At 36.2% G+C, this 70,401-nt stretch overlaps 7 protein-coding genes across 10 annotated transcripts; 4 read left to right on the top strand and 3 right to left on the bottom strand.

Annotated features, from left to right (window-relative positions):
• Window positions 1-9,109: 9,109 nt before the first annotated feature.
• Window positions 9,110-11,103, top strand: LOC144561649 (transcription factor TGAL6-like; the record flags this gene model as incomplete). Its single annotated transcript, XM_078310670.1, has 4 exons — window positions 9,110-9,666; window positions 10,219-10,384; window positions 10,874-10,951; window positions 11,038-11,103. Coding segments are annotated over exons 1-4 (351 nt in total), but the record flags the coding sequence as incomplete, so codon positions are not given.
• A 4-nt stretch (window positions 11,104-11,107) lies between these two features.
• Window positions 11,108-21,240, top strand: LOC144561645 (transcription factor TGA2.2-like). Of its 4 annotated transcripts, none has more exons than XM_078310666.1 (7): window positions 11,108-11,316; window positions 11,416-12,162; window positions 12,510-12,587; window positions 12,674-12,737; window positions 19,082-19,356; window positions 20,111-20,359; window positions 20,803-21,240. In XM_078310666.1, exons 1-7 carry the CDS (start codon window positions 11,110-11,112, stop codon window positions 20,953-20,955), a joined length of 1,773 nt encoding a protein of 590 aa, XP_078166792.1. In that variant the 5' UTR covers window positions 11,108-11,109; the 3' UTR covers window positions 20,956-21,240. The 4 variants fall into 4 exon arrangements, with proteins under 4 accessions (XP_078166792.1, XP_078166793.1, XP_078166791.1 ...); XM_078310667.1 differs by having other exon boundaries at window positions 11,108-11,341; window positions 11,999-12,162; XM_078310665.1 differs by having other exon boundaries at window positions 11,108-12,162; window positions 19,085-19,356.
• Window positions 21,241-24,401: 3,161 nt separating this feature from the next.
• Window positions 24,402-26,977, bottom strand: LOC144561648 (1-aminocyclopropane-1-carboxylate oxidase homolog 1-like). The gene is made up of 3 exons (XM_078310669.1): window positions 26,397-26,977; window positions 25,831-26,152; window positions 24,402-24,800 (listed from the first exon to the last, which is right to left on the bottom strand). Exons 1-3 carry the CDS (start codon window positions 26,885-26,887, stop codon window positions 24,546-24,548), a joined length of 1,068 nt encoding a protein of 355 aa, XP_078166795.1. The 5' UTR covers window positions 26,888-26,977; the 3' UTR covers window positions 24,402-24,545.
• A 3,346-nt stretch (window positions 26,978-30,323) lies between these two features.
• ARP9 (actin-related protein 9) lies at window positions 30,324-36,030 on the bottom strand. Its single transcript, XM_078310805.1, has 19 exons — window positions 35,754-36,030; window positions 35,420-35,541; window positions 35,102-35,161; window positions 34,953-35,018; window positions 34,760-34,862; window positions 34,375-34,535; window positions 34,176-34,296; window positions 34,012-34,076; window positions 33,679-33,768; window positions 33,549-33,599; window positions 33,234-33,365; window positions 32,853-32,942; window positions 32,250-32,320; window positions 31,990-32,159; window positions 31,774-31,817; window positions 31,617-31,666; window positions 30,824-30,869; window positions 30,649-30,699; window positions 30,324-30,563 (listed from the first exon to the last, which is right to left on the bottom strand). The coding sequence occupies exons 1-19, from the start codon at window positions 35,842-35,844 to the stop codon at window positions 30,420-30,422; spliced, it is 1,728 nt and encodes a 575-aa protein (XP_078166931.1). The 5' UTR covers window positions 35,845-36,030; the 3' UTR covers window positions 30,324-30,419.
• Window positions 36,031-38,178: 2,148 nt separating this feature from the next.
• LOC144561837 (1-aminocyclopropane-1-carboxylate oxidase homolog 4-like) lies at window positions 38,179-40,010 on the top strand. Its single transcript, XM_078310935.1, has 4 exons — window positions 38,179-38,586; window positions 38,656-38,927; window positions 39,009-39,330; window positions 39,558-40,010. The coding sequence occupies exons 1-4, from the start codon at window positions 38,329-38,331 to the stop codon at window positions 39,804-39,806; spliced, it is 1,101 nt and encodes a 366-aa protein (XP_078167061.1). The 5' UTR covers window positions 38,179-38,328; the 3' UTR covers window positions 39,807-40,010.
• A 1,022-nt stretch (window positions 40,011-41,032) lies between these two features.
• Window positions 41,033-44,776, bottom strand: ALE1 (PA-domain containing subtilase family protein). Its single transcript, XM_078310390.1, has 9 exons — window positions 44,595-44,776; window positions 44,382-44,526; window positions 43,878-44,278; window positions 43,694-43,789; window positions 43,478-43,547; window positions 43,095-43,377; window positions 42,352-42,674; window positions 41,593-42,133; window positions 41,033-41,439 (listed from the first exon to the last, which is right to left on the bottom strand). Exons 1-9 carry the CDS (start codon window positions 44,774-44,776, stop codon window positions 41,033-41,035), a joined length of 2,448 nt encoding a protein of 815 aa, XP_078166516.1.
• A 2,094-nt stretch (window positions 44,777-46,870) lies between these two features.
• On the top strand, window positions 46,871-53,732 carry LOC144562366 (Helicase protein with RING/U-box domain-containing protein). Its single transcript, XM_078311585.1, has 18 exons — window positions 46,871-47,852; window positions 47,943-48,076; window positions 48,313-48,445; window positions 48,548-48,601; window positions 48,746-48,910; window positions 48,988-49,139; window positions 49,228-49,312; window positions 49,644-49,817; window positions 49,891-50,034; window positions 50,486-50,641; window positions 50,848-50,915; window positions 50,989-51,111; window positions 51,204-51,303; window positions 51,497-51,609; window positions 52,249-52,807; window positions 52,897-52,968; window positions 53,272-53,370; window positions 53,483-53,732. The coding sequence occupies exons 1-18, from the start codon at window positions 47,022-47,024 to the stop codon at window positions 53,603-53,605; spliced, it is 3,285 nt and encodes a 1,094-aa protein (XP_078167711.1). The 5' UTR covers window positions 46,871-47,021; the 3' UTR covers window positions 53,606-53,732.
• The last annotated feature ends 16,669 nt before the right edge of the window (window positions 53,733-70,401 follow it).

Raw genomic sequence — 70,401 nt, 5'->3', positions numbered from 1 at the left:
AAATTGTACAAATAATTCTTAAATATCACTCTATTATCATTGTGATCCTAAATTTTTTAAGAATATCATTTTGACTTTCAAGTTATCAGTTTATTAATAAATTATCAAAAAAATTAGATTAAAAGATACATTAGCATCTATGGCGGTATGGCCTATGCTATAATGACAATATGATAAGATGTGTGCAAATATTATTTGAAATTAATTGATGATGGCACATACACCACTGGTACTATCAATTTAATTTTTATATAATGCATTAATAATTATATAATTTTCATAATTTTTTAAAATTTTATGTGATTACATTTGTACTAGTTGCTAACCCATGACGAGACGATAGATACAAATAAATATAATTTTTAATGGATTTTAAACATGGGATCAACTTCGCACGAATTAAAAATTTAAATGTCAGTTACTTAAAAATTTAAAAATTTAAAATATTAGCTCATTCAAATGAAGCTTTCTATAATCAGTTACTTAACTAGAAATTAAATGTCACAAATTAGAGAAGAAAAAGAAATGAAACCAAGGGATAATGGTCAAGTACTTTAGAGGTTACACACTCGACTCTAATAAGTAATAAGAGTGCCAATTGAAAATAGTGCTTCTGCTTCAGCCTTTAGTAGAGATAACCCCAGCACTAATCTTAATAATTAATTAATTAATTAGTAATTAAAGTATCCTAATCTAGACTTTCCCTTTTTGAAAAGGATCCACCTCTTTAAAACCTGACAGCGGTAGTGCACTGAACACTAGCGTTTCTTCTCTTTCAAGCATCTAGTTGAGTTCCTCATTCAATTGCCTTTGAATTGGCTTTTCTCATAGAGGTACCTAATTATCTCTCTCTGTTTTTCTTCTTCTTCTTTATTTCTTATTTTGTTCTAATTAGAAATTACTGTTCATGAATCATGATTAGAAACAACACCTGACAGTAATTATTGCTACTTCAAATTAATGATTTATTAGTTGATGTTTTCTGGAGAGAAAACTGAAAAAGAAACAGATCTAGCAAGTCACATATACAATTTTACAATTAATTCTTATAACTTTGATGTTCTTCATTTAGGTTGATAAGCTAGTTTAATTAATGCATTGAAGAGAGGTGTCAATTTCCTTTACCAAGCTTCTCTTTTCTGCCATATGATTCAAGCATGATATAATAATGGAGCTTTACTCAGGCTACCTTGAAGACAAGACCCTTTTAATCACATGAAACTTCTTTGGTAATTTTTTTCCTCCTTTTCTCATCTTGCTTTTCTGATCTTTTATTATCCCTGAGATAAATATATCGAATTAAAGATTATCAAAATTTGACGAACAATTATATATGTTATTTTGAAGGAAACAAATTAATAAACTGTGAATATGAAAAGGAACATGGGGCTTTCCAAAAAGATAAAAGAATATAGGAATACTGCTTTTAATTTACTTTCCTTATTCAAATAGAAAAAAATTGGTAGGAACTCTCTTTCCAAGTTGTAATGGTACTGTCAAAGTGTCAAGTGTAGACTAAATAACAAAATCAGAATCTGGTACTGCTTTCCCTAGAAGAAGGGAGGGAAATTAAGATCAATTAATTAAGTAGATATGAACCTCTCTATCATGGATTCATGGCATTGCTGCTATGTAGCATCTATTTAGTCCTCAATTTCATATAAAATGGGGATTCTGATGCTATTACCCTGTTCAATTGCATAGTTATGACCCGATCGCTGCTAGTTTGATCCGAGCAGCATAAGGTAGTGATGGAAACGGATCGGATAATGGTCAAATCTTATCTGTATCTGTTTTAATTTTTTATATACGGATACAGATAAAGATACAGATACGGATACAGATACACAGAGAGTCAGTTACAAGAACCAATGCATATATACATATATAATATGAATATGAAAGTAAAACTTGCTTATAAAATTAAAAGTTTAAATATCATTTATTGTATCATAACAGGACGGTTAAAAAAAATGGCACTATTTCCATATAGCACCACTATAGTGCTAATAACGTCATAGCTTTTATAGCGCGCTATATATCCCTATAAATATGCAAACAGACAAGCTTAATATTATATATCCCTATAAATATGAAAAATTAAATAGTAAATGATACTGGAGATATCCAGTTTGATAGGTGACTGGAGAGGAGAAATTGCGAATATGAATTTGTTGTTTGTTGGTTCTTTCACTTTGACGTGTGAGATGACGAGCAAAATTGACCCTACCGTCACTCATCTCAACATCATAACTTTCTTTAATATTATGATTGGTACCTAATTTTATTATAATTTTATTTTATCATTTGTGTCCCTCCATTTCAGCGTCAAAAGCAAAAATAATATACAATGAAAATAACACAAGTCCCTGTCGTCGCGCCAGGTGACTTTAGAATCGTGGTAGTGCTTTTAATTTTGTACAGTGTCATGATGATTTATTTTATGGATTGTAATAGCATGAAAGCACTATGATTGTATAAAAAGTTTGGGATTGGACTTGACATAGATGTATTGTTTCATATTTAAAAAGAAAAGATGCGCTAAAAGCCTAAAAGTTAAGAAAACCGTTTTCTCTATTTTTTTTTTTGAGCAACTGAAGTTGATAAAAACAAAATTGCAACTGAATTTAATATAATTTGTTGGATATGCTCGAAAAATTAAAGTTATAAACTTTTTATTTGGTCACTTAATTTTTTTCTTCCTGAAATTAGAAAAATCGGTTAAACAATACTTTTATCTGTTTTTAAAAGCATGATCAAATGATCTTCAAATTATATTAATTTTAATACATGCATGGCTTATCAATGTGGTTAAGAACATATGTTTTAATTCTACTGTTATATTTTGATGAGATTTAACATCATTATTATCCCAAAATTATTTTGACTTTTTTAAATTCTACTTTAGATAGTTTTTCGTACTTTGCTACGGAGGAAAAAAATTGTATTGGAGAATAAAATATAAATAAATATAAATAAAAGTTCATGGCAATCACATAATGAATTAATTAATTTTAGATATAGAATTTGAAGTACAATATTGATGAATAATTATGACTAAAAAAGAAAAAATTAAATAAACTTTAGCTATACGGTAAAATTTGAAATAATTTGATAATAACGAGGTATACACAATAATAAAAATATTGAGCGATTTGACATGTTTAAGAAGCCTTGAATTGCAACCAGCCAATATTAGTAAACACCAGAAATGAATTATTTTACATAAACGACAGCTGATGTTGATACCCCATGCAAATATCCAGTCTAAGACCTCTCCTGTACCTAAACTACTGGAGAAAATGACTATCAACGGAAACAAAATGAAAACGACGTCTCATGACGTCATGCTAGAATCATTCAAAGTTGCAACGCAGAATTCACATCACCTGAGGTAACAGAATATTTCTGTTTGGATATTGACCGTGGGCTTGTCCGAACAAAAAGCCCTGTCCTGTCCAAAATAATTATTAGTGTAATTGAGCCCTGTCCGAAGTAAATGGAATGAGGAGATGTCCAGGCCCGGACCAAACCAAATTCAGTTTAATCAGTCCGGACCTTGTCCGTTTCTTCACAGGCTTGTCCAAACACAGAGTCCAGGCCCGGACCCTGTTCAATTATGTCCGAACAAAACAAAAATTTCTCTCTGGTTTCACCAATGAAACGGTGAGAATAACCACATATGTTACCCGCTCAAAATCAAGCAATAAACACTTTTTCTTAAGTGAATTCATCAAAGAAATTTAAAGCTAAAATAAGCCACATAATAGATCCAGTATAGATATTTCATGACTCTCTCTTAAGCAATAAATCAAACAACAAAAGGCTGTTTTATCCAACTGCTATTAGTCCAAATTATACCAACAAGCAAACAAACCAAATTAAACAACAAAGTTAGAATTACAACCTAAATTTCAACTAGCAATCTGACAAAGCTACTAAAAGATATAAAAGAAAATAAATTCAAACATTCAATTTCTTTTCTTTTCCTAACAAGAAATAGTGAGGCTTCTCAACCTACTCGACCGCCAGACCGGTGTCATTTCTTCTCCTTCTCTATTTCCCTACAGTAACAGAAATTTATAAAAAAAAATATATATAATTGAATAGTCAGCCCAAGTTTAGTTATGATTCAGTTACCAAACAAAGATGGTACTGGTATTTCTTTTCATATTTTTAAATTAGGCTTGTTAGGAATATAATCCTGGTACCTCTTTTCTTTACCAAACAAAGAGGTAACTCAGTATGGATATAGGCCTTTGTTTGTCTGGTAACAAAAAAAAAAGCAAACTCACCGCAACATTTGGCCAAACAAACATTATGACTTAATTAGAATTGATATCTATCTAGCGCAGTTAATTCATAGCAGTATTAGTAAATTTCGACTGGTTCAGTATGCTACTGGTATGGCTATTGTGTATCTCGTTGAACATGACTGATACAGAACAGAACATGCTAAAATAAATAAAAAGAAAAAACAAATCCAATAATTCCTGACCCTTATATGCCAATAATAGAAAGTAATGCATTATTTTAAGTAATACCAATACCAGTTTTGCATAACATTGCATAACACTGTAAATATACAATTCCTTTTACTATTTATTTGCAGAGAGATAGATAAAAATGTACTGATTATAAAAGGTACCCTTATATATGCATAATGTTACCATTTCTACAAAGAATACTAAAAATATGTCTGTAAAAGGCCTCATCTGGCCTAACACTGCCCACTGGCTTGCCATCTTTATCATAAAGCACCATACTGAGTTTTTGAGGAGTTTAAGATGATAGTTCAAAATATTTTTTTACCTTTGTTGGGCTTGTCTTCATCACGTACACCATGCTAAGTAATTCGAGCTGCACACAAAATTATAGAAAATATCAAGTTCATATAATTTATACTTTAATATAATAAAAAAAAGAGCCAACAATATTTACCTCTAAAATCAAAGACGCTGCATGAATGGGCGAAAATCATCCAAGTTGAAACTACCATGAAATGAGGCAAACCAATCCTTTGTGCAAATGAGAGCTTCAAGTGTATCCGAATTCATAGAACTACGCAGATTATCCGTCAATCGACCCGCTGCACTAAAAGCGGACTCTGATGCAACGGTTGATACCGGAACGGCCAAAAAGTCTCTTGCCATTCTTGCTAAAGTCGGCCACTTCTCCGAGTTTCTTTTCCAATATTGCAAAACATCGAAATCTTCTTCATCGGACACCACCAAAACGGGTTCTTCAAGATAATTATCCAACTCGATTTTGTTTCGTTGCACGGTACGGTTTTTATCATTAAATCTAGAGAATCTCTCATCTAACTTCCTTTTGACAAGTATTCTACTTTCCACTTGTGGGGACTGACTAGTTGACACCCGTTCCATATTTTCATTCGCCCTCTCATACTCGTCATAGAATTTTCTAAGTAAAGATTCCACATCTCTCACTCTTTCATTGTACTCGATGGTTTTTTCTCCATAGGCATCTTCGAAACAAAACTCCACAAAACGGAACTTTTTCCTAGGATCAAAAACACATGCTAGTGTTAAAATTGGATTCGGATTTTTCCAATATTTGTCAAATTTCTTTTGCATTTCTTTCGATAAGTTTTGCATAGTTGTATTGGAACTCGCAACTTCATCCAACAATGCACTCCGAATAGAAAACACCTCCTTTATATATTGATGTGACGATGGTCGCCTCACGGTTGAGAAAATTTTTGTTGCGTCTAGAAATACCTCCAAAAACCTCGCCATCTCTTCCGCCTCCTCCCACTTTTCCAGAGTAGGAACAACCATTCTAACATCATTGCCATACCTTGATAAAGCCTCTCTGTATTTCAACGCTTCATTAACCATCTCGTAAGTTGAGTTCCACCTTGTTGGACAATCTAGAATCATACCCCTTTTAGATGGCAAGTTAAGATCTTTTAGGATTTCATTAAACATTTGGAGTTTTCTACCACTCGCACAAATATTCCGTATTAAATCTCTAATTGTAACCAAACACGGGTCAATAATTTTCATCCCATCTTGCACCATGATATTTAAGATGTGTGCCGCACATCTCATATGCATGTGCTTCCCTTCAACAATGGTCCTATCCCTAAATTCCCTCTCTATATCTCCAATCGCATAATCATTAACCGTACAATTGTCTAGTGTAATTGTGAAGATTTTACTATCCAACTTCCACTCTATTAAAATATCCTTCATTAGACCCGCAACATTAGCACCCGAATGCGGATAAGGCATTTGTTTGAAGGAGATAATCTTATTTTGAAAATTGAAATCCTTATCTATGTAATGTGCTGTGAGGCACATATAACCCAGATGCACACTCGACGTCCATATGTCACTCGTGAAACAAACACGGGAATTCAATCCTTCAAACTCCTGCAATGCTAACTCCTTTCCCGTCTGAAATACTCTCACGCAATCGTTTCTCAACGTTTGTCGTCCTTTGGATCTATACTCCGATCTCAAAGACCTCATAGCCGGTTCCCAAAACCGACTTTCAATAGCGTTAAATGGGATCTCTGCATCGATGAAAAGCAAGGTCATCAAATTTCGGGTCAATTCGGGATTAAAACTATAACCGGGTCCAAATAAATCACCGTCTTTGCCCAATTTAAACCTCTCCTTTTCTTCTTCATCAATTTCTTTGCATCCAGTTTTGATATGTCGACGCAAGGTATTTGTTCCTTTATTGTTACCAGATTTAAACTTCATGGAACAATGCCTACACTTGGCCCATTTAACTCCTTCTTCATCATCTTCTTCAACAAAATGTAACCACACTTGTGATCTTTTTCGTGATATGCTTGTCGATGCGCTCTCGGACTCGGCAACAATACTTGTCTGAAATTGTGACATACCTATACAAGTAATTAAAAAATTAAACACTAGACTAATTAGCTTAAAATAGGTATGATATGAAGGTCTAACAAGAAAGAAGAAGGTAAGAAGGGACAGGGACAGAACTGTCATTTGCACAGTATTAGCTTAAAAAAAAGAAATAAAGCAAGTAGATGAGACAATGTATACCTTGTGTTTGAGACTTGACAGAATTCTTCAATGAAGGAAGAAATGCATGAATGCAGCAGGTCTGAGAGTCACCAACAAAGAAATGCAAAACTGTACGGAAATAATCATATTTCAAATTCATTCAAAAGGAAAAAAAGAAAGAAAGAAAGCCAAAAGATGAGACAATGCATACCTTGTGTTTGAGACTTGAGAGAATTCTTCAATGGAGAACGTGAATTCTATGATCAAACCATGCTTCCCAACCTTTCAAACCATTCTTCCTAATCTTAACTGTCCAGTGAATTTATACCGATTATACCATTATCAACACAGATCTTAACAAAGATTTAACAATTTAAATATGATCTATGCTATCTCAAATTCACTTGTCATGTTGTACTGTATCGTATAGTTTAACAATTTAAATATATTCCTAATAACAACAGAGGAAAATTCAATAAATATGATCTAAAAAAGTACTGTATCATATAGTTTTTCAAAAAAAAAAATATATAAAATGGTTGGGACTTGCAGCAATTTGAACAAAATTGAACCAGCCTCAATGAAATGATGATCTGACCTTAGTCATAGTAAATTCTGATCTGATTCAAAACCTCTAAGAAACATACACCAATTATGAGGGCAAACTCAACAAGTTACCCAAATGTAGAGACTGTTTTGTTAAAAGTGAATAAATGAAAGCAATTCCCTCAAATCAGTGTATGTAAATTGCCCAAAACTTTAACTTATTCTGGCCTTTTGTTCGGGAATAACTTCGATATATGAAAAAATTACAAATATGACTAAACCTGAAGCGCTTTTCTTCGTTCCGAAGGGATGATGTCTCTCTTTCTTTTTTTATTCTCTATTTATGCCACTTTTCCTCTTCTTTTTTTCCTGTATTTCAAGAAGAAAATAGAAAAATTGGATGTCAACACAGATCTATTGTCCAGTGAATTTATACCGATTGTACCATTATCAACACAGATCTATGTTATCTAGGCTATATATATATATCAACTCAGATCTTATCATATATACCAGCCCACATAACAAACAAATAACATAATTTCAATGAACCCCCTATGCTATCTCAAATTTTGAAAACAGAAAAGGACCTTTTAAAACAATTATAGTTGGAGATTACACAAACAATCTTATCTCAAATTTCTGAAGTGAATCAAATTATAGTTGTATTACACAAACAATTATAAGAACAGAGTCTAAAGAAGCATTTTACTACTTTGCTGGTTTGATCAAGCAAAATAATAGTTACTTGAGGTGCCATATCTGACAACTATGGAACCTTACCAGAAATGATGGCCTCAATTCTCAAATAAACCCACAATAGCTAAATCTAAAGAATCAAAACCCAATTCATATAATGATTCTTGCAGTACGAGATTTCAACAACTTTTTAACTGGATTAGAATTTAGAAATGAAACTTCAAGTACAAACAAACCAACAATTTGATTATCAACAGAAGCAATTCTAGTTTCATAGAAATCCTCCATAGAGAACCTTTTCCGGATACAAACTTATAGTGGAATAAGCAAGAAAATATAGGTGTAAATCAACTATTTGTGCCAACTATTTATACCAGTAAGCACTGGTACAAGAAAAAAGAGACGAGAAGAGAAAAGAAGAGAAGAGAACAAATTGAGGGAAATTGAGTGTAACCAACCTGGTAGAAGAAGATGTCGAAGAGTAAACGAGCAAGGAAGGCGCGCTTAGAGGGGCGGCGCCATGGAGTCTGAGCGAGGCTAAGTGATTTTCAGAAGTGAGAAGAGGTGGTGCGGAGAAATGGTTGAGGCGGCGCAGAGAGTTAGAGAGATCGGACACAGATCGGATACAGAACCGGACTCCAAAACTGGGCTTTCAACTGGGTTGCTCAAACTGAGAGAGATCGATCCCCTTTTTGGTTGTTACCACGTTCAGTCCATGTCCAGTCCGAATTTTCTCTTTCAATCACATTTGAACTGGTTATTAGGCCCGTCCAGATTTGGGCCCGTCCAGATTTAGGCCCTACTTTGTCCAACCCGGTTGTCCATGGACAAACCAGTCCTATTACCAGCCCTACGTCCTGTGCATTCCCTTCCGCACCGGATTGACTCGAATTCCAATCGGACGGTCTCAATCTAAAAACAAATATTCTATTACCTCAGAGGATATGGACTCACCAACGCCTCCCAGTCCCCCACTCTTATTAACTGGTCTACTACGCAATAGACTAACGGAGCTTTATGCCCGTCTATTTTAACGGCGTATATCTCCGTTAAAACGCAGCAGACTAAAACGAAGCCTTTTAACGGACCGCTACACGACAAACTAAGGAGATTTATTGTTCGCACTTAAAACAAGTAGCAGTAACTTGCAGTGCGGGAAATTGGCTTCCAGCATATTCACTTCCACTTCCTCTTCCTCTTCCTCTTCGTAGGGAAAATATTCCCTCCACAGTCCACTCCATTGGTTAATTGAACTTGTGAACCAGCGAACTCAGAGCAATGGATCTGCTCCCGCAGCTAGGGTTTCATTTCTCGTCTTTAGAGTTTAGCATGTATTCTTCTTCTACGACGCGAGTTTCTCTTCTCTCTCAATGCAACCAAGCAAGCTAGGAGATTTGCATCTGATGTTAAGGTTCTAATTCTAATCACTTATTGTTCGAATTTTGGGGTGCTTATTACAAATTTAAATAGGAATGAGTTCTTTGATTTAATTTGTGGATTTCGAGGAACTTTTGACAATGTTTTTTAGAGTCCCTATTACAGATTTGCATGTTTTCTTATGGAACAGTAACTTTTGGCTTCTTTTTTTTTTTTTCATTGTCGCTTATTTATCAAATTGATCTCGTCCTTTTTGCTCTGTTTCTGTTCGTTACTTGGAAATTCATTTGTGAAACATTTTCGCTTCTATTTACTTATTTTAGTATCGATAACTATTAGAGGTATGCATAAATTTCTAACCGAATGAAGTTAAAAGACTTGGTAGCTTTCTGCTTTCTGAATTATGCAATGAGATTTGACAGGATACTGAAGAGTCTTCCTCAAGCTTCCAATGAAATTGGGGAAAAAAGTTGCATACTTTTGGAGCAGATTCCTCTCTTTCACAGACGAACAATTACTTTTGGAAAGTTTCTCACACCTTATTGTTGTAAATTTTACTTAGCATGATTGTATCTATGTTTCGCAGTCCTAATAGCATGACCTCGGCTTCAACTCAATTTGCAAGTTCTATGAGGATAGGAGGGATGTATGATAGAGATCACCAACTTGGCAGCATGTGGAATGATCCGTACCAAGTCGACGACAGCCAGACCACAAGCCCATCGTTGGGTGATGTGAAACTCGATAATCCAGTGAGATTTTTGCTGTTTTGTAATCCCTTTTTGGTTGTAATTTTTATAGATTTGCAAATTATACGAAATATTTATTTTGGTGTTTGCAAATGAGAGTCAACATTTCTCTCTTTGTGGCAATAAATTAACAGCTGAGATCATGGTAAGGTCAGGCAAAAATTTACTAAATAACGGTTGACTTTTCATATTAAATCAAGTTGCTTCACAATTGTTAATGTAAACATGGAAAGCACATATGGTCATGTTTGGCTTGGTTTCAGCTCAATTCAGGCTTAGAAAATGCAAGGTGTTTAGGTAGGGGCAAAACTGTCTACTTCCAATGGAATATGCCTTTTCCATCATGTTATTTTAATGGATATGTTCATGCATGTGTAACTGTGCAAGCATTTTACCAAAAGTTTGTCCTTTTTGAAAATGTCAAATACAGTAATTATCGATGCAATTAGCAAAATTCCCTTTTGTTGCTTGCTCATTTTTCCCCCGTCCTAGGCTTACATCCAACAATTAGAGACAAGCCGCATGAAATTGGCTCAGTTAGAGCAAGAACTCGATTGTACCAGAAACCAGGTAAAAGAAACATTATATGAATTAAAAGATAAATTAATGTTCAATGAATCAGTCAGGGGCCAACTTCTTTTGTTCTTCAATTGCAGGGTGGGTACATTAGTGGACACTTGGGAGAATCAAATGTTGGTTTAAATGGAGCTGTTAATTCAGGTAATCACATGGCCAGCAATCGAACCACTCTGAATTCCTTGGAGGCGGCAGTGGATGAGCTGAAGGCACAAGTTGCACAAATGCAAGTAGATGCTAGTTTGCGAATTCGGGAGGAAGCCGAAAGAAATATCAGGCGAGATACAACTATGCAAGAATGGTTCTTGAAGGCCATGAACGATCAATTTGCAACTTTGAAGAATCAGCTGGACAATCCGGTTAGTAAAGAAACGGAGGGCTCAGGTAACAATCATTTCCGAGAAAATGGTCAGTTTGATAGAGGAAGAAGAGATATGAGAATCCAAGCACCTAGGCAGGATTTTCCTAGTTTTGAGGGTGACAACCCGGCTGAATGGGTCTCTAAATGTCATTACTACTTTGAATTGTACCAAATCCCAGAAGACCATAAAACGGTACAAGCTGTTCTGAATTTCAAAGGGGTTGCCAGTGAATGGTATAGGGGCTATAATGTAACTCATGATCACCCAACTTGGCCAGAATTAGTGAATTTGGTGAAAAGAAGATTTTCTGATACTGAAAATATGAGTGCATTCGAAGAACTGAAAAGGCTGTATCAAACTCACACAGTTAAAGAGTATATGGAGAGGTTTGAAAAGGTGAAAACTAGATCTCAGATTGAAGCCCCATACCTACCAGAGGACCATTTTACAAATGCATTTATTAGTGGGTTGAATGAAGATATAAAACACCTTGTATTGGCTATGAAACCCATTAATTTGTTGGATGCTTTTGAACAAGCTAGACACATGGAGATAGCACTTAATTACCAGGCCAAAAAGAACAAAGCTGGATTTAAAGTCAATCAAAGTGTACCACAAAACCAGATGAAATTGGTAACTGATAAACCAAGAGTGTTTGACGACAAACCAGTGAATGCAGTACCCACACAGAAAAATGCACTAATTGAGCAAAGGAGAGCACTTGGGTTGTGTTTTAAATGTGGTGATAAATACTACCCGGGTCATCAGTGCAAAATTAAAGTGCATATGCTAGTGAGTCAAGATGAAGAAGGGGAAATAGAAGATGACACTCTACCTGAAATGGTAAGGTCAGGCAAAAATTTACTAAATAACGGTTGACTTTTCATATTAAATCAAGTTGCTTCACAATTGTTAATGCAAACATGGAAAGCACATCTGGTCATGTTTGGCTTGGTTTCAGCTCAATTCGGGCTTAGAAAATGCAAGGTGTTTAGGTAGGGGCAAAACTGTCTACTTCCAATGGAATATGCCTTTTCCATCATGTTATTTTAATGGGTATGTTCATGCATGTGTAACTGTGCAAGCATTTTACCAAAAGTTTGTCCTTTTTGAAAATATCAAATACGGTAATTATCGATGCAATTAGCAAAATTCCCTTTTGTTGCTTGCTCATTTTGCCCCTGTCCTAGGCTTACATCCAACAATTAGAGACAAGCAGCATGAAATTGGCTCAGTTAGAGCAAGAACTCGATCGTACCAGAAACCAGGTAAAAGAAACATTATATGAATTAAAAGATAAACTAATGTTCAATGAATCAGTCAGGGGCCAACTTCTATTGTTTTTCAATTGCAGGGTGGGTACATTAGTGGACACTTGGGAGAATCGAATGTTGGTTTAAATGGAGCTGTTAATTCAGGTAATTTATAAACTTTTTTTTTTTTGAAGTCACATTCCAAAATTTGTATCACATGGTTTGTTTGCTTCCATTTTTTTATGCCCTCGAGTTCCATGGTGTCTATGGAAGCAATGAATTCATTACTTGCTTTTAGACAAGGCAGAAATATAGTAATTTCATAATGTTCAATGAATCAGTCAGGGGCCAACTTTATATTGATAGTTCTTTCTCTTTCTTTTCCTTTTCTTTTTATTTCATTTGTTATTCCTTCAATTTTTTATTTCTGTTGAATTCGTTATTTCTTTTCCTCCGTTCTTGGATTGGTATCATTCTGTAGAGTAAGGCTTAGGTTCTATGGATAGCATAAGACATTCCGTCCTACGGCTTAAAAAACAAATTATATAAACTTCACTAGATTTGTGTAAAAGGATTATCTTTATTAATCAAGGATTAGGCTTATATAGAGCCTTACAAACACTCTTACAAATAACCCCCTCAAACTATCATAATACAATGATAAACATACCAACACTCCCCCTCAAGATGAGCCTACGGACGAAAAATATCCACTAGGCCCATCTTGTCACATAGTCTCAACAAATCCAACGAACTAAGCCCTTTAGTGAGACAGTCAGCCACTTGCTCTCTAGTAGCTACATGTCCCAGCTCAAGTAGTCCGCTATTCAGTTTTTCCTTGATGAAGAATCTGTCGATCTCCACATGCTTGGTCCTGTCATGCTGCACAGGGTTATTAGCAATGCTAATAGCTGACTTATTGTCGCACCACAGCTTCATTTGTGCCCCTTGGTCCATCTTGAGCTCCACCAACAGAGCTCTCAACCACATCATCTCTGCAACACCTAAAGCCATGGCCCTGTACTCTGCCTCGGCTGTGGACCTCGCAACTACCGACTGTTTCTTGCTCTTCCAGGAGACCAGATTGCCTCCTACAAACATGCAATATCCAGACGTGGACTTCCTATCATCGGCACAACTAGCCCAGTCTGAATCACAATATCCCTCAATATTCAAATGCCCATTCTTGCGAAAGATCAACCCCTTGCCTGGTGCACTCTTCAGGTATCTCAGGATCTGGTACACAGCATCCATGTGACCCTCCCTAGGGTCATGCATGTAGCGACTCACCACACACACCGCAAAGGAGATGTCAGGACGAGTGTGGCTCAAATAGATCAAGCGACCAACTAACCTCTGGTACCTCTCCTTATCAACTGGCTCTCCTGCCTCAGCACTCAGCTTAGACTTTTGATCGATCGGGGCCACCGCAGGCTTGCACCCTAGCATACCTGTCTCTGTAAGCAAATCCAGCACATACTTCCTTTGAGACAAAACAATCCCCTCTGCACCACGAGCTATCTCAATCCCAAGGAAGTATCTGAGTTGCCCCAAGTCTTTCACTTCAAACTCCTTGCTCAACCTCTTCTTCAGTGATGCAATCTCACCCTCATCATCACCAGTGATAATCATGTCGTCCACATACACTGCCAGCATCGTAATGTGAACTCCATGTCGCCTGAAGAACACTGTATGGTCTGCTGATACCCCATGCCTACCATAGCCCTCCTAAACCTGTCAAACCAGGCTCGAGGGGACTGCTTCAGCCCATAAAGAGATTTATTGAGTCTGCACACCTTACCCTCCGTTTGTTTCGTGCCAAAACCCTGTGGGACCTCCATATACACCTCCTCCAACAACTCGCCGTGAAGGAAGGCATTCTTCACATCAAGCTGATGTAACTTCCAACCCCCATTCGCTGCTAAGGAAACAAGTGTCCGCACTGTACTCATCTTCGCCACGGGTGCAAAAGTCTCATCATAGTCAATACCGTACGTCTGACTGTACCCCTTTTCCACCAACCGGGCCTTGTAACGCTCAACCCGACCCTCTGGGCTTTGCTTCACAGTGAAAACCCACTTGCATCCAACCGCCTTCTTTCCTGGTGGTAATGGCACAAGCGTCCAGGTTTTGTTCTTTGCGAGAGCCTCAAGTTCCTCAAGCATGGCGGCTTTCCACTTTGGATCCTCCTTAGCAACCTGCCAACACTTAGGAATAGAGACAATGTCCAGAGATGCAATGAATGCTCCATGTGCAGGTGAGATGTGAGAGTAAGAAACAAACTGGGCAATATCATGTGGGAAACCGTATCGATCAGGGGGAACTCCCGCATTGAGGCGAGGAGTCCTCCTTACCGACATGGGAGTGGGAAGAGTAGAGAGAGGAATCATATCACCTGTGTGCTCTGAGTCAGTGGATGGTGTCTCAGAAGTCGGGGTAGGAAGGGACAAGGGACTTGGCACAAGCGGCACTGTAGGCGCGGTATCCTCAACCTGCCTCCTTCTCCTCGTGTACACTCGCAGCTCCCCTTGAGCTTGAGTGCCACCATTATCGGGATCATCCCCGCCTCGTTCCGGCACCACAGCCGATTCCACAACAGTCGACTCCTCAACTGTTGGCGTGCAAGGGACATCGCTCACACCCACCATCCTCCTCTCACTACCACTGCTACTCTCCCCCTCTCGCCTCATACCTCCAGTATCGAGCGAGTCTCCAAAAGGTGATGTAACCTGAGAGGAGTAGTATGGCTCATGCTCTCGAAATGTGACATCCATACTAACAAACAACCTCCTCTTCACGGGACTCCAACATGTGTAGCCTTTTTGAGTGGCCGAGTACCCCACAAAGATACATTTGACCGCTCGCGGATCCAGTTTTCTCACATTTGGTCTGTTGTTCTGCACGAAACACACACAACCAAATACCTTCAAGGGGAGACTATCACTAATCTCACCTTTCAATAACTCAAGCGGGGACTTCCACTCCAACACACGTGACGGCATCCTATTGATCAGTCTCGCAGCTGTCAGGACTGCCTGTCCCCACAAGTACTTTGGTACATTCATTGAGATCATCATGCTTCTCGCTACCTCAAGGAGATGCCTGTTCTTTCTTTCTGCCACTCCATTCTGCTCTGGTGTGTATGGGCACGTGGTCTGATGCAGGATTCCCTGGGAGGATAAGTATTCTCTGAACGCATTGTTCGTGTACTCTATCCCATTGTCAGACCTCAATACCTTTACTACTGCCCCGTATTGAGTCTGAGCCCCTTTGTGGAAATCTTTAAAACAAGCAAGCACATCATTCTTGTTTTTCATCAAATAAAGCCAAGTAGTACGAGAAAAGCAATCAATGAAAGATACAAAATATCGAAAACCATTAACAGAAGTTGTGGAACAAGGTCCCCACACATCAGAATGTATCAAATCAAAACTACAGGTGCTCCTACTACCTGTACTAACATACGAACTCCTGGTGTGCTTGCCAAGCTCACAAGCATCACAAACAAGTATCTCTTTATTAGCTTTTTCAAACATAGCTGGATACAAACGACTCAAAAGACTAAAAGAAGAATGACCCATCCGCCTATGGTAGAGCAACAACAAGTCTTCCACACTACTCCTCACTCCTCCAGATCTCTCCACCACAGATGCGAGGGCTGAGTCCATCCCTTCTCTCTCAAGGAACCACAATCCGTTACGCCATGTGCCAGTCCCAAGCCTCTTGCCCGTTCCCTTCTCCTGGAAGATCACATTGGGAATATCAAAAGAAACAACACATTTCAGTTGGAGGATAATAGCACTAATGGATAAGAGATTTACTGGAAAAGATGGAGCATGCAAAACATTGGACAAAGTCAAGGAGTCGGTACATCGCACAGTGCCCTTACCCACTACGGGCTGGGCCGTACCATCGGCTGTCTGAATACTCTCAGGGACTGCCAGGTGAGTATAAGAAGAAAACTCCCCAACAGTACCCGTCACATGTCTGGAAGCACCAGAATCAATAATCCATGGTGAACTAACGGTGGATATAGAGGCAAGAGCATGGGTGTCACTAGTACCTGCAACTGAATGAGCATAAGTGGCAATGTTACCCGAGGTAGATGCATCCTCTGCCGCACCTTTTCCCTTCCTCCTAAGTAACTGGGAGTAGGCTCTCAAGAGCTCCTGATCCTCCGCAGAGAGCTCCTCATCCTGCGCACCCCCTTCATCCTCTTCTCCTGCTACTATCAGGTTTGCCCGGTAGCCCCCTCTTCCACCTCCTCTGCGGCCACGACCACGACCGCGCTCCCCAGACTGACCACGTCCACCAGAGTTCCTCACCTTTCGTGGCTTAGTGCAAGCCGACTTCAGGTGGCCTACCTCCCCACAGTTGTAGCACTCCCGGGTCTCACCTTTAGACCTGGTACCACCTGAGTTGGAGACGGCTAGAGCTGACTTCACCCCTGGAAGTCCCCCTGCCCCGGTCTGGAGCCCGATCCGGGTCTCCTCCTGTATCATGGCCGAGACTGCCTCCTCCAGTGAGGGAATCTTCGGCTGAGCAAGTAACATCGCAGTCCTCTGCTCGAAGGCTGGGGCCAGACCTCTAAGGAACCCCATGGTCCTATCCTGCATGCAAGCCTCAGTCTTCCTGCACGCAGGATCAGGACAACACAACGTCCTCGTGCAGTAGTCATGATCCAGCCATAAGCGCTCCAGCTCTATGCATACTGCTGCACAGTCCTCTCCCCCTGTACGCAAGCAGCAATCTCCCCCTTTATCTGATAAACCCTCAGGTTGTTCCCCACACCATCATACGTCTTCCTCAATTTTTCCCAGACACACCTCACATCCTCCATGCCATCAACATTGGCCGCGATCTCTCGAGTCATCGAGTTCAAGAGCCAGATGTACACCAGCATGTGAGTGGACCTCCACTCATCCCTCGCCGGAGTACCCTCAGCTGGCTCAGCAATCGCTCCAGTCAGGTACCCCTCTAGTTTCCTCCCAACTAGAGTGTACCGCACCCGACGTGACCAGCTCAGATACGAACCTGGACCATCGAGTTTCACATCAATCGGGGGAAGCTCCACCCTTGGTGCTGGTGCAGGTGCTGGGGTTGGTTTCGGTGCAGTGTCACTAGAGGCAAAGCTAAATGCTCGCATCAACATTGCGATCTCATCACCACTCAGCTTCTCCAAGGCCTCTTTCATTGCGATACCCGTCTTCGAACCCTCACCTGCCATTGGTCTGACTCTGATCTACACACAAGATTGAGTCAAATCCTCCTTCTTCCCCAAGACACGATCTCGAACCCGCAAGATCTAGAAAATCATTACCTCGAACCCCTTCCCTTTCCTTTTAACCCGATCTTGATCTCAAAACATCAAGATTCGAGCTTCAAACAACCCGATCAATACCCGTCTCTCGGGTATCGTGGGGTATAAACCCCCCCACGCCGGCCAAGCAACAATCAACAAGAGAAATAGAGAGAAAAGAGAAGAGGATAGATCAAATCAAGAAAGAAAAGAAGAAGAGAAGAGGATAGATCAAACCAAAATGGCTATTTTTCAGATCAAGAAGACCAGATCCGAACCCTCACCGGCGGGTCAGATCTGCCCCTAGCAAGGCTGGCGGCACCCCAAGTGGACTGGCGGAGCTCCCTGGAGGTTGGCGGAGCCTCTGGAGGGGCTGGACGGAGGCCCTGGAGGGAGGGCGGAGTCCCTGGAAGGAGGGCGGAGCCCCTGGGGGGGGAGGGCGAAGGTGCTGACAGGGGCGGCGGAGGTCTGGTGGGGCCGGCGGAGGGTAGGCGGAGGTCTGGTGGGGCTGGCGGCTGTTGCACGATTTTTGATGCGAAACCCTAGATCTGATCTGTGCTCTGATACCAACTAGATTTGTGTAAAAGGATTATCTTTATTAATCAAGGGTTAGGCTTATATAGAGCCTTACAAACACTCTTACAAATAACCCCCTCAAACTATCCTAATACAATGATAAACATACAAACAACTTCAAATTTTGATCTATGTAGTTCAGTAAATTTGTTATATAATGAACTTGTAGAATACTAATTTTTACTATTTTTTATGATTTATGAAAGATGGCAGAAACTGGCCTAAAACATTAGTAATTTTCTTTTATTTCTAAGCCATTTTTTGTCATCTTTTATAAATCATAAATCATAAAAAATAGTAGAAAAATTTCAAAAATAGTAAAAATTGGTATTTACAAGTTCATTATATAACCAATTTACTGAGGTACTTAGATCGAAGTTTGAAGTTTATACGATAAATTTTTGAGGCCGTAGCATGGAAGGCATTATGCTATCCTTAGCACCTAAGCCTTACTCCATTCTGTAATCTGTACTTATTGCTGTCCAATTTGTTACCCGGGTATTGTTCTTACAAACCAAACCTGATAATTAACCATAAGGCAAAGAACAGTCAATTTTTTGTTACATTTATACACCCAACAGAACTTTAGAATGTTAATTTGTTAAATGCTCGTGGAATTTCTCCCTCCTATCAGCAGGAATTGCAGCATTTGAAATAGAATACGCCAACTGGGTGGAAGAGCAAACCCGGCTGACGTGTGAACTGAGAAGCGCAATACAAGCACAATTGTCAGATATTGAGTTGCACATGTTGGTCGACAGTGGCATGAGCCACTATGAGAATCTCTACAGGATAAAGGCTATTGCCGCCAGATCTGATGTATTCTACATTATGTCTGGTATGTGGCGAACCTCAGCTGAGCGGTTTTTCCTCTGGATGGGTGGCTTTCGACCTTCTGAACTCTTAAAGGTGAGATAATCCCTTCAGTGCACCTTTTGGAAATTATGCAAGATCTTATGAGGAAATTGTAGAATTAGTCATTTTTTATGTTTTTTCTTTGAAAAAGACTTCTTTATTTGAAAACTAAAGTGCCTGCATTTCTCTTAAATGGTTCTCTAGTACTGATGGTTTTTCAATTAAATATGGCACTCAACTTTTGAGAAGACGACTGAACCATTAATGAAAAATTATGCTGCTTAGTAAAGTTTGCTCTATTTTTTCTAGCTGGAGGTGGCTGAGCCACCCTCATAAATTAGAAATTAGCAATTTTGTCCTTCATACTTCAATTTCTACTAGTGCTAATTCTTTTCAGCTCCCCACATAAAATAAAATTACCATACAATAACTTATTCAGCCCCTCAATCTCAATATTCTGGTTCCGGCCATGGTTCTATTTTTGTTTTCATCAATTCATTACCATATTTTACTCAAAAAAAAATTCATTACCATATTAGCATATCCTAATAATATGTTATATTACCAAAGGTGTTAAAGTTTAACTAATGGTTTTAACTCGAAAAATAGAAAAGAAGTTTTAACTAAGGGTAGCAGCTAAGGAGTTGGTTTTATATTTTCTAATTCAAATAGAATTGTTTTGCCATTTAAGAAATTGGACTTACCTGCAATATCTTGATATGTGAAAACCTTTTTTTTTATTCGAATTTCCCTTGTTTCATAATTTTTTTTTTTTGTGTTGTATTATTTGTTTTAACTTGGTCAATAGATTCTGGTTCCACAACTGGAGCCGTTGGCAGAATCGCAAACAGCGGCAGTCAATGGCTTGAGAAAGTCTTCCCAGCAAGCCGAAGATGCCCTCTCACTAGGGATGGAAAAGCTCCAGCAGACACTTTCTGAGACCCTGACCCTGACGATGGGACCCCTTGGTGGTCCTGATGCCATTGTCAATAATTACATGTGCCAGATGACAAATGCACTAGGAAAGCTTGAGGCTCTCGTCAATTTTGTGAACCAGGTGATGATTCATTTCCGTTACTGTAGTTTGTTTGAGTTTATTTGATAAGGTACTATTTAGTGCTAGTTATGTTAGTGTAATGGTTGAGTGCCTTTTTTCGAATTCTCAGTATCAACATGATTTGTTACAGTTGCCAATATGGGCTGTTTCCTAAAGAGTGAACATATACAAAAACCAAAAGGAACTTTAAGATCACAACAGGAAAAATGATATAATAAAATCAGTACGTATTACCTAACATATGGTCACAATACGATGCGTGTGTTTTCCAAATCAACATTTCCAAAACTAAATTGTCTTTCCTGAAACCCCAAAATTAAGTACATAACTGACTGTGTGTATTCACAAAAAGTTAAAAAACACATAATTGAGGGGCTGAACTGGAAAACTTCAAATAGATGAAGGGATTGAATTTGCAATGTACCCTTTTGTTTATGAAACAGGGGGACCACCTAAGGCAGGAAGCGCTGCAGCAGATGTACAAAATTTTGACAATTCGACAAGCGGCTCGAGGCCTCCTTGTATTAGGTGACTACTTCCAGCGGCTTCGAGCTCTTAGTTCATTGTGGGCTGCACGGCCCCGTGAACCTTCATAAATCATTCTCTGAATAGACAGTAATTTCATGTATAATCATGTCAGATGCCTGTCTCTGACAGATGAGGCCAGCCTAGAAAAAATGCTGGCAGAAAAAGTGGCTTTGAGATAGAGGCAGAATGGATTACGTGTAAATATATTTGTAAGGTGCTAGTTGCAAAATGTCTGTTTATAGCGCTTCATGTCGTAGTGATGTATATGTTTTGATGATTGTTACATTTATGTAAAATTATGGTAGGTGACGCCTGTCAACTCATGAAATGAATAATTTCCCAACTCTTGTTCATTTTTTTTTCCCTCAAGTGTGCTTCATTCTATCATTTTTTTTTTTTTTTGAAAAACCATTCTATCAGATTTGTTGCTGTGGCTTTATCTAAATTGTTCAAATTTCAGGCACCTTTTATTTTGCGGTTAACTTTGGTGAAACTTACTTCATCAAGAATAAATTTAGGCCTATACATCTATGCAGTGTTTTAAAATGCGGCCGCATATGCGTATGCGGTCGGTAGCCGTGCTCAGAATGTCCATGCGGTTTTTTCATGCGGTTTTTCCATGCGGCCGCATATGTGGTCCGAATATGCGGTCATGCGGATTAAAAATGCAGCCATGCGGTCTGAATATGCGGCCATGCGGACTGAAATATGCGGCCATGCAGTCTTTCCATGCGGTTTTGATAATTTGATTGTATTTTAATTAAAATTTATATTAAAAAAATCAAAAAATTATTGTTGGTTATGTTATTATGTGAAAATAAATTCAAATATATGAATATGAATATATATATACATGAATTTTTGTTTTAAAATCCGCATATGTGTCCGCATACCGCATATACGGTATGCAGTGGCCTTCCACATGCATGAACAAAACCGCATTTTAAAACACTGCATCTATGTAATATTTGATTTAAAATTTTCATATTACATAGGTGCATTATGTTGTGGCTACGCCGCAACTGTTATAATGTTGCTGTGTGTGGATGTCAATTTGATATTGATGCTTTTGTATGTAGAATTTATCGAAAGGGAAAGCACAGAAGAAATTGTGTATGCTTTTGCAGTAACGACACAAATTGGAATTCCATAGAGCAGGAGTGCAATTTCCCCTGTAAATTTTGTGAAATCTATCTTTATATATATATTTGTGTAAGAAAGAGGATTCTCAGGTAATGTTCAAAATAGATGTTAAATAATATATTTTAGCTTTAATAACAAATGGATAACCGGTTGGCACTTTAATCAGTTACAAATTATATTCCTTTTCCTGTGATAAAATCAATGGTAAAATTATATTTATTCATTATCGATCATCCTTCTAATATCTTCAATGACTAACCATGCAGTGTGACCACCAATCACCTTCCCTTGTATCTTTCACTCGTGCCATAGCTAAAAAGTACAAAACAATATATCAGAAAGCCGAGGAAAGCAATGACGTAAATCTTTTATTTACGAAACACACTTAATGTTTTACCATATTTGGAGATAACAACAATGCTCTTTGTGTTTGCAGCATATGGATTAAAAAGGTTGCATTTCAGTAAATAAGAAGTTAATTGTAAATTCAGGGGTGTGCCCTTATTTTTTTTCTTACTTTGGCCTTCTAATTATCAATGGAAAACTTCTTCAGATTATTATTCTATTAATCAAAATATAAGCACATAACACTGATTTGACCATCCTAGGTTATCTTTAATTTCTAACTTGAGTTTATAAGTGACAATCTAGGCGCAATTACATCTGTTAGAATTTGATGGGGCCATTTCTCTACACCTCCATGACAACCACATTGCCTGATTTCCAGTTAAATTATCTTGGAATACCACCAGTCAACCTAAAACCTTTTGGAAATTGCTAGTGCTTGTAAAATCACACCTGCATACATATGGTGACAATAAATTGAAAATATTAACATTGAAGGAGAGGATGCCTTAATACAGACTATGGAAAGCAATGCTACAGTACAGTAACAATTGGTTAATTGTAAATTCTACAAATGCACTGATAATTAAAGTGACATGAAAGAACAAAGTACTCAAATGTAGGGGCACTGAACACTATTTAGTAGGGGGGCCTTGCTATTTAAAACTGGCCAAATAAACTGAAAGCATCTACTTCAACGAAGAGTTAGCGGTGCAAGGCATCGTAAGGGTTTGTGATAGCTCTTAGGACTTCATTACACAATTGAACACAAAAAAGGGACTGAAAACAAAGAGACGGATGAGGCGTGCAGCTAGCCAATAAGTATTTTTTTTGTATTGAGGTTGCAAGAGTAGCCTCCATTTCTTAGCTATTACCAGAGTCGGTGCGAGAACTGTAGCAAAGCTATGTAGGTGATGACTGGATAGAAGGATTGAAGAGGAAAGCTAATAAAGATTACTCATACATTGAACTACAACGGAGTGAGCTAATTTATTAAGACAAAGAACTGTCATTGAATTGATACATTTACCAGTAAAGACATAATTTCTATATGGCAAGTAGAAAATTTTTAGTAGTAGGTCACAATTGATGTAGAACAGAAAGCTGAAATGCTGTAATATTATAAATTTCCAGGTTGGCAAAATAATGTCATGAAAATGGGGAACTTAAATAAAAAATTTGCAGAAATGAAGATATGCAGAAAGAAATAAAATAGTTCAGAAAGAGGATTAGAGGTCATGCACAACAGATCTCTAACTGGACATTTTCAAATGTGGAAAAGGGGAGAAAAAAAAAATGAAAAAAGAAGAATGTTATTGGCTCTTCAGACAGTTCATATAGGTTACAGCATGGTTTTCGTTGGTATTTTCTTTGCAAGGAATAATGATGCATAAGCCCCCTCAAAGACCGGGCCTACCTTCTCTCTAAAATCAGTGTTCCTAGAACTATTTCCTAAAACAGGTGTCATTACTTATTAATTTGTTTTCAGGAGTGAGGCTACGATACTATGCATAGCGCATATTAGTCTGTACTATGAGTCTTCTTTTTTTTTTTTTCAAAGTTCAAAACAATTGATTTGAACCATTTAACATGATATCCATATAAAAAATAACTTGTAAATCAGAATGCACAAGCCAGTGTTGATGTCACTTACCCAATAATGAAATTTTTAGGTAATTTAAAGCCGGCTTAAATAATTTTTTTATGCATATTCAGAATGCACAGGCCAGTGTTTTTGTGCTTTGAGATTCGTGCTGAAAGGGTTTGAACGGTCAGGATTCTCCACAAATCTAACTCAAAAGTTTGAGATATCTCATGAGATGCGAATCCCCCCCCTAAGATCATGTCCAAATCAGTAAACCATTTGATTTGATTTGCCAATGTCTGCTATGGGGACATAAGAAACGCAAAATATTCACATTTTTTTAATTGAGATAATAAAATTCACATTTGAAAAGAACAAAGACGCCAGCCAAACTGTGTCTGCTATTGCCTATTATTTATATATGAATTCCTTATTATCCTCTCAAGGACTACAATAATCTTTCATTCCAGCTTTTGTTATGTTCTTTCTATACAATGCCGATAGATAATACACCAACAGTACATGTGTTAAACAGATCATACTCTATAAAATTCTTTACGAGTGTTTGTCCGGGCTGTCAGAATGTCACAGACGGAAATGTGCAATCGCAGATTTTCCATCAAGGCCCCTGGAATAGTAATACGCTATAAAATCCCTTACGAGTGTTTGTCTATACAAAGGGGGGTTCCCGTCAGATAATAGCTCCTTTATTGGTCCATACAACCTTGTCGAAGCAGGATGAAAATGTGTGCTAAAGAAACAGGCCACTGATACACGGGGCCCGACATTCTTTGTGAGAACTCTGTGCTCAACACTCTTAAACCTGTCATTTGATATCAGCTGAAAGGAAAGGAAGGCAATGTAGTGTTAGAAAAAAAAAATGTTATCATAAATGGAACACCAGCAGTTAAAAGTCACATCCCAACATCAACTTTTGACAGTGCTCCCCTTTGGTCTTTTGGTTCTTTTAAATTATATTTGGCACTTTTGTGCAATGAGGATTTGAGCCGATTAATGCTTTATTAAAGCTTAACTAACTCTTGAGAATGTATTTAAATCACAGAACAAACCGTTGGAATGGTACAAACCATCAGCCATAGCCATACTTAACTAAGGATTTGCTTGCCAGAATCCTATCTAGGCCCGTAAAGAATTTGGCCTTGTGCCTTTATGGAGCCCATCAATCCATGTTAAGGTTATAGCTACTGGCATGTATCTATAGTTATCAGGTGCATAGGGGTTAACTGGTTTAATTTAACAATTCAGTCAAATTAAGTTCGCCAACTGAATCAATAGTTATCAGGTGCATGGAGGCTATGGTACTCTGCATAGCGCGGGTTGGTCCGTACTATGGATCAATATCTCTGTTTTTGAAGTTCAAATAGGCAATATATGAAGATGTACTTCCAGACTAAATTTTATATTTTTTAGAATCTTTTAGATAGGTAGAAAATGATTACTTTTGAATGGTCTAGAATTTTTAGATCAAGTGATTTTCTACTTATCTAAAAAAATAGTAAAAAATTTGTGAAAAATGTGAAATTTGATATACAAGGACATTTTCATATGGAGATGATGTTGAACGTTCAGATTGACTGTTCAGATTTTGAAAACGGAGATATTGATCCAAAGTACAGACCAATCTGCGCTATGCATAGTATTATAGCCTCACTCATATAAATAACATCAAAAGGAGATTGTTGATGAATTAAGACTGAGAACAACACTTAAACATGCACCTCCGAAAGAGAACCCTTTACCATATACCAAACCCAACAATCTATCTGGTTGAAAGGTCTTATTTATACCATACCATTATTATCAGTTAAAGGTATGGTTACCATATATATTACCACTGGCAGCTTCATACCTGTAAGAGATCGCCGACATTTACAATAAATGCACCTGGGACAGGTGGCACATCGACCCATACCCCATCATGATGAATTTGAAGACCACCGATGCTATCTTGGAGAAGTATCGTGAGAAACCCCGAGTCAGAATGCTGGCTTGTCCCAATTGCAAGTTCAGGCTCAGGACATGCTGGATAGTAGTGAGATAATAAAATTTGACCTTGGTTACACTCGATATCAGTTAAATATGTTGGGCTGAGACCAAGGGCCTCTGAAAGTAACCCGAACAAGGTATTTCCCAATTCCATGACATGCATGGAGTAGTCCAAAAGTGCATCCCTGAAAATTATATATGCACATGGAAGAAAGAGTCAATAGATTAGTAAATGCATTTATATACCCGATTGGGAACAGGTAATTTGTTTTGCATTACCTTTTTTTGTTGGATTTTTGTCTAAAAATAGCATGGATTTAAGATTTTGATGAATTTGTACTGGGTGTGTTTACTTCTGTACCAATACCAGGTCAGAATTTCCCAATTTTTTTTATTAAAGAACCAGAATAATAAAAAAGAATTCCCTACGTGCAAGAATCAGGCAGCTCCTCTGCTGTGGCCGGATCTGGAGCCATGCGACAATACAAGGTGTCTCTCCAATTGGCAACAGGTGACTGGTAAAGGTCAAAATTACAGTGGTATTTGATCGGCTTATCCGGTTCCCTTGAATAAAACCGTGCCTTCTCCTCCCGTTTCCCCTCATGGAAAGCTCTCACCGCATCCAGCATGGAATCCATCACTGCCTGTGGAACCCCGTGGCCTACCACTTGAAGAAACCCCCACTCGTTGCTGGCTTGAAGCACCTCCTCAATCACTTGTTTTCGATCGGAGGAACTGATGTCTATGACTGGGATGCTGTTGCGTGGTGAGGAGGGAGCTGAGGGAGGAAGGATTCTGTCATCTGGAGGGAGGATGAAGATGCGAGGGAGCTTGGTGCAGCCCGCTGCGACGAGGCCTTGCACGCCGGTTTTGGTGGCGTCTAGTGCATGAAGCTCGGCGGAGCGGTCGTAGGTAGCCATCGGCGATCGAGTGGGAAAAAGAGCGATGCTAATGCTATTCCAAGAGCGTGCCGCCGAGCATGCAGCAGCGCCATCACCATCAACATCAACATCAACCTCTAGTCAAAGATATGGGCAATATATCCACCTAATTACGAATCCGTATCCTCTCAGGTATTGCAAAGGATCACCCTCACTTTACTGTTTGAGATTAAATCTCAACCAGTCTGGAATTCGGATCACCACAGAGATAGTATTTTTTAGCTTTGAGATTCGTGCCAAGTTAAAAAGAACGGTCCACATCTTATCAGGTATTGGAGAGGATGTGAATTCCCTAATTACCTGGATGGCGGCGTGACAAAATTGGTGACATGTGTACATACCTCATTAGTCGATTCATTCCAAGGAAGGATGCAAGACGAAGACAAACTGGCGCATGCAACGAGTCAACTAGTGCCGTTGGATTGATGATCTGCGGTCTGCGGACTTTCCAGATCGTTCCAGGTATCTGACTCAACTCAACACAATTGAAACCGAAACGGACGGCTCAGATTTACTCTCTGCCGGTGCCTATTCGGAAGTCGGAATGGTGCAGGATCAGTATTATTTGTACTTTGAGATTCGAGTCACGTTAAAGAACGATTCTGGACCGTCCGTTTTAATTGTACTCAGTCAGGTAACCTGAGGAGATGTGAATTCCTTCGCTTGGCTTTGGTTACTATCCAGGTTTTTATTTTATTTTTTTTAACGGTAAAAATGTACAATAAGAGCGCAACATTTCACCGATTTTTTTATTAATAGAAATAAAATAAAAAATATCGAAATACGGGATTACTTTTGGTTATTTTTGAAATATAGGTACAACGGGTTGTGTAAACCCGTTCACCGGACGGGTCTAATTATCCCGTCCGGGTTATCGAATTCTTAATCCCTTAGCAAACTTAATCAACTTCGCGCAAAAAAAAAAAATAACAAAATCCAGACGGGTTGTGGCGTCCCGTCCCGGCGCAAAAAAAAAAAAAAAGAAGTCTGGACGGTTTGCTTGAACCCGTCCCAGCGCAAAAAAAAAAAAAAATACCCGGACGCTATGCTTAAACCCGTCCGGGGGGGTCTTTTATACTCCAGCCACGCTATTTTAATCTTCCCCACGCAGAAGTCTCGCTCACTTTCACTTAAATAGCAGAAGACGAGAAGATAATGTTAAGACAGAGACAGAAGCTCATCAGACTCAGACAGAGAGAGGTGATTGTTGTTGATAGCGAAATTAAATTTCAAACATGTAGTTAATCTCAAGAATAATTATTCATATCTAATAAATTGCAACTAATAATTAAGAGTAGATAGTTAATATCAAGAATAATTAAAATAATGCTATCAACACTCTCAATTCTATGGTATGGACTAATTTAAACTAAATTAATTTATACCATATCAAATGAGTTTAAAAATAAATCAATTTTTCTAAATCCTAAAACCCTAATTTATCAATTCTTTTAAAATGCAATTAACAAATTAATAAAATTCGCTATAATCAATAGTTTGATAACAAATCAAATTAGAAATTACTATCAATTAACATATTTTTATCCTAATTTATTTTAATTATATTTTTAAAAAAACCTGAAATGATTGATGGGAGGGGCGGGTCCGACGATGGAAGGGCGAAATTCATGGATCCCGGACGGGTTGCCTTAGTCTGTCCTAGAGAAGGAGAGGCCTTCACTTCCTTCGCCTTGGTCCGGGTTGGGTCCTATAGAAAATCGTGAAGCGCGAGGGGAGAGCGAAAGCGAAAGGGAAGAAGGAAAAAAGAGAGAAGGGGCGTTAAAACGGATGGGGGACGGGATGTCTTAACCCGTCCGGGTTATTTATTTTTTTTATTGGGACGGGACACCTTAACCCATCCGCGTTTTTTTTTTTTTTTTTTTCAGGACGAGACCTCTAAACCCGTCTGGGTTTCTTTTTTTTTTTTTTTTTACGGCGAAGTGGATTAAGTGATTAAGCAGGGATGTAACTCGGACGGGATAATTAGACACATCCAGTGGACGGGTTTACACAATCCGTTATACCTATATTTCGAAAATAATCAAAAGTAATCCCGTATTTCGATATTTATTTTATTTTATTTCTATTAATAAAAAAATCGGCAACATTTCATCTAGTCAGAAAGTGCGTCAGATTCAATGAGTTTGATCTATAATTTTTTTTTAATTCAGTAGAAAAGGAGATGGCAGCTGCCACTTGTTTGATCTTATGTGGCAACCAATTCCATTGTTTCTGTGGATTTAAAAGAAAAATAATAAAGTTGGATCGGATTCAATGAATTTGATCCAAATCTCACCGGATTATATGTGGCAACCATATCCTCATTTTTCTAAACCAGTGCTGAATTTAAAAAAAATAAAAATAAATAAAAGCCTGGAGGAACCATTTTTCTAAGAATAATCATTTCTGTAGCCGTGCTACAATACCCGCATTTAGAGGAATAATGTATTATGGTCCCACTAATTATATTGTGTCAACTAATTATTATTCTTAAAAGATATTATATAGTCTCAACTAATTATTATTCTAAAATTCCAGCAGCACCCTTTCAAAGCCTCGGCACTAATTCCGTGTCAATATTTCTCTAACAAAAATAGTTGACCTCATAAAAATAAATACTTCAGTGCATAGATATAAATACTTTCAATACTTAGATATTAATACTTTCAGTGTCATATGTAAAAAGAGGAGGGATCTAATTACAACATTATGGCAGTTTAAGTTCCCACAAGCAGTTATGTAAAAATTATAACATTGTTTACTACATAGATATAAATACTTGTGTTCTTAGAACTATATACTTCAAGATTTGACTATTAATATTAAAAAAAAATTATAAATTTGGAACGATTGCGGTCCCCACAAGCAATTATGACAATTTAGGTGCGGGTACGACGTCAGAAATTTCAAAAAAAGGTGCGGATACGATTATTTAAAAATAATTAATTTATCATTTACATTGTTTACTATATAGATATAAATATTTGTGTTCTTTGAACTATATACTTCAAGATTTGATTATTAATATTTTAAAATAAAGTTATAGATCTGGAACAGTTGCGGTCCCCACAAGTAATTATGGCAGTTTAGGTGCGGGTACGACATCATAAATTTCAAAAAAAAGTGCGGGTACAATTATTTAAAAATAATTAATTTATCATTTATATTGTTTACTATATAGATATAAATACTTGTGTTCTTTGAACTACATACTTCAAGATTTGACTATTAATATTAAAAAAAAAAGTAACAGATCTGAAGTGCAATTATGACAGTTTGGTCCCCACAAACAGTTATGACAGCTTAGATGCGGGTACTCATATCAGCTTCCTTTTTCTAAACCATTGCCTAGTTAAGGCACAACACGTCTAAGTAGAGAAACATAAGCTGCTGGCAATCTTACAATCACCTAGACATCAGATAATGAATGCTACTCATAACTGGAACAACACTGCAAACCAAAGAAACAACTACAGCCAAGAATCAACCCCTATCACTATCAGTTAACACCTTACGCATTATAATAACACATGGCCTGTGACTGAAGAAAATAAGAATCTTTGTACTTCCTGCCACTGCCGACATGGATGCCATTTTTTATCCAGTCTTCTCTGTGGATCCAGGCTTCACGACCAAAGTCTAGTATGCCAATTATCTACAATGAAAAACATATTTACAAAAATAAATAAATTCAGTCAATAAATAGGAAGGAGTACTTAAAAATAGATTCAGACACTTACTGCTCCGCCTTTCCATGATACATATGATGGTTCACTTCTTGATTGCAAGACCTGTTTCATGTTTTATAATAAACCAAATGAATTGAACTACATTATAAGCACAAAATAAACAACAAATTAGATGCAATAACAAATATAAATATAAAAGTCCCCTTATTACAGAGAACAAAACTACCTCCACAGTATCAATTGCTTCATTCGAAGGAATAGCATGCAGAACCCTGAAAGCACGAAGGTGATTTTATAAAACATGAATTTATTACCGCATGCAGTTTCTGATCTTCAAGTAAAATGTGGCTTAAATATATTTTTATCCTGGGTAACATGCAAAATTAGGAGAAATACACTTCACACGTGCAAAATGGCAGGCCAAGTAAAATTGGAGCAGCAGTAAATAAAACACAGAATAGAAAAAATTATCAAGCTGGGGGCTGATACCAGTTCAATACCTACTGGATCCTTACTGCTTTGGCCCAGTAAACTCAATTTGTTTTCTTTGTTGTTTGTATTTCTTGCCTTACACTATTGTTTAGTTACACGTTACAACATTAATGATCTAGTGAAGGTTCTGCATTCCACATTTTGTAGTTTGTACACAAATAGCCAGTGTTTTAAAAATCGGTTCTTATTCGGTATTTGGAAAGCCACCGCATACCGCATATACGGATTTTTGTTCGGATTTATATATGCAGATTTTAAAATGAAAATTCATATTAATTTGTATACAAAGAAAGTATTTATGATTGACTATACATGTTAAACTGGTGATGAAATGTTAAATATCAATCCTCATCTCATACTAAATGAAATACTGAAATATTCATATATTGATCTCAATTCGGCCGAATATTCAAAATCGTATATTGGATCGAATACTCATTTTCTTTTCGGATTCCAACCGAATACGAATATTCAGCCAAATAGATCGATTTTTAAAACACTGCAAATAGCGAAGAAAGTTACCGTACCTATCTTCCACAGCTGCTACAAGACCAATTGTGGAAGCTACACCACCAATCTGAAAATATTGATGTGTTAAAATTCCCTGAATTTCACAAAATAGGCAATAACAGTGACAATTTCAAAACAATATAATTTACACCTATGGAAAGTGATCCCACTCACCAGCTGAATACTGCAAAATAACTTTCTCTGAAGATCAATACGTCCTATAACAAATAAGTTTGCATTAGTGGTACATTGTAAACATATAATAAAAAACAAATAAAAAAAAAGCGTGCAACATTATAAAACTAAGTAGATCCAAACTCTAATAGAAGATAGTCAATAAAAGTCTAAAGAAAGTACATTTTGGAAGACAAAACACATGTTCGCACAAACCTGTTGAAAGGATACTGCTGACTATGGCTTCAGCAAGGCCAACATTATCATACTTCTTTAGTCTAGTAGGGTAAACAGGGTAATAACTATCCCAAATTCCAAGTCCTGTATTTGTACCAGCACACTCCATATTCCATGTGTCTTCTAGCATATCCTCAGAATCGTTAAACCTGGCCACAAGTACAAAATTTCAAAAACTTAATTACGTTTTCTAAAAACAAAGACTTCGAATTGCACAGATAATTTAAAAATAAGCTCACCAAGAACGTGGAGGTGGGGGGTATTCTTCATGAGCAAATATTTTTGGGTAGAAAAGACCCATTGGAGGAACCTAAATAATTGAATATGGTAAACATAACATTAGGCTAAACAGATTTGGCTCTTTTGCAAACTAAATAACTGTAATTATATTTATGTTTGCAAATTACTCCATCATTTATTGGATCTGCAACATGTGCATTATATGGAGGTCATTTGAAGACATCAGACATATATTACAATAGGGTGATGTATTCCACTAAATTTTAACAATTTTACCTTTGCCCGTGAATAAGTACCTCAATTCTTAGCCCCAAACAAAACAAGTTGAGTAAATGTAACTTTTATTCCTAATCTATAAAAATGATTTATGAATGACTTAATTTGTCAAAACTATGAACTTTAGTTTGTCATTTTTTACTTAGAAAATGCAGTAGGGTGCCATTTGCAAAATAACCCCCCAAAGTAGAATCTTGAGTAGCCAATGTGACATACATTGGTTGTCACTTGCAAGAATAAAAAAATACTACAGTCTAATTTACAAAAAAAACAAACTTTTGTCAGCTGAATAGTCCAAAATATTTCTCACATATAATAAACTATACATTTAAAGCTGAGAGCTTTGTCTTATGTGTAGAGACTGGTTTATCTTGCTCATATGAATGGACCACTGCTACACTATCAAAAGCTCCTTCCTAGGAAAAAAATTACAACAGAAATGAAAGGCCATTAGCATGCAATAATTATCATTTTATTGTCAAAACTTGCACTGAGAATACGAGTACTCTTCTTACTGGTATTTTCCTCTTCAAGACCAGTATTGGACTATATCTATTACATGCCAAATAGTACTGTAGTTGCCTTTACCTGAAACGTTTTTATCAGGTGCAGTTTTGGTCATTGCAGGCAGATATGTTTCTCTTAACAATCCATGGTATGTCCCAAAACACAAATGAAATTAAACCTTGATTGAGACAAACACTCACTCTGATCTGACAATATGTTTCTCTTAACTTGTTGAGCATTAATAGATCAATGGGCTTGCGCAAAGGATCTGTCAGGATACTGGGCCATGTCTGACGACGCCTTTGGGCCCATAGAAAGCATCTTGTGATATCCTACAAGTCCATTAACCTCAATACATATAACTGAAAGTATCTCGTGCATTTTATGCATTTCGTACAACAAGCACATTTCATACAACAAGTGCATTTCGTACAACAAGTACATTAGCCTCAAAGCATCTTGTGCATTTTATGCATGCCTTGGTAAATCACAATTATATTTCCTATTATGCATACCTCTCCGCCAAATGGCAGCGTCAAAGTCGTAGCAGGTATAGCTACTCCATCCTGAAAGTAGTATATGTGATAAAGCACTCAAAAGAAACTCAATTTAAGAATCTAACAAAGGAATGAAAATTATAATAACCTCAATACATATAACTGACGTGATTTGAGCACCAATATTCACGACACATGCAGTTGACAATCCATTTCCAAAAGCTGCAGCCAGACCTTCCTGGAACAAAACAACATAATATATTAAGTTCTCGTACAGCAATTCGGAGGGATTTAAAATTCAACAATTTGGCACACTTTAAAAAGATCTAAAAATTTATTTCAACAATTTACAATGTCATCTAGAAAGTTACCCACCATCCCCCCACTAGATTTTTTTCCTTTTCAAATATAAGTCTGGCCATCAGCAGATAAAGAGTCAAGATAAAAATTATAATAGTAATAATAATAAATTGGCACGAACCTGGTGCACTACAGCTGTACTGAACCTCAAATCACGTAGCACAATAGAAAGCATTTCTTTTATTTCTGTCGAGGAAGCAATTATCCAACCATTATAATGTAATAAGAAAGGATGAATTTTGTATAATTAAAACTCTAGCCAGAAAATTTCAATGAACAAAGTACCGCGGTTATCAAAAGACTCAGGGAGCACAAGAATTGCAGAGTACAAACTTCTATCTTTTAAATGAATATTCAGCTTTTCTGTCAGTATCCAATTCCAAATTGCTATAATATCTTCACAGACCTACAAGGAAGAAGATTTGGAGTTGGTTCAATACAAAGACTAGCAACCATAAAAGCATCCAACTTGTCAGAAGGATACCTGTTGAAACGAGTAATTTTGAGAAATGTTGAAGTGCCCTCTCCGAATTGGACGCCTTAGGCAGTACGGTTCAGAAGGAGAAACTTTTAAGGCATCTTCACCAAAAATAACTCCTCTATACTTGTGCTCTTCTGAGCTAGGCAGAGTAGTACTTGTACTTTCTGGCAAAAAAGAAGAAGCCTTGTAAACAAATTTTGCAAAAGAACAAGTGCAGGAACAACAGCAAAAGGTTAAAAATGATCTACAAAAAATCAAGTACAAGTAGGCAACTACCGGTTCACTATTTACCACTAATTAATCTATGTCCCACATCAAAGGAAGAATACCCTGAATAAACCAATTCTCTTCTACGAAAAAAGACAGTTAAGATAGAAGAATAAGATACCATCTGCTTGAAGAGGCTTGAACACTTTCTCCTTAACATTAGTCCATGTGTATACACTGTCACTTCTGCCTTGTTGTGGAGCAAAACTATCAAGACGGCCCATCTAATAAATTAAATAAAACCAAATTATTACCAAGACAATAAACTAAATATAAGCTGACAGAACAAATGCAACATAAATAGTATAGCTTACCTTCGGAGGAAGAGAGGAACTAGGGGCTTCCTCATCTAGAAAAGGAATCTTCAACAAGGATGCAATCTACTTAAACAAGATGCTATTAATTAGCAGCACATAAATGCGGGAACAATGAAATTTAAAGAGGCATAAAGTTTCTTTCATACAATATCATACGCCCTCTCACGCTCCAAGTTTTGATTTGGAGATGCCTCGCAATTTAGCATCTGAAAATCATGTATTAGTATTTTACAAAAAAGGATTATCAAATTGTCATACTACCTATATTGGTACATACAATATATCAGACCCAAGCAACAGGGTGCCAAATTAACTTAATTTTCTTTTACAGACTCACCAACACCTCACTTAAAACACCAAAAGACCAAGGGGGGAAAAACTGGCCGGTGGAGCACCGGGTATTACAGTATTTTATATATAGCATTAAAAAATGAATCTCTGGAGGTTTTAGAGAAGTAAAATGCCTCATCTTGTAAAAAGCTGTGCTTTGGTCCATCAATCTGAGGCTTAAAATATCGAGCGATGCAATGCCGTACACTAAATGGCACTTGCTGATGTGCAAATCCGACTCGAACATTTGCAGAACCTAGTGTCCAAACAGTTGAGCAAACAATAAGATTACTTACTGGTATGTACTGGTAAGATAATAATAGTGCTAAATTAAGCCTGTCTTGTTGTTTAATTGCTCTAATGAGGCCAATCTAGACAATTTAAAAGCTCATTTAAGGTTAAAGAACAAAAATAATACAAAACAAAAATAAAATTGGAGAAAAACTAGGGTTGTTGCTCCAAACTAACCTGGGTTTATCACAACTAAATTGGAACCGCGCTCGGAGATGAGCTGAGAAGGCACGACAGTTTTGAGGTAATCCTGCGCGTATGTAGTCATACTTCCGTTAAGAAAAAGAGAGAGAGGAGGGGCGGAGGAGGCGGGAGAGGTTACAAGTCTCCGGCAGGGACTGGCGCAGCGAGAATCTGGCACAGTGCCACTACTGGAGCTGGACCTAAGAGAGAGAGGCGAGATGTTGGGCTGGGCCGAACTAATTTTGGGCCATAATAAGCATTGTAAGGATTTAGGGCTTGACGATTTTGGGCTATAACAAGCATTGTAAGAATTTTGGGCTTGACGATTTTGTAGATTGTGCGACCAGTTGTAAATTAAGATGAAAACCTTATCAATTATTAGCGGCTCTATGTGGATTAGGAGAGGGTTCAAATGCTCTATTATTTTATGTTTCATTTGTATTCTAATATTTTTATCTTTAATTTTGAATTTCAAATAAAAGATCGCTCAATATAATATCCACATTAAGATGTGCTTAGAGATCAAATTTTATATTTTTTGGAACTTTTACTATTTTACGTACAAAATCATTGTTTTTAGATGATTCACAATTTCTTGAAAAACATTAATTTTGTATCTATCGTAAAAAATAGTAAATTTTTTTTTCCAAACAATATAAAATTTGATCTCTAATCACATTTAAAATGTGGATATTATGTTGAGCAGTTCATATCTTTTATTTGAATTTTAAAATAAAAAATAAAAATGTTGAAGTACGATTAAAGCATAAAATAATAGAACATTTGAGCCCTCCTCATGCACTAGATTTTACTTCAAAAATAGGTTGTCCGTACATGTCTACAAACTGGTTTTACTTTGAAAAAAAAAACATCATTTTCTTATAACCAAATTACATTCTGATGCACCTGTCATATATATATATATATATCGTCATGAACCAACAGTTAATTTGTTCTGTGATTTAAATACATTAATCTCAAGAGTTAGTTAAACTCTAATAAAGCATTAATCGTCTCAAATCTTCATTATTTACTCTAAAAGAACGAAAAGACCAAAGAGGAACACTGTCAAAAATTGTTCGTTGGGATGTGACTTTTAACTGCTGGTGTTCCATTAATTTATGATAACATTTTTATTTCTAACACTACATTGCCTTCCTTTCCTTTCAGCTAGTTGATATCAAATGACAGGTTTAAGAGCGTGGAGCACAGAGCACAGGTTTAGATTTGTGGAGAATCCTGACCGTTCAAACCCTTTCAGCACAAAAATATATACTGGCTTGTGCATTCTGAATATATATGCATAAAAAAATATTTAACCCGGCTTTAAATTACCTAAACATTTCATTAATGGGTAAGTGACATCCGCACTTGTTGTTTCTTATTTTATTATGGAAAGATAATTAATTGGATTTAGATATTTTCGTATCCGTACTTGCTTAAAATTGGATAAGTAATAGTCTTACTCTACTCTTATTCATTAAGTATATATTAGCATTCATACTTATTTTATCCTTATTCATAAAAATTAACAGATAACTAACTAATAATAAATAATTGTCAAATAAATTAATAGTTATATAATTCAACCAAAAATATAACAGATTATTAAATATATATTAAACACATAAGATATGTAATATATCATAAAATATAAAAATATTTAATTTTATTATTTTAAAAATATAAATGATTAATTAAATAAAATGATATAAACATTCTGTAAATCAATCTAATTATAATAATAAGATTTATATAGTTTATATTAAAAAAAAAGTGAGGCTATGGTAATATACATATTACGGAGCAGTCCACATTAGAACTCATATCTTCCTTTTTAAAATTCAAATAATCAATCCTAATATTATATATTTGGAGATCAAATTTTACATTTTTTTTAGAATTTTTTTTTACTAACTTGGAAAAATGCTTGATTTAAAAATTCTAGACCATTCAAAAGCAGTGATTTTCTACCTATCTAAGAAAACAGTAAAAAATTCTAAAAAATATGACATTTGGTCTCTAAGTACATTTACAATGAAGATCATGTGGAACGGTTTGATTGACTATTTAAATTTTGCAAATAAAAATATGAATCCATAGCACGAGTCGATACATAATATGCATATTAGCATAGCCTCACTAGTAAAAAAATATATACTATATACTATATATTATAAATTATTCTGTTATATATGAACTAAGTCTTATCCATATTTTTACCCGATAAAAGACCTTTCAAGAATTACTGGTATTTTATGAGGGTGCATATACTATTTAAATTTTTCCAGGGGCACATGTGATACAAGAAAAAAAAAGTGGGTGCAGGTTTGAATATTTTATATGTGGGAACCACCACCAGAAAAGGATTTTTAACTGTCTAAAATCTGATCTGTTGACTTTTTTTAATAGCATGATGTGATATTTTTCATATAAAAAAAAATAAGAGTATGACTTGAGCCACCTATTCTGTGCTTATCCCTGAGCTCATGCTTCTCCATTGCCATTGTCAACTAAATTTCAACTTCTCTTGATCAAGAAACACTTCAATCGTCATCCGAATTCTGAAATGGCTGCGCCTTCTGTCGATGTGAGATCCCAGGAGACCTATGATCTGGCAAAAGAACTGGAACAATTTCAGAGCAGCAAAGCTGGTGTTAAAGGCCTTGTTGATTCAGGTATAACCAAGATCCCCAAAATGTTTATCCATCCAAAGGAAGATATTCCTAAGCCATCAGAGCTGGGCCCTGCAACAGCATTGGAAGTTCCTGTCATTGATCTCACTTACGTCGACCATAAGCAGGAACGCATGGGGATTGTGGAAAAGGTAAAAAAAAAAAATTCTCGCATCATTTTCAAATTCACTGGTTAAACTTTGATATCAACTTGTTATCAGGTAGAGAAGGCTGCGTCATCTTATGGTTTCTTTCAACTGGTAAACCATGGTATACCAGAAAATGTTCTGGACTCTCTACTGGAAGGTACCAGAGCTTTTCATGAGGGGGATGTGGCAGTTAAGTCAAATCTTTATACTACTGATCGATCGAGGAAGGTTAGGTATTTCTCTAATTCAAGGCTTTACAAATCGGCCTTTGGTAATTGGTATGATTCGCTAGTATGTGATTTTGATGGATCCCTGGATGCTAATGATATCCCCATGGTGTGCCGGTGAGTTCTTTTTGTCATTTTTGTTATTTTTTCCTATGCTCTATGGTAAACACTGAGGAAATTTGTACATTTTATCCATAGAAAATCAATAATCGACTATAAGCAGCAATTGGTCGGTGTTGCAAAAACAGTATGTGAATTGTTATCAGAGGCTCTTGGACTTGCAAAAGACCACCTTGCAAGTATAAACGCTGCACAGAAGCAATCCGTTGTTTGTCACTATTACCCCCCATGCCCTGAACCGGACCTTGCTGTAGGTAGCGCAAAGCACACCGACCCCTGCTTTTTAACCATTCTTCTCCAAGACTCAGTTGGTGGTCTCCAAGTGTGTAACCGAGGCCAGTGGGTAGATGTGTTGCCTGTTCGTGGAGCGCTCGTTGTCAACATTGGTGACCTCCTTCAGGTATATATATATCGTACTTATATATCGGCGCTCTCATTCTATTATAACTTGGTACTTCCACAATTAGTATACTGGTATGGTTCACTTTTTGTCAGTATATATTTTAAAGAAAAATATACTTCCCTTCCCCAGTTTCCCCTCCAACTAACATAGTTTTTTCCAAAAAGAAAAGAAGGCTGGCCTGGAATTTCCAAAACTAATTAATTTGTTTCTATTTTTGTGTGCAGCTGGTAAGTAATGACAAATTTAAAAGTGTTGAGCACCGGGTTCTAGCTAACAGCACAAAAGGACCCAGACTCTCTGTTGCAACCTTTTGCAATCCATTACGTAGTGAAGAGAAGCCATATGGCCCCATCAAGGAGTTGCTTTCTGACAGAAATCCCCCGAACTACCGGGACATTCTTTTTAGGGACTACATGATGCACTTTGCTTCTCAGGGCAGAACTCCTAGAGCACTAGACCATTTCAAACTATAACATCTTTTTAATTGAATTTCAAAAACTTCTTGTGCTTTTGCCAATTTCGACCACTTTTAAGGCTTAAATGTGTATAATTGTACCGTACTTGGTGCCCGATAAGAACACGTCTCAGGATGCGGGAATTGTCTGATAGTTTGTGTTCCGTGTACTTACATTTATTGTGTGAATGGGTTTCTATATAGGAAGATAATCAGCTATATATATATATACAGAGAGAGAGAGAGTTGGGCTACGCCGCTATGGTGCTTCGCAAAGTAAAACAAGTGTTTTACTTCACACTCATATTTTGCGATTTTAAAGTTCAAAAGGTTGATCCGAACCGTTCAAGTTGATCTCCATATTAAATTTTGCTTGGAGACCAAATTTTATATTTTTTGGAAATCTTTTACTATTTCTTTAGAATTTTTTAAAATCGTTGTTTTTGATGGTCCAGAATTTTCTGGAAAACAACGGTTTTCAAAAATTTAAAAGAAATAGTAAAAAAAAAATCCAAAAAATATAAAATTTGGTCTCCAAGCACAATTTAATATGAAGATCAACTTGAACAGTTCGGATCGACGTTTTGAATTTTAAAATTAAAAATATAGACGTAAAGTAAAACATTCGCTTTCTTTCGTGAAGTACCGTAGCCCAACTCCTCTATATGGACTAGATTTTACTTCAAAACTAGGTTGTCCGTACATGGATACAAACCGGTTTTACTTTAAAAAAAAAAAAAATCAATTTGTTATTCATCATTTTGTTACCAAATTACATTCTGATGCACCTGTCATATATATATATCGTCAGGAACCAACTTAATTTCAAGAAAAAAAACTTACAAAATTATGAAGCTGACCGGGCTCATGTTTGATTAGTTCTCGTCAAATTGCATTTGCGCTCAAAGCTCTGCCAGTTGCACTGGTCCTCGTTTGAATAAATTTGGTCAAAAACAAGGCTAAACCGCACTTAATCTTAAAATTGAATCGGACATATTTAGTCAGTTCGCTGTCAAATTCAAGTTCAAATATCACCTTGGGATATATAAAATGTAATTTAAACCTTCAAGGAATATCAAATTTGTGTTAAATATGCTTCTGAACATAGATTGTCAGATTAATGGATGATTTTGTAATTGTTATCTTCTACTCTAGTTTTTCTTTCTTTTATGCACCTTCTCAGAAAAAGTAAAAGAAAAAATATAGCCTCTTTTTTCAACATTGTCTATTTTTAATTATAGGCTTTTACAGCATTGGTCGCACTACTAGTGGCAACCTAACTATATGATCTAAACTACCAATCAAAACCAATTCACCAAAGCTGAACGATTTTGATGCTTCAGTCACATTAAATGTTATCTCCAAATGCTGAATCTTATCAGGGCCTATTTCAAACCAGGATGGGTTTACATGGACCGATACACCATCAGGCGCATGTACAGCAGGGAGGTAGGTCTCTGCTTTTCCTGCTACATTTTTAACATAACGCCTGATTAGTTGACAGCCTTTCAATGAAGATATGGTGATTGAAGGGAGATTGAGATCAGAGGGAGTATCGGTAGGTGTTTTGCAAGCAACTCCGGTTGCCAGATAGATGTCCCGAGAGGTGGTGTTTGGCAGGGAGCACAGGAACTTTATGTAATCCTCAAATTCTACAGCATGCCACAAGAATTGATTCAAATGAAATGAAACCATTTGCCACCATTTTCAAAAATTGGAAAAAAAAATAGTTTGGATAAAAGTAAGAATATTTGTATAGAGGAGAGGAGACGAGGAGCGATTTATTTGCACGTTGTCTGTATTACCTGACGGAAAAACAAGGCCGGGATCCAGAGCCCCAGAAGGATTGATAAAACCGGATCCATAGTCAAAAGGAGTCGATTGATACAATCTATAAAGCTCTGGACCCTGTGACATTATCGGCCGGCCTAGCCTATCATGCTTAGTAGCAGTTGTGCTCAGTGCAGATGCGATCATAGCTGGTGTCCATAACGGGTGATATTGTTTAACAAGTGCCGCAACACCAGCCACATGTGGTGCTGCCATGCTTGTCCCTGAAATAAGTGCGAAATGTTGGCCTGAGAGAATGGGGTTGAGTAAACTAACCGGGCTCCATGCACCCCATATTTGGTCCCCTGGTGCGAGAATGTCGGGTTTTAGTACGTCAGCTGGATTTAGCTGGTTGTTGGTGATGTCAGGACCCCTTGATGAAGTTCGAGCGACAGCTGGAGCAGTATTTGCAAATGTAGCAATTCTGCCTTCTTTGATTGCTGCGCTTGCTCCATATGTGGTTACAATGCCATTGGTGTCTCTAATGGTGTGGTTGTTGTAGTAGTTCCAAATAACCTGTTTGGAGATAGAAGTTGTACTGATGTCTCATATATGTTCAGGGTACATTTTAGATTATGCTCATCGAAGAACCAAATACCAGTACGATCAGATCGATGTTTTTTTTTTGTGACGAAAAACATGGGCATTGAAATATTAGGAAGTAATATGTAAATATGGCACAAAACTTAGATTGTAAACGATAGACGACAAAATTAAGAGAATTAAACTACAACCTGTGCATCAGTTACGCGAGGAACCATAATTCCAGGGATGCGGAAAGGGAGTGGCTCAGCAACGAAGTCTCCATACAAAGGATTAGCAACAAGGATAAAACCTACAAATCCAAGAGAAGTTGCTGTGTCGAAGATTGCGGTTATTGTTGATGTCCCATTATAGAATCCTTCCGAAAACAAGCATAGAACTATGCTTCCAGCCACTATGGCCGGCTTTAGTGCCCCCGGATTTTGACATTCTTCTACACTTGCTGTGGATGTTGATGCGGCATCCCTGGGTGCGACTAGCGTAAATCGGAAGAGCCCATCTCCAGGTGTTGGTGCTGCAACAATAAATCACATCAAAGAGAATGTATTAGATGAATCACAGTGTTGGAGCAAGCAAAATTAGTTAGGACTTTTAACAATAGTTATTTAGATTAGTTAGTTTGTTATAGGATTGTTATACTTGTAAACTATGGCTATAAATACATGATGCATATGTACTCAAGATTGAATCAATGAAATACAATTTCATTCTCTCTCTTTCCTAAATCTTTTACAATGACATAATGCTGGCAGTTAATATTGTTGTCATCTGAATAACTAGAAAATGGTCAAAGAAGTTGTAAGATGCACAAAGATTGCAAGCAAGAGATCATGGATAATTAGGTGATTAAATTGAGCCTTCTCCACTGCATTAAGTTTCAGATAAATGTATGTTGATTCAAGCATTAAGTTTCAGAAAAAAAAATATATATTACCTGATAAGCCAATTCCTCTAATCCGGTACCCATTACCGAGCACCAAAATTGGGGTATAAGTTCTACTCGTGGTGCTTGCGGCAACTCCCATTGCCCAAGGACTGAAGGAGGAAACAGAGGCGGGATCGGGTCCTCGGTTACCAGCTGCTTGAGCTACGAATATCCCGGCGCGTCTTGCAAAAAGCAATGTAATATCAAGCACACTCAGAAAGGTTATTCCTTCAGCTGGTGGTTCATCGGGACCGATAGAGAGCACCAGTACATCTACTCTGTCTTGAGCTGCCTAGTGAAATTTATATGAAGAATGAGCTTAGAATAGAATTACAGAGCATTGAAGATGCAAACATTTCACTGAAAATAAATTAATTTGTTGATTGATTAACTTGATCAACGGCTGAAATTATATCGGTAACGGTGCCTCCCTGAGGATACATCGCCTTGTACACTGCTAACCTGTTCAAAAGAATTACAACAACTGTGAAATCTTAATTCAAATCTAGTAATTATATACTTGTCATACATGCATACATATATTACTGATGTTTCAAATAATACTATTCATAAATTTTTTCTGGTAAAAATAACTTTAATATAATTACCTTGCACTAGGTGCCATTCCACTTGCAAATCCATACATGAAGCCATTAACAACTACTGGAACTCCCCAATTCCCAGCTGCTATTGAAGCCACATGACTGGATTTAGGAATCATATCATGTGGATATTTTGAAGTTTGATTATGGACCTAGAGAAAAAAAAAAGGATGAGAATTGGAGGGAGAACCTGCCATGACCTAATGCATCAAACGGAGACAAGTCTATCGAAGCATTGAGAGGGATGACCGCAGCAGCTCCAGCCGCATAGTATCTAGCAGTAATTATCTTACCATTGCATGAACCAGCTGGGAAATTTTGACAAATTTCAAATGTACTGTCAAATAATGGCATGTCTTTGTTTGACCCGCTAGGATATTTCGGATTGTACGCAAAGCTCGGATGGGTCGGGTTGATGCCTGTATCGATCACTCCTATCACCACCCCTTCTCCATCTCTTGGCCCATGACCTCTTTGTTGCCATACATATCGGGGCAAGCCTAGCAAATGTGGCATGTAAGTCGTCATTAGTTTCGTTCTTCGGTCTTTTTCTATTGTCAACACTTCAGGGGCCGATCTAAGTCTCTCTATCTATATATATAATAATAAATAATTATAACATACTTCTCTTTTAGTTTCTTGTGGAAATTTTTTTTAAGAAAATAAAACAGAGATATAGAATTTATTGTTTAACCTGAGAAGGGGTAGTGTGAATTGCAAATCCATTAACAATGTGGTGGAAGCTGTAAAGCTTGCGGTAAGTACCGGCTTCTAAGGTGCTTTGAAGAAGCCAATCATGAGATTCTACTAATCTCCTCTTATGAACTTCATATACATTTCTGAAAATAACCATGTTAGACAACAAAATTAATCAAATTAATTAATCTATGTCTTTTATTAACTATACCTATCTGATATTAGATGCATTTCATCATGGTTGAGTGACATATTTACTCGTTGAAATGCCACCGGTTCACCAGCAACAAGAACTAGATATATTTGCTTCTCCTCAACCTCATGGAAACAGAGAGTAATTCTCACCAATGGAATTATTATTACAATGATAAACAAAGACAAGAAACTATTCATAATTGACTAAATTAGAAGACTGAATTAATGCAGAGTAAAGTAATTAAGTTATATAGTCTCAAAAGCATATAATTATATTATCCCAGTCACATGGTCAACATGTATTGATTAGAATTTGAGCGCATGATGTTATACATGGCAAGTTGTAACTGCTGTCCCTTGCTTTTGTAAAGTTACACGAGTCCGGGAGCAATTTATGGAGTGCGAATTAATTTAATGTCATTCCTTTTGAAATAAATTTAATGTCATTTTTTTAGGTACATATTTAGGGGCGAAAACGGTGCAGTGATAAAATCATATCTATCTATATATATATATATATATATATATATATATATTTTTTTTTTTTGGATGCAGATACGCAGCAGGTATCATACGGATACAGATACGGGTCCGAATCATATCATATATTTATTAAAAGATTATAAATTAATATTATAATATTTATCTAATTATAATGATGAATAACATAAATTGTTCATAATATATTTAAAAATATATGGTATATATCTACTACTCGGATACAGATAATTGAAATGTAATACCATATTAGTATCCTTATCCACGTGGATATTCGTATATTCGGATATCCACATCTAAGTTTTCGAATACGGATAAGATATTATTCATACCATTTTTACTCCTAACATACTACTTACTAGTTTGATCGGACATTTTATGTCATGACATGACACATGCGTTGCAAGTCTTTGAAAAAAATGATACAACATGATATGTGAGCTGGTCTCATCACAACGAAATATTGGATAACATGTGACGAAGATAATATAAAAATTTATATCGTTATCTATTTTAAACAAGGGTTAAAATTTCCAACTGTAAATTTATATTTTCATATATAAATTATTACAAACAATGTTTTTTATTCTATAATAATTTTACATTCTTTTTAAACAAACTTAAAATTAAAAAAGTATTTCAATATAATCAAACACAATTGATCGCATCATAGCTGATCACGACATAATTAACATATTGTAAATATTTTTCACAATTTTATTTAGAAAACAACATATAAAATTTCACTTCATCACAACAACACTGTACAATACCTGACTTCAAATTCTAAGTTTTCAACACCACATAGTAAAGAGACACGGTCAATCCGGCCATTTTTATTAATACCCTAAACAAAAAATATAATTTTAAAAATGCCATAATGTACAGTTTTTTTTTTTTAAAATGCCCCTACCGCCTGGGCCAAGGCGGCCCAAAATTCCCAGTGAGGCGCCACCCTCACGGGTGCTCCATGCCCCTAGTGAGGCGCCCCCCTACACGGGCGCCCCACTATGGATCCCTATAAATTCCATTTTTTCTCTCTCCTGCCCACTCCCAAACCATTCTAAACCATTCTAAACGCTTAATTACCTATCTACAGTAAAGAGAGAAAAACAAGGCGATTTTTGACGATTCTCAGGGGATTGCTACAGGTAATATTAGTCTAATTAATCAATTACTGTTGCTTACTGTATCAATCACTGTTGCAATTACTGTATCAATTACTGTTGCAATTACTGTACATAGGCTACCCGTGTGGGGGGGGCCTCACTAGGAGCATGGAGCGTCCGTGAGGGTGGCGCCTCACTAGGAATTTTGGGCTGCCCCTGACCCAAGTGGTCAGGGCATTTTAAAAAAAAAATGTACATTATGGCATTTTTAAAATTATATTTTTTATTTAGGGTATTAATAAAAATGACCGCAGTCAATCATTTCATTTGGAAAAGGAAAAAAAAAATACCGCAAAAATGACTGTCAAAATTATAAATTACCTCTCTGAAATGTACCTTTTCGCGCCAGAAAAAGCGCAAGTTCCCGATAAAAAAAAGATGAAATTATTTTTCCTTTTTTTTCATAGAACCGGTCTAAGAGACCAACTCGCCGTGAAATTATTTTTTCCTGTGAAACTCTCTCCAATTTTTTCCTGCCATACCGCGAAATGGATTTTTCTTTTCCTGTAAACTCGATCGCCAGTATTCTTTGCCTACACCAGGTCTTATATTTCTAGTCCATAGACCACATGAGTTTGCTTCCAGATTTTACGCTTCAAAATAATGGCGTACCATAGACCAATTATAATCCCAAATTTTGGCTCTTCAATTCCCGCCAAACTTCCCCCCTGTTAAAACCTCGAGAAGGGCACTTTTTACTGTTAACCTTCTCACCATTTTTACCTTTGTCTTCTCGTCTTGTCCCGTCCTCCCTCCCTACCTTCCTCTCTCCTCCAATGGAGATTTCACGGCCTGAAACGCCAGAACCCCAGATCCTTCTAGCCGAAGAGATCTCAACAGTCCGATCTGTGCTTGGATCAGGATACACAGATATTGACATCATCCGAGCCCTGAATGCAAGTGGTAACAATCCAAACCGCGCAATCAATGCTCTACTTGATTCACCGAAACCTGTGGTTTGCACCCAACCTGTTCGATCAAATGCTGCTGTGAGTTCTTTTGGGTCCTCTAAAGAAGACCTCGATTTTAATTTAGATAAACTAATTTCCGATGCCAAGATAAAAGTTAAAGAGGAGAAATCTGATTTAGGCTCACAACAAAACCATGATCTACCCAATGTTAAAAAAGAAACCAGTATGTCTAGCGGAAAAGTTGACTCTGCTAGGCCGCTGCCTGATGAAACATTTGAAGAATACATGGAAAGAAGAAATAATGCCGATAAAAAAGAAAGAAAAGCACGAGAGGACTCTAATGATACTCTCCAAAATCTCACCACATCCAATCCCTTGCCATACCTAAACCCACGCCCAATTCGGGCCATCAAGCCACCAGATTGTGTTGTGTCAGATAGGAGGCTCCAAGTTGTACCAAACTTGAATGAGCCTGAACTGGGAAACTTCCCAGAAGAGCATGACTGGTTTCTGGTAGGAAAGACTTATGTTGCAGGGCTGTCTACATGCCGAGGGAAGAAGCTATTGGATGCTGGTGAGGTTGTTCACTTTGCATTTCCTTCGTCTGATAGGGATTTTGGTGGGGTCCGTGTCAGGCCCAAGACTGCTGCTGCCATGTCAGCAATAGTACGCTTTTCAACAAAGCGATCTGGAGAGGTTAGTTAAAAAATTATGCATTAAGGAGTTGATTAGCTAATATTTGCCTGCTTCATGTGTATAAGATAACTTTTGTGTGTAATTATTTAGATCGGGAAGTTGCCACCAGAGTGTACTAGATGTCTTGTGCCACTTGTCAACTCATCAAAGGTGAAGGTCAGAGGCTCGTGTGTATACACAACTGCGAATCTGAGCCTCATGCAAGAGGTTTTACTTTATATGAGGTAAATTATTTTTGTTCTTTCTTTTTGTTATACACATGAATTTTATTATGACTAGGTCTAATAAAATGGTAATGTTTGCTCTACCTATATCTATAATATAATGCATGAGGTGCATGCCTGTGTTTTACCATTCCAATACGCCCAGAAACATTTGGTGCAAAATTGTAAAATTTTTTCTACTTTTGAGTACTAGCTACTGATATTTCTGTCTGCATTCTTGGATAAACAAATTGCAGCTTCTACATTCATAGCTCGATTTTCACTGAATGTGACAAAGATGCTTCAAATATAACCCCATCACTTGTCGATTCTACCGTGAATCCTCTCGCAACTCTATTTAATATGCTGAAGATAAAGCCTACCAAGGGGGTCAGTAAAACTATTAATTCTCTCATGTTTTGTCTTAATTGATGTCCATTATCTATGCTTATGTAGTTATGTGAGCGTGATTTACCATTGTTTTTCTTAAAGGCTGAGTTCACTCCAAGAGAGCTTAATTCAAGAAAGCGCTCCATTCCCTTAAGAGTAAGCTAAACCTTCTAATACAAAATATTTTTATTTTATCTAGGTAATACATACTTTTCATTTTGAATTGTGATGATAGCCTTTCTGTGTTTAATATGATGATCAGCATATTCTGACAACTATCTTGGTACCTAATATATTCAGGATGATATGTATGACTTAGAGCAACCAAGTCAGAGAGCAGGGTCCTCAAAGAAGCAAAAAACTGGTGAAGGCGAATCATACACTGACCTCGATAAGGATGAACAAGCTATCTCAGAGGCTTCTCTTAATAAACTTGTCGGTACTGCAGATCACTACAACTTAGCGGTAATCTTAACTTGTAATTAAATTCATTTATCTTTGTTTAAAATTTCGGTAATGACTTTTGTTTACTTTAAATGCAGGAAGCACAGCCACCCAGTACCCTTCTGTGTGAACTGAAGCCATACCAGAAGCAGGCTCTCTATTGGATGTCTGGGCTTGAGCAGGGAGTCACTGTTGAGAAAACATCAAAAACCCTCCATCCTTGCTGGAGTGCTTACAAATTCATTGACCAGTATGCAATAGTTCTTACTAATTAGTCTTGGTAGAATTTTTTTCTTTACAAATTTATTTTCTGATTTAGATTGTTTTGCTGTTACCAGGAGGGCCCCCACTGTATATGTTAATGTTTTCTCTGGTGAAACTACGACTCAGTTTCCAAGCGCAACACAGAAGACAAGAGGCGGGGTATGACCATTCTCTGTGAACTTTATCTTCACTGTTACTTCAATTATGCAGGTTTCTTATGAAAAGTTGTTTTTGTACCCTCCAAAACATCAAATATCCCACATCCAAGAAAATAACATGCTCGCTCCCTATAAATTCCCGGGAAACATACATTGTTTTTTCTTTTTTTTTTATAATATACCCAGAGTACCATGGCTTTCTCACTTGGGTGGAAAAGTGGGTGAAGAAGAGTATGACAAGTGCTTGTAAATGTTTTTATGATCTAACATTTTATACAGCACAAAGGATGAAATTTTCTCTTTTCAAATAATTTAATTTCCTTTGTTATTAGATTCTGGCTGATGCAATGGGCCTGGGAAAAACTGTCATGACCATAGCACTAGTGCTTTCAAACCCAAGAGGAGAGAACTTGAAATTTTGTGACAGTGACTCAGACGATTCTGGAACATATATCAAAGGAGGTACTCTCATTGTTTGCCCCATGGCATTGTTGGGGCAGTGGAAGGTAAATTCATACTACCTTTAAGCTGGCATTTGATCCTGAAATGGGAAATCATTTCTGACCGGAACTAATGCAGGATGAAATAGAAGCGCATGCAAGGCCTGGATCTCTTTCTGTATTTATACACTATGGGGGTGATAGAACTACTGACCCTAGAATTCTCACCCGCCACCATGTTGTATTGACTACTTATGGTGTCTTGACCTCTGCGTATAAACCTGTAAGGAAATCATTTACAGTTTCTCTTTTACTATATTTAACAATACAATGTACAATGTTTTTATCAAATTTAGAAGCAACCAGCATCCCTCGTAATTAATTTAGTTGAACTTCAGACCCAACATTTGACCTTCTTTGCTTGACTAGTTGAAATTGAGCTTTAGAAAAATTACTTGTCCAAGCTAGAAACAAAATTACAAGTAGTTAATATAATTTGCTTTGTCCATTACAGATGCCTAATATTTTGCAAAATGTATGAAATGTTGTAGTTCATGCAAATGAAATCATTTCCTTTTTATTCTTATTAATAGATGGTTGAATGTCAGCATTTAAGCCCTCGTTCTCCCTGTAACCTATATTAATTAGCCCAAAAGATCAAGGAAAAACTGTTAAAGAATAGATGTAGACAGTGCGATGGCCTCTATCAACGTACTTAATTTAAATATTTGCAGGGTTCAGAACAGAACAGTATATTTCACAAGGTAAATTGGTACAGAGTGGTGTTAGATGAGGCACATACAATAAAATCATCTAAAACCAAAGTTGCGCAAGCTGCTTTTGCATTAAGCTCACACTGTAGGTGGTGCTTGACCGGGACTCCTCTCCAGGTTTGCATCTGTGTTCCTCTAAGAATTTTACAATAGGCACCTTTTATTTCTTGATATTATGAAAATGGGATCTTCATGATTCTGCAGATAAGTTTTCTTCCTGTTGTGTAAAATCTAGCTTTTGTTGTCTATTCCTTGAAGAGGTTTAGTTTGGAAGTTGAAAGAAATTTTATTTAACTGACATCGTGTCTCTTTTTTGGGTTCAGAATAATTTGGAGGACCTTTATAGTCTTCTCTGCTTCTTGCACGTCAAGCCATGGTGCAACTGGGACTGGTATGCATGTTATTTGCCTATTTTAATTCTGGTCAACAATCTTTTCTAATCATACACTTCTCATTTCAATTAGGTGGACTAAATTAATTCAAAGACCTTATGAAAATGGCGATGAAAGAGGGTTGAATTTGGTCAGGGCAATTTTAAGGCCATTGATGCTGAGGAGAACCAAAGAAACAAGGGATAAGGAGGGAAGGTAGTCTTTTTTTGTGAAGTAGTACCTTCCATATTCAAGCTTCAACTTCATAAAAGCTCTTTTTTTACGTTTTAACCTACTTTCTTTTTCAGGCCCATTCTTGTGCTTCCTCCTATTAACATGCAAGTTGTGGAGTGTGAACCATCTGAGGCCGAAAGGGATTTCTACCAAGCTCTTTTTAGGAGATCACAGGTTTGTCTCTATCAGCTTCTAAACAAAGACGAAAAACCAAGACCCCTTGCAAACAAATGCTTTTGACCAGAATTATTTGGTTTCAAGAAATAATTTTTTTGAGGTCATTTGCAACAAGATTGTCTATTTTGCAAATTTGTTAGATGTAGTCATGTAACTTCTTTCATTCTAATGAATCATGAATGACAAACAGGTAAAATTTGATCAATTTGTGGCACAAGGCAAAGTCCTCAACAACTATGCATCAATTCTTGAGCTCCTTCTCAGACTAAGGCAGTGCTGCAACCACCCTTTTCTTGTTATGAGGTATGGTACCGACTTTGCACTCAATCTTAGTAGCAAATGAAACCTTACCAAAATTTTCAAAGGTTTATTTCAGCTTAATATTATTTCCATTAAGATTAGTTTAAGAATTGTCGGAGAAATTTTGAGGCCTTTTCAAACTTCCAAAGCTAAGCTATTTCAGAGTAAATTACACAGGTCCTTAAAAGCATTGCATTTTTCCCATTTTGGTTCCTGAAGTTTCAAAGTTTCTGTTTGTTTGTGAAGTTTTCAATATGTACTCGATCCTACAGTTCATGTATGTTAAATGAATGGTTGATGCCAGTGTTCATCTATTTTTAATTAAAGATGGTGGATGTTGTCTTTGATAGAGACACCATCAGTGGCTTACCTGAATATCCACTAAAAATTTAAATGCTCCAGTTTAGCATCCACATCATCAAATGAGCATGTTGGCACTGACAGTGTGGGTTTTCATTCACTTTTTAGAAGTAAGCAGGTCAATCTGGTAGATATTAAATTTTATGGACCCAAAATGAAAATTTTGCAGCTTTGGGTACCCAAATAGGAAATGGAATATACTTTAAGGACCATCTGTGTAATTTATTCTTAAATTATAATGAGGTCATGTTGTAAATTCATTGCATGTTGACAAATTCGCAGCCGCACTCAGGAGTATACTGACCTTGATAAGCTGGCACGTCGCTTCCTTGATTCATCACAAACCAACTCAAGTAATGGCCCAACACCAGCCTATGTAGAGGAGGTAGTAGAAAATCTTCGCCAAGGTGTAGTTACTGAGTGCCCTATCTGCCTGGAGTCAACATCTGACGATCCGGTGCTTACTCCATGTGCACACCGTCTTTGCCGTGAATGCCTTCTTGCTAGCTGGCAAGGTTTATCAGGTGGGCCCTGCCCCATTTGTCGGCATGTGTTGACCAAATCAGATCTGATCACCTGTCCACTTGAGAGCCGTTTCCAGGTTGACGTGGAAAATCAGTGGAAGGAATCATGCAAGGTGACAAAGCTGATTAGGTGTCTTGAGGAGGTACTGAGAAAGGGAGAGAAGAGTATAGTGTTTAGTCAGTGGACTGGGTTCATGGATCTTTTGGAGATAGCATTGAAGAGGAAGAACATTGGTTTCTTGCGTTTTGATGGAAAGCTCCTACAGAAGCAGAGGGAGCGGGTGTTGAAGGAGTTCAGTGAATCCAAGGATAAGTTGGTAAGAATTTGTATATGTATATATTACTTTGTCGGCTTGGAGTTCTTTAAGAGATAAATGTCAAACGATAAACATTTTTCAAAAATTAGGTGCTATTGATGTCTTTGAAGGCTGGTGGAGTTGGACTGAATCTGACTGCTGCTTCAAATGTCTTCTTGATGGTAGGGAATGCTCTTTTATTTATGCAAAAATTAGAATAAAAATCAAATATAAACATTCCCAACTCATCACATCATTTCTTTATGCAAATTGTAGCTTTGTGCCATAACTTCCAAATCTATGTATAGTCAAATTATTGTATTCAAATGTTTGCACATAATCTGCATTCAGGGAAAGAAATCTGACCCATTTCCATCCAGCCAACATGAAACTATACCTGATAAGATGCTGTGCTAACCATGGTTACCTGGTTATTTGGTTCTCATTTACATATGTAATCTAAACAATATACGCTTCCAATATAGGATCCTTGGTGGAATCCAGCTGTTGAGGAGCAAGCAATCATGCGTATCCATCGTATTGGGCAAAAGCAACAGGTCCAAGTCAGGCGCTTCATTGTCAAGGTACAAATAGGCATTTCTTTCCAAGACCCGAATTTGTTATATCATTTATATTTTGTGTACTGTACTAAATTAAAGTTTTATGAGCCAACTGAACCTCTTATTCATTGTTTAGGATACTGTGGAGGAAAGGATGCAGCAGGTGCAGGCTAAGAAGCAGAGAATGATCTCAGGTGCACTCACCGATGATGAAGTTCGCACAACAAGGATCGAGGAGCTCAAGATGTTATTTAGATAAAACAAAAATGTTTAATATTTATGGTATTTATTTATCAAGCTAGTGGTGTTGAATGGACTTAAATATTAGTCCAATTTTGTCAATAGTAAATTCCCAACTAGCATTGGTTTTTGATGTAAATTTTGCCAGATAAAGTATCAAAGGAAAGATGATCTCTTTTTTATTATATATAGTGCTTTCTTTCCCATTTTCCTCTCTTTAAAATTCAGATTTTGTATTTTTTTGGAAAAATGTGAAATGACCCAATTAACCACGGAAGAGTTGAAGACTTAGTAACGATTAGTCACAAAAGGGTATAATAATAAAGTTAAATGAAATGACCAATATGACCCCTCCAGATCTGATCATGTAAAACGGTGAGACCGTAGAAAAAAAAAAAAATACTTGGGTGATTATGTCATGTGAATTGGATTTCTAATATTTTAATAAAATCAAAATTATAAAACGATGATACTTTAATGATGATTCGGTCAATTTACTCTGTTACTTATCAGTTATCACGAGTGAGTGATGATCTAGAATTTACACCTATGACCTTCTGCAGTTAGCTACGGAATCAAATTTCCTGCCCCCAGAGTCACTGTGGGGTGGGTCCAGTTACTGTTAAAGGATTTAGGGTTAAAATAGTTTTAGTTTTAGAGTTAAATTGAGACCCACTCTGCAGTGACTCTGGAGGCAGAAATTTCCTGCCCACCGGTGGGCAGAGGATTCGGTTCCCAAATGGACGCTTACAGAAAATAATAAAAAGAAAAGAAATGGAGGAGCTTTTTGCTGGTAGCATGCTTTGCAGTTTGCACTTGTCAAATATTTATTTGTGTTATATACATTTTTTTTTATGTGTTATATAAAAATCATAATTTGGTTATACAATTTTATTTAACTCACCCGATAGTTATTTTATTCAACAAAATACTGGTTATTATTTATTGTGACGGTTGCAAATCTTGCACGATAGTTACGAAATTTGCTTAAAAATGTTTCACGGTCGAGCAACAAGTTTAATATTATTTATTTTCTGTAATTATCCGAATTTACATTTCAATTTTAAAATTAATTTCTAAAAGCACCACGGTCAAATCTTCACGGTGCCTCTCTTTTGAAACTGGATAAGAATTTATTTTCCACTTTTCAAGAGAAGTAAAAAAATGAAGCATCCTTTGTGCATGTCAAAAGATAACTTAATTAGATACCCAAATAAAATTAGCATAATCACCAAATGCTCATATTGAGCACATGGAACTATTTTTCGTTCTTTAAATATATAATATTATCGCCTTTCAGAAGCAAATTAAATCACCAAATGAGAATGACTTTTTGAATATTTTAGACCAGACCGGAGCAGCTAGAAAAAAGAACAGATGTCTGCAAACTGCAATACAATTAGAATCAAATTTTATTCTGCACTAAGGAGCTCATTTTGATTGTTTTAAATTGTGAGTAAAAATTAAGAAAGCTTAACTCAAAGGTAGACAGGAGCGGAACCACATGGTCTTAGGAGGAGGCAATCACCTCCTTGGATTTTGAGTTTTAGTAGTGATTTATTGGTTCCGATCAACTTTCTCTTCTAAAATATTGTTTGCCTCTCTCTAAATGTTTGATTTGTAATTAGAGTTAAATTTAGTGTTAAAATCAAAATAAATTTCTTGAATTATAATTAATAATTATAATGATAAATTAGATTATCAGAAATAACAAGTCAGAGCATTGAGAAGTATAAGTTAAAGTATTGTTTTTGTATCATGTACCTACTTAGTTAATGGTTTTAAATTCAATTAGCTATTTAAATTTGATTCGATACTTTTTTGCTTCCCTCCCGATCAAAATCCTGGACCCGCTCTTAAAAGTAGAGGTGTCTTAAAATCTGATCAGAAAATAAAAATTTGAACAAAAGAAGACTAAATGAGGTGATATTAATCCTCTGTAAAAGGTTGGTGTTCGGTAAAATTAAGCGACTAAACGAAGTTAAAAGAAGTAAAAAGACACTTAAAAAAATTAAATTCTTTGTTGCCGAAGAGCACCTTGTCTTTAGTAGAATTTCATGCAATTAGTCTTACCCATCAAGTCGCTGTTATCATTTTCAATTGAAGGAAAACAGAGGCGCCGATAGTCTTAAGATTATACGGTCAAAATTCAAAACCAACCACAACTTTAGTAGCAGCAAATGTCTTTTCTTATTTTATGCATATCTTCTGTAAGGATTATTGTATTCTATTGTTGGGAATAACGCCACGTGTTCGTAGAACGGGCCTAAATAATTAATTAAAAATAATTGGCTATAATCATAAAAAATTAGTTAATTAATTAAAAAAATTCTTGAAAGTTTAGTCACCGCCAATGACTAATTAAACGATTAATTGACCTAAACAGACGTATTTTACAACACTGTTGTATTATGACAAATATTTACTGAAAAATAATACCGTAATATCACTATTGTTATTGTTATTGTTATTATATTTACCTGATCAATTTTCTTTTAATTATCTATAATTTTTTCATTAGCTAGTCGATAATTTTAATAACTAATAATTTTTTACCTTCGGCGAATAGCCAGCGCGGAGTTCCAACGAACATTAGACGAACTACGACAAACCCTTTTTTTAAGTTAGTAGTTTTAAATGCGTATTAACTATTTCATTGATAAAAATAAAATATAACACGTCAAATAAACTTTATTTCTAGATTTAAATTTATTTATTCTCACAACATTATAATCATGTAGTTCTATTTATTTATACTCTTTTGTCAATGAGCGGCTGGAGTTTTTGTCGCTGGAGAAAGAGTGAATTTCGCTCCCGAACTTCTATTTTAATTTTATAAAGTTTTTTTTTTCACTACAAAACTTCCAATATGCCATTTAATGTACATAACAAAACACTCAACATAAATAATAAAATATTGAACATAAATAAATTATTGTTTCATTTAAATATATTTTCTATTCAATTTAAGTGTTTTATTAATTGTTCAATTTGTGTGTGCTATTGTTTATTATTCACATTAAATAAGTTTGTTGGCGTATTGCAGATGGTCTACCGGATGTCAGCCAGAACTCCAGCAAGAATATTAGAAAGTTTGTTATATATATATATATATAGATGGGCTACGATGAGCCATGGAGTAAAATGAATTGGTGTTTTATGCCTATTTTTATTTTGAAAATTCAAACGACCAATCCGAACTGCTCAACAAGATCTCCATATTGAAATGTGCTTGGAGACCAAATTTTATATTTTTTTGAAATTTTTTTACTAATTAAGCAATTTTGAAAATCGCTGATCCGATGGTCCATAAATTTTTACTGTTCATAGCAAAATAACAATTTTCAAAATTGCTTAATAGTAAACAAATTCCAAAAAATATAAAATTTGGTCTCCAAGCACATTTCAATATGGAGATCACATCTAATGGTTCGGATCGGTCATTTGGACTTTCAAAATGAAAATATGGCGTGGAGTACAAACGCATTTTACTCCATGGCTCACCGTAGCTCATTTCTCTCTCTCTCTCTATACACACACACACACACACACATATATATAAGGAGTGATCCAATTACACCCTTTTTTGGTGACACCGGATTACACCCTATATTTTTAAAGTCCAAACAGTCGATCCAAACAGTTCAACATGATGGATATGTTAAAATGTGCTTGCAGATCAAATTTTACATTTTTTGAATTTTTTTACTATTTATTAAGATGGGTACAAAAATTCAATGGTCTGAATATAACAATTTTGTTAAATATAAATAGTAAAACAATTCGAAAAATGTAAAATTTGATCTGCAAGCACATTTTAATATATCCATTATGTTGAACTGTTTGGATCGATTATTTGAACTTTGAAAACGTAGTAAATGGAGAGTGTAATTCGGTGTCACCAAAAAAGTATAATTGGATCCCTCCCCCCCCCCCTCTCTCTCTCTCTCTCTCTCTCTCTCTATATATATATATATATATATATATATATGGCTGTGGCTAATTTGCTGCCGGCGGTGCTGCCAGCCTTTTTTTTTATTTTGTGATGTCCAAACAACAAATTCAAACGTTAGATGTTTAATCTATACTATAATCTACTTGGAGACCAAATTTTACATTTTTTGGAATTTTTTTACTATTTATTAAGCTGGTTTGAAAACCGCTGATTTCAATGCTGCAGAAATTTACTGAAATCAGCAGTTTTCAAACCAGCTTAATAAATAGTAAAAAAATTTCAAAAAATGTGAAATTTGGTCTCCAAGTAGATTATAATATAGATTAAACATCTATCGGTTTAGATTTGTTGTTTGGATATCACAAAATAAAAAAAATCCTGCAGCACCTCCGGCTAAAATGCTGCCGGCAGCAAATTAGCCGGACCCTATATATATATATAAGTATTAACTAGTGTAATAAATTATTGACTTGTCAACACTTTTTACCAATTATATGAATTGTGATATTTATAGTAATATCAAGTATATGAATTTACAGATTAGATTAGAATTCACAACGAGTCGAACTAGGTATATCTATTGATTTGTTCGTTTTCAAAACAAGCTGAGTCACAAGCGAGTTAATATTAAAATTAGAGATATAAAAACAGCTCGTGGCTCGTTCGTCAAAACAAGCGAAAAACAAGCATATATTTTTTTTTGCAAGCGAGTCATGAGTCACGTATTTTTTTTAGATCAAGACAAATTTTGATGTCACTGTAGATAATGGCATGAAATTAAATATGTTATCTCTCTTAATTATCCCTTTATTATTGAACAGGAAAGCAGAGTTTGTGTTAGTTACCACAATGTCAAAAACTAATCAAAGATACTACCGAAATTTTTATTAATATCATTTAAAAAAAAATATTAAAACACTATTGAAATTGAGAAATTCGAAAAATATCATATCCTCAAAATCAATCTGCGGTCCTATTCTTAGAGAGCTTCCAAGTCAATTTGCGGTTCCTGAAAAACTTAAATGTTAATATATTACAGTGCATTTTTGAATTTTTAAAGAACTTCAACGTCAATCTACGACCCTCTAAGAATGGAGCCACACGTTAACTTGAAGCCTTGGAGGCCTTGGTATTTTTTTAATTTCTCATAATTTGTTTATTTTTTTATTTTTACAATGATATTAATACAAATTTCGGAAGATACTGAAACAACTAGAAAATTTATACTGACGACAAAGTTGTAGATCTACCTTCCCCGCATGATCTTGTTGGGAATGACAAACCACATGTTCTCTGTTAAGATAAAACTGCAATCCATTGAAATTTTCCAAAAAAAAAGATTCCAAGTGTTCTACCGTACCCTTAATAATTAGATAATTTCTTAAATTGCTGTCCTTTCATAAAAATAATAACCATATGTACTATTTTTATTTTATAAAATCGATCATATAGTTATCAAGGGAGTAGGGGTGGCAAAAGCTTGTAGCTCATGGGTCGATTGAATCGCACCTAACTTGTTTGTTAACAGCTTGTTTGTTATCGGACCGAGTTATTAACGAGAAAGCTCGCCAGTAGCTCAGTCCAGAATTAACGAGTTCAAGCTGGACTTAACTTGCTCGTCAGCTCACGAGCTAGCTCGACTAGCTAGGTATCAATTTGTGAATTTGTATGAATTTGTGTACATTTTATACTGTTTAGCTAGGTTCAGCTCGATCCAAAAAGTTTGTAAAATTTATTTTCTTCTTATAAAAACAAGATCCAGTCAGACCCAGTGAGCCAGCTTGAGCTGGCTTGTCACAAGTTCAAGCTGAGATTTTAGCTTGGATGCCCTAAGTCCATCTCGCTCGACTGTAGCTCGGTTCAAAATTAACAAGCTAAGCTAGAGTCTAGCTCGGACCGAGCCAGCTCGTTGACACCCCTAAAAGGGAGGTTATTTGACACTTATTTAGACAATCTTAATCATTTTAAAAATATTTGAAATTTAAAATAAAAAATAGACATGTCTATAAAATATGGTAAACTTTAATGCATGTTTTATCATACAACAAATTACTTGAATTTCTATTGTCCGAAATTAACGGTCGTTATTGATGTATCAAACAATACTTAAAATGCATAAAATGTGACTGTTGTTAGACTATCCATATATCCAATAACATATCTATAAATTTATCATTAAATTTCCATTTTTATTAGATTTTTTTAAAATTAAATCTTTAGTCAAAATAACTACTATTGTCAAGTGCACATTACTTTGAGGCAAGGTTCTAAATAGCGATTATAGCGCTATAGCTTTTAAGGTTTGAAAAAACTATAGCGCAACCATAACTAGCTATTTAGAATCATTATAAAAAAAAGCGGTTAATAGCGTTATAGCTTTTGAGGTCCGAAAAAGTTATAGCGCAGCTATTGCGTATCTATAGTTAGCTATTTAGAATCCTTCTTTGAGGCTTAACTTCTTGTTATTATGAAATATTTCCTGTTGTAATATATACGAAGAGAAATGTTAAACTATTTCATTGTTTTCGTTTTCCAATCACGCTTCGCATCTAAATTGTCGATTCAAACGACTCAATGTGATCTTCTTATTAAAATGTACTTAAAAGTCAAATTTTACATTTTTAGAACCTTTTATTAATTTTTTATATAGGTACAGACTCACGAATCACAGTTTTTGGATGATGATTCCGAACCTTCTTAAAAACAATGATTTTGTACCTATCTAAAAAAAAGTAAACTTTTTCCAAAAAAAATAAATAGAAAATTTGGTCTCCACCACATTTTAATATGAAGATCATGTTGAGCGGTTCAGATCAACTGTTTGAAATTTCAAAACAGACATAAAAATGTGTCATCACACATTAATTAACCGTATTTATAATTGGTTTTTATTTTATTTTCTGAAAATATTAAATTTTCCGGAAAATATTATAATTGATTTTTCTGACAGCTAAATATATATACAATAGAAAACTTAAAGAAAAACGCATACTATTTTAAAATGTTGATCTTTTTCTCCATTTTGAGCAATACATATGCACACTTCATATATATACATAGATAAAGACGTCAAAAATCAATTACTTGTTGTAGATAAATATTCTTTATGACATAGAACAATGTTGACAATTCAAAATTATTTTCTGAAATTTAAATAGAAATTAAATAAATTAAAATAAAATTGTCATGATGTGTCAAGAGAGAGAGAGAGTTGCAGCTAAAAACTCACAGTAGTATGTGCATTACATGAATACAATATTGATCGTTTTTGTTTAATAAAAATAATAGAAATCCAGTGATAATTTTTTCTATATGGATAGTTATCATACTAGCAAATTTTATTATAGAAAATACTAATTAGATCAGACTGAAAACTAAATCAACTGAACTAAAACAGGTGAAGAGAGAGCTATATATCTTATGTAATTGGAGGAATGGACACTTCTCTTGAACAACCTTTTCTTTTCCTAGAAAAGTCAGGCGAGATATATAAAACGCCCCTGGTTTCTCCGCCAGTCGTTCTCATTTTTCACACACTCCCTTTTCAATCTGTCCCTAATTTTCTTTTCTACTGAACTCAATGGAAACTCCAAACTCATCTCCTCTTCCTCCTCCCGTGAGAAACAACTCCGGTCGCAAGCTACAGAGGCAGAGAAGCCGTTTGCAGATGCATGCCCCAGCTTCCATCAACGTGGGACCGGTAGAACCCGCTTCTATTTCCAATTGGCAAGCCCCGATACCGCTCCTCTCTCCGCTTGATGTATCACCCGTGCACGGCGACAATAACAGTTCTCTCATTGTAACAGATGCCGCTGCTACGGCTACTGCTACTGCTGCTACTGCTTCTGTTGTTGCTCCTTCCGGTGCAAGTGCAATGTGGCGGCACCCAGCCGAGCCGTTCTACTATGAACCATTGCCAGGATGCACACCAGGATTTGCGTTTTCAAACTGTACATGACATAGTTTCTTAGTTCCATTTTCTTTTCTTTTTTGCTTTGAGATCGACTTTCCTTTTTTTTTTTAATTTTGTACAATGATCTTGATTCTGTATATTGATTATGTACTTTCGGTAAAATAAGATCGTTTTCATGTCTATTTAATTGGAGAAAGAACAATTAGTGCAAAAACTGATGCAACAAGAATAGTCTATTATGATCACAAAGAAGAAGAAAAAGAAATTTTGCAAGATTAAAAATCCAACTTTGGCAAGGAAAAAGATGAGAGAGAGAGGCTTGGCTGTTGTGGAATTAACAGTAGTATCATGTGGTTGGACAGGAGCGAGGTGTCCTTTTTGAAATTCAATAAACCTAACAAGTACTCAGTATTCACGTGGTGCATGTGTGATGTGTTGTGTGAATGTGTGGCCATTATATTTTTTGTTTTTGATTGAACATGCATGTGTGGCCATTAGCGCTTCTTCGGCGGAGAGTTGGGATTTGGAAAGCGATTCCAACTTCCAAGAGACAGTGACCGCGTTTGCCGAGGCGGTCAAAGCGGAGACTCCGTTGGGCCGAAATGTCACAGGCCTGTTTCAGACTCTTCTTCACAAACGAAGGCCTGCCAAATAAAATTTGTTTTATATAAATTCACTTGTAATTATTGGGTTACACATTTTTTTATCGATTTTTTTAAAAATACCCCAATATTAAATAAAATTATTAAAAATAACCACGTTATCCCTAAAATTTTAAAAATACCCCCCCGCAGATATTATCTGCGCTCCGTAATATTAATTCTCCCCCGCGGATAATATATGCTCCCTGGATTAAAAAATCCCGCTCGCGGATTTTATCCGCGCCCCGACCCTTTTAATTTAAACGGACCCGGATCCCTTCCCCCTTCCCCTTCTACACCGCCCCTGTGCTCTCTCCTCCCTCTCTGTCTCCTCACGGCGCCCCCTGCACACATTTGTTTCGGCCTCCTCTCTCTTTTCCGCCTTCACTGGACCCACCCACCCCTCTTCTCTCTTTTTCACCTCACTAGAGGCAGCCCCACCCGCCCCGAAGCCCCACCAGCCGCCCCCCTGTCATCTCCACTGTCGAGGTGATGAGCCACCAATCGAACTGCACTTGAAGCTATCTCGGGATAAAGATAAACCCTTCTCTCGAATTTGTTGTGTTGAATCGAATTGATTGGTTATCGAGGCGGGTTGTTGATTTTCCCGAGTCAATCAAAATGATGATTGCTTAATTAGTGTATGCATGCCGGGTTAATTTGTGCTTAATTTGTGCTTAATTAGTGTATGTATGTATGCATGCCAGGTTGATTTTCCTGAATCGAATTGATTGCTTAATTTGTGCTTGTATGCATGCCGGGTTACCATGGTTGATTTACACATTATGTATAGGATTATAGGGATTTTTTATGACATTTTTGATTTATTTGTAAAGAATTATAGTGTGGCAATTGTGCTTGTATGCATGTGCGGTTATCATGGTTAATTTTTCTGATATGGTTGATACATTATATATAGGATTATAGGGATTTTTTTATGACATGTTTGATTTATTTGTAAAGGAATTTTATGGACATCATCAGTACAGGAACCAGCCTCACGGAAAACCAGTAGGTATCAGGCTGGTCCGAGGACAGATTCAGAGCCTGGGTGACACGCAGGTGACCTGGACTCCATACCAGGAGCTATACAGTGAGGGGAGGTTGCCGCAGACTGTAGCAGATGATTCGGCAGTGTGGCTATACAGGGGTCCACTGGTGTGCTTCTAGATAGTGCAGTTCCACTATCCGGACCGGGTGCTCCATCAGTTTGGATATCCTCCACTCATCTCCGCAGATCCAGACGTCCCGAGATCTGAGATCAGGAGGCTACACGGGTAAGTTATGCTATTTTATTATTTAGTAGCGGACATTGGTTATTGACTTAAAATTGCAACTAACATATTAATTACAGGATGACGCACGACAATCACCCCGATAAAGATTGGAGTTTGTTTTACCAAATACACTACGAAATGGTGAGAAATATGATTGCCAACTTGTGGCATATGCCGGAGGATAGGGTGCAGTTCCAGGGAGATCCTCTATTGAGATATGAGGCTTGGTACGTACGTGTCGGCATGGCCTCGGTTTATCTAGAGGGAGATTACGGCAATTTTCTTCGCGGGAAGATATTCTCAGAAGATGGTTACACCCCCACTGGCCGGAAAACGACAACCTGAAGTGTTGCATCTAATTTCCAGTCGGGATGTGTCACTTCTCTTCGTATATATCTCTTGGTTCTTGTCAACATGGTACTCTCTGATCTTTTTCGTCAGTTGCTTTTTGTTGGCGAAGAATTGGCCTGCTGCGAGCTCACTCTTGTATTCAATCCGATGACCGTAGTAAGAAACATCTGCTTCTCGAAAAGCAGATGTGTCATTGAAGTTTAGGAACGGGTGAGTCTCAGAACGGTCACTTAACGGCATATCTCTATTTTGCTTCACAGTGGGCTGTGTGTATTCTTCTTCATCTTCCTCATCTACCTCATCATCCAAGTCTCCTTCTCCCCATTCATCCCCAGTTTGCAGATTCTCATCCGGTACTCCGTTGGATCTTCCTGTACTCGTGGCAGTCTGGGGTGAGGATTTGGTTCAGGTCCAGGTAAGGATGGAGAACCTACGGATATATGTGGGATAAAAGGTGGAAATTGTGGTTGGGGTTGGATAAAAGGTGGAGATTGGGGTGAATTACTGTATATTTCTGGTTATGGTTCTAGTACTGGCATTGCTCCAGGTACGAATAGAGGAGTGTGTGGTTCATAATTTGGTTGATAATTTTCTACAGCCAAATTTTGGGATGAACATCTAGCTCCCGACTCTCGGTTAATTCGGCATGCAAAAACTTCCAACAGAGGATCACCGGACCTCACAACCTTCCTAAGCAGGCCTCTGAATGCTCCTTCATCTCCCAATGTGATTCTGAGATACTTTCCTGCTTGGAGCATACGGGCCTGTATTTCTAATTTCCAGTGATTCCTATTGTAGCCGCTCGCTTTATAAATAAGCGAATGCAACTCCTCGAATGAGAAATTTTCTTCAACCCAATACGTATTTACTGGAGGTTTGGAGTAACGTACACCATACTGATCATTTATGAACTTCCCTCCAAAATGTACTGAAATTCCAATAGACATGGCCAATGAACTACATTCATAAATGTCAAATATTTGGTTATTTTACTGATTTCAATTGTCAACAGTTGAGAACAGTACTTGAACAGTATATATGAACAGTATTTCTACAGTTTTTGAACAGTAGTTGAACATTATTTATGAACAGTATTTGAACAGTACTTCAACAGTATTTGAACAGTACATAAACAGTATATATGAACAGTACGTGAACAGTGAACAAACAGTCGGTGAATAATCTGTGAACAGTACGTGAACAGTCAATATGTATACGTACATGTATATGAACAGTGCATGAAAAGAAAATACATAAAAACATAAATAGTAAATACGTATATGTATATGAACAGTGCATACCTGATTTACCAGCTGAACATGTCTCCTTCTTTTCCTTCTTTTCCTCTCTCTTCCTCTCCTTCCTCTCTTCTTCTCCTTCTTCTCTTTCTCTTTCTCTTTCTCCTTCTCTCTCTGACTTATGATCTGAATATTTATAACAAAAAATTGTGCCAAAAAAAATAATAAAAGGGTCGGGGCGCGGATAAAATCAACGGGGGGGATTTTTTAATCCAGGGCGCGGATATTATCCGCGGAGGGGAATTAATATTACGGAGCGCGGATAATATCCGCGGGGGGGGGGGGGGGGGGGGGGGTATTTTTAAAATTTTAGGGATAACGTGGTTATTTTTAATAATTTTATTTAATATTTGAGTATTTTTTAAAAATCGGTATTTTTTACAGTATTGACTATTGAATCTTTAAATCAATGGATTTTTCACCCACCTAACATAATAGTAAAAGGTTTATAGGAAATGTAAAATTTAGTCAGTAAATATATTTTTATATGAAGATATTCAAAATTTTTGAATGAACTGTTCGAACTTAAAAATTATAAAAATATGAGTGCATAGCACGAACCTCATATTACCATAGCCTCACTCTATTGAAAGTTTCAAATTGTGAACTGACAAATGCTAAAAATTCCAACAAAAGCATATAAACTTTTGGCATAGTAATTGAAAGGGTTTAGGGTTTTGTTTATGTGTTATTGAAAAAAAATAAAAATGTTTGGATTCTTAGTTATTGATTCGGTTCAAAAGTCACTTCTAAGTAAATACATAAAATATTGTCATCATTCTAGTACATTTAATTTATAAAAATTTATATCTATTTTTGAAAAAAAAACAAAAACTTTAAATTATTTAATGATTGTTATTCAAAAATAATTTTCAAAATAGATACAACTTTTTAGAAATTAAATGTTCTAAAAAGATCATAATATTTTTTGTATTACCTAGAAGTGACTTTTAAACCGCGATCAATAACTCAAATTTAAAGCATATTTTTTTTTCAATAACACATAAAGAAATATATTAATTTCTCTTACAGTTGTGAAAAATCCAACCGGAAAAAAATGTTGATTCGGATTATTTATCGCAGTCTTTCTAAGAAATCAAATTATATTGTATTCCATCTATTTTCAAAGAAATATATTAAACATTTCTAATATTTCAATACAAAAAATAAATAAATTAAAAAAAAATCTGTTTTGTAATAAAAAAAAACAGTGAGAATCTCACTGGAAAGAAATTATAGAACCGGTGAGGTTCTCACTGGTTTGGGCATTTTTCGAAATCCCGCTGAAAAATGTTGTTCGTACAATAATCATTTTCGTCTATTTGACTAATTTGCAAAAACATACAATTATTGAATTTTACGATTTCTTCTATTTTAAGATTATGTAGGTTCTGTTAGTTTGTAATAATCTAGAAGTCAATAATACGATAAGTTAATCATAAAGCTTTGTTCATGAATTGAATGTTTATTTATATATCATTTTGTTGCCTTGAGTATTATTGAAATTATGGATCATTTCGAGTTCATGACTGAAATTGTGAAACTCCATAATATAGATAATATATACTCTTAAAAGTCACTGACCAAGGTAATTAGCAGGAACACTAATTACCGCGATAAGGTTAGCATGTGGATTAAAAGATGGTTAAGTTTTACAAACCACCTGACACGAGATGTCATTTTAATCACATGGATACATGTTCTAGGAACATGGTATTTGACAGACCTCGAATGAAACATTAAATAGAATTGTGTTCGTGTCATTTATGTTTTCATTCAGTGTCAAAGTTCTACAGTATGAGGTATTTATCGTTCCCACTAAGAAATATATATGAGTAAGTGTTATCTAACGCTGTCCGTAAAAAGCAGCCATAACGGTAGCATTTCCATATATATAACTTAGCTGAGGAAGTGATAGTCTGCCAAGAATACTATTTGTCCCTCGTATCTCTATACGAGCTATAGCATCACTGGGCCCCTTGATAGAGTTAGATTATCTGCATGCGGTATAATTACAAGAGTAATTATATTTGATAATCTACTCAAGATCAAGAAAAGATACAGTTACCAAGGATGACACACATCTACCTTGAAACTGATCTGATAGCTATGAGACAGAAGAACTGACACAAGTAAATTGTTTACTGGATCGTGATATTGTACAGTACAGCATCGTCTGTGTAATTGGATGGTCATGATGTGTTGCCAGATGCCACCCATGACTAACAGAAGTTAAAACAGTTTTAACTCTGTTTACCAACATAACACAGATCCTATTGGGTCACACCATATAGGAGCTACTCGGAGAATCTTACTGATTAATTATAAATTGATTATAATTAATATTAAGATGGTTATAATTAATTATACGTGATATAATTAAATTATAAATGTCATTTAGAATGACAAGCAGAAACAACGGTTAATTTATAAACGTACACGTTACGTTGTATAAAAGTTACCGAACAATAACCGAAAAGAAATATAATTGTACATGACAATTATATATATATGATTTGGAATTTTAATTGTTAATTATGGGCTTGAATTATGGATTTAAAAGCCCAAAATAATCAAAGCCTTAATTAAAATTAAAGGCCCAAAGTCAAAGCCCAAAATCAAAGCCCAACACTATTCATGCCTTAATGGGCCAAGGGTATTTTGGTCATTTTCACCCTATGCCGACTTCCCTTGTGTTGACATGTGTCATGTGAGGTGGAAAGGGTATTTTGGTCATTTCACATGATAAAAGGATGAGGTGTCAAGGGCTTTTGGTAAATAGATTTGTTTTGAGGGGTATTTTGGTCTTTTGCCAACCTCCTCAAAAGTCTATAAATAGAGGGGTAGGGGTAGAGAGAAAGACTCACTAATTCACGTGTTAATCTGATTACTTCGTTGATCGGTTTTCCCTCTCTTCCCTGATTTCGGTTATTACGAGATTCGGAAAAATATATTTTTAGATTCTGCGGTATTTCATGTTTTGCTTTATTAGTAAAACGGAATAACTTGCATTCTTAAATATATTTAATCTGTCTCTTTTTCGGTGAATAGTGTTTCTGCAGAATTCCGCGGTTTACGGTATTTCTGGCAGAAGAAGTAAATCGCTCTCCGGTTAGTCCTGGTGGATAACCAATAGAGGTATCACACGTGTGATACTGCGAGTCGATTCCATCCCTGGTGAGGCTCTACTCGCTCGGTCTGCATTCCAACTGAGATTTGGAATCAAGGTATAAATTGTTATATTAATCTATTTAATTTGTAAATAGATTTAATGCTTTAGGAAATCAATTATGGAGTAGATCTGTAAATAGGATTAAACGAATCTTCTTGATTCATTTAATCCGTAGCTTAAGTTAGATGTAAAAATTTTTGTTTTACTCTTTCCGCAGCTTAAGCTAATTAAATGGGTTTGAACCGTTCCTCGAAACCCAACAGGTTCAAGAAGAGTTGGAATTGCAATGTAATATGTTTAGATAGAAGAAATCATGAAGACCTTTATCAAGAATATAAATTGTAAAATCAGAAGCTTGGTAAAGTAAGTTTGAGGCTGTTTTTACAGAAGTAAAACGTTTGTAACAGTTATAAAACGTTGTAACGTTTTAAATCTGTCAAAAACGCTAAAGTAAAAGGTTGATCAAACTCAGAAATAACCTAAAACGTTGTAACGTTTTCATAAAACGTTGTAACGTTTTAGAAATGGTAAAAATGCTGAAGTACAGGCTTACTGAACGACCTAAAACGTTATAACGTTTTAGGATTGTCTGTATCAATGTTAAAGTCAAATTTAAAACATTGTAACGTTTTAATTAAACCTGAGCTTCAAAAAATTCCTGTTTTTGATCAAGATTTTACAAAGCAAAATGTTACGTAATGTTTTGGATAAGTTAGCTGAGCTGTCAGAAAAGTGTAAACCTAAAATCGCATTATAAGCTAAAACGTTGTAACGTTTTTGAAAAACATTGTAACGTTTTTGGAAAACGTTGTAACGGTTTAGCTCAATTTGATCAGTCTTTTGCTGTCTCTATAAATAGAGCAGTGGGGTTTTCTTCCCCACTATCTTAGCCGACCTTAATTAATTCAAAAGCGATTTTCTGAGAGCTTAGCCTACTCCATTGTTGTGAGAGCTTAAAACTTCAAAATCTCTCAAACAACCTCAAATCCACTTCACTAATCTCAACTTAGATTAGGTTAGAGTGATCTATTGAGTGTTTCTCTTGAGTAGCTTAAATTAAGAGACCTTGTTCTCATATCTTTGAGTTGACCGTTTGACTTCCCGCTTGGTGTGTAAGGGTTCAACGGTTCACAAGTTGTAATCCTTTCGTATTGGGTAATCGAAAGGCGCACCACTCAAGGTTGCGAAGCCCCGGAGACATAGGCATTTGTTTTGCCGAACTCCATTAACATCCCGCGTGTCAAATTTCTCTAAACTCTTCTCTTTACTTTCAATTGAGATTTAAGTTCAGTTTTTGAGCAATTAGATGTGCCCCTTAGTACAACAAAAAGCAGGTAGAATTTGAATTTTTTAAATTTTTTTGGATATTAATAAAAATTTCGGAAAAATAAAAGATTAAAATTGTAGAAATGTTGTGTTATATTTTACTGAAACTAGTGATATCGATGGGATTGCGGATTTCGTTGATAATAAAAATTATATAAATACAATAATCAGTTTTATGATGAGGATGTATCATGTTAAATAAAATAAAAATAAATTGTTAATATTTTAAACCATTTTTTTGTCATTTTTAATAAATAAAAAATAGTAAAAAAAAAATTCAAAAATAGTAAAATTGGTATTCTACAAGTTTATTATATAACTAATTTATTGAGCTACTTAGATCAAAGTTTGAAGTTTATATAATAGATTTTTAAAGTAATAACACGGAAAAAGTTATGCTATCTATAACACCTAAGCCTTACTCAACATATAAATAATATTGTGTTACAAAATAATAGTTCAATTAATAGTGATATGCTAAGGTTTTAATAATTTGAACTTGAATGAATCTAATAGAGTAATTTCATATTATTGATGAATGAAAAATCATTTAACATGACAGCCAAGAAATGCCTTGATACTGGAGGGGTTTGATCCCAAAAAACATGTATTACATATTTTTCTTCTTAATATCAAAAGATATTCAGCATTAAATAAAAAATAATGCAACTAAACCATTTTTGTTAATATATTAAACACAACAAAAGGTCAGCATTAAATAAACCTTTGCTTTATCAATATATTTGGTTGAACTTAATTTTTTGGTGTTATCAGGTGAAACTTTTGCAACATTATTAAACCATACTTATTGTTTGATTTTGAGAATCAAATTTTGAAGCAGTGGCAAAAAAAACAATACTTTCTGTGAAGGAGATCGTATAT

Source organism: Carex rostrata, chromosome 11 (genome assembly GCF_964058835.1).
Source record: "Carex rostrata chromosome 11, lpCarRost1.2, whole genome shotgun sequence".
Classification (NCBI taxonomy): domain Eukaryota; kingdom Viridiplantae; phylum Streptophyta; class Magnoliopsida; order Poales; family Cyperaceae; genus Carex; species Carex rostrata.
This window is presented reverse-complemented; position numbering and strand designations above follow the sequence as displayed.

What these genes read in the sequence shown, in the direction of transcription:
- LOC144561837 (XM_078310935.1), top strand. Translation starts at nt 38,329, where the DNA reads ATGGCTGCGCCTTCTGTCGATGTGAGATCCCAGGAGACCTATGATCTG. An exon ending in GATATCCCCATGGTGTGCCG is followed by an intron (nt 38,928 to 39,008) that starts GTGAGTTCTTTT and finishes TTTTATCCATAG; the next exon opens with AAAATCAATAATCGACTATA. An exon ending in ACATTGGTGACCTCCTTCAG is followed by an intron (nt 39,331 to 39,557) that starts GTATATATATAT and finishes TTTTGTGTGCAG; the next exon opens with CTGGTAAGTAATGACAAATT.
- ALE1 (XM_078310390.1), bottom strand. Translation starts at nt 44,776, where the DNA reads ATGAATAGTTTCTTGTCTTTGTTTATCATTGTAATAATAATTCCATTG. An exon ending in TTCACACTACCCCTTCTCAG is followed by an intron (nt 44,279 to 44,381) that starts GTTAAACAATAA and finishes TTATATATATAG; the next exon opens with ATAGAGAGACTTAGATCGGC. An exon ending in TAATTTCAGCCGTTGATCAA is followed by an intron (nt 43,378 to 43,477) that starts GTTAATCAATCA and finishes AAATTTCACTAG; the next exon opens with GCAGCTCAAGACAGAGTAGA.
- LOC144561645 (XM_078310664.1), top strand. Translation starts at nt 11,110, where the DNA reads ATGGCCAGCAATCGAACCACTCTGAATTCCTTGGAGGCGGCAGTGGAT. An exon ending in TCGATCGTACCAGAAACCAG is followed by an intron (nt 12,588 to 12,673) that starts GTAAAAGAAACA and finishes TTTCAATTGCAG; the next exon opens with GGTGGGTACATTAGTGGACA. An exon ending in GACCTTCTGAACTCTTAAAG is followed by an intron (nt 19,357 to 20,110) that starts GTGAGATAATCC and finishes CTTGGTCAATAG; the next exon opens with ATTCTGGTTCCACAACTGGA.
- LOC144561648 (XM_078310669.1), bottom strand. Translation starts at nt 26,887, where the DNA reads ATGGCTACCTACGACCGCTCCGCCGAGCTTCATGCACTAGACGCCACC. An exon ending in GAGCTGCCTGATTCTTGCAC is followed by an intron (nt 26,153 to 26,396) that starts GTAGGGAATTCT and finishes TATAATTTTCAG; the next exon opens with GGATGCACTTTTGGACTACT. An exon ending in ATGTCGGCGATCTCTTACAG is followed by an intron (nt 24,801 to 25,830) that starts GTATGAAGCTGC and finishes CTTTCCTTTCAG; the next exon opens with CTGATATCAAATGACAGGTT.
- LOC144562366 (XM_078311585.1), top strand. Translation starts at nt 47,022, where the DNA reads ATGGAGATTTCACGGCCTGAAACGCCAGAACCCCAGATCCTTCTAGCC. An exon ending in AGCGCTCCATTCCCTTAAGA is followed by an intron (nt 48,602 to 48,745) that starts GTAAGCTAAACC and finishes TAATATATTCAG; the next exon opens with GATGATATGTATGACTTAGA. An exon ending in CAGATCACTACAACTTAGCG is followed by an intron (nt 48,911 to 48,987) that starts GTAATCTTAACT and finishes CTTTAAATGCAG; the next exon opens with GAAGCACAGCCACCCAGTAC.
- ARP9 (XM_078310805.1), bottom strand. Translation starts at nt 35,844, where the DNA reads ATGACTACATACGCGCAGGATTACCTCAAAACTGTCGTGCCTTCTCAG. An exon ending in AAACATATTGTCAGATCAGA is followed by an intron (nt 32,943 to 33,233) that starts GTGAGTGTTTGT and finishes TTTTTTTCCTAG; the next exon opens with GAAGGAGCTTTTGATAGTGT. An exon ending in GTAGCAGCTGTGGAAGATAG is followed by an intron (nt 30,870 to 31,616) that starts GTACGGTAACTT and finishes TCGTGCTTTCAG; the next exon opens with GGTTCTGCATGCTATTCCTT.